Genomic DNA, 69126 nt, shown 5'->3' with positions numbered 1-69126 from the left:
CCAAAGCACTTCGGACCGATGTAGTCGGTTACGTATTCGTTGAGGCGTTCCCGCGCGTCGCGCGAGCCGTGGCGGGGAGACTGTGAGCGAGAGCGAGATCTTCGGCCGCCGCCTGCGCCTCCACCTCCGCCGCCACCGCTAGGTGGTGGTGAGGGAGACCTGCGAGGGGCTGATCCGACCTCTTGCTTCCGCCTTCAGATTCTCCCCGGCCCTCCCGGTGCTGGCTCCGGCTCCTGCGGCTGCCTTCGCCGTGGCGCTGGCTGCCCTGGTCGTTCCGGCTCCTGCGAGGTTCCGGGTCGCGCTCGTCATCCCGACTCCTCCTAGGCTCGGGCTCACGATCGTTGTTCTGGTTCCGGCGAGGTTCCGGCGTGCGCTCCCTGTTTCTGTTTCTTGAAGGCAGCACGTTGTCGCGGATAACAATTCCACCATGCCCACAGGGCTGGTGTTTCCGAGCTGGACTACGGCGGCGAGAGGGACGCGGGTAACCATTAGGCGGAGGAGAGGGGTTGCGGTACTTGTCCCGTCCAGGGTACATTGCATCCTTTCCCTTTCTTGGATCTGACGGAGGCGTCTTTGATGGTACGGGGATCGGATTTGGGTGTTCCCTGGCTTTCCTTCTGCGTTCCGAAGATCCGGTTCGTGATTCGTCATCTCGATGGCGATTGTCGTGGGCGTCCTTCTGCGCAGTGGAGACGCAATGCTCTGGGTTAGACTCCAACTTGCGCGAAGTGTCTGCCTTGCTCTGCTGCTTCACTGCTGAAGCGACGAGCGTGCGAACGTAGTCGATGTCGATCTCCTCGTTCTTTTTCTTCAAGATCTCTGCAGCCTTCGTCATATTGTCCTTTGGGGCTGCTCCGTTGGAGTTGCGAAGGTGATCCTGCGGGGAGCTATCAACTCACGCCGGGTCCTTTCGACCTCATGATGAGCTTCAATGATCTTGTCCTCCCAATGCTTTCGAAGTTCCTTGACCCTTGCCAGTCCTTCGTCCACCTCCTGCTCGCGCTGGATGAAGTCTTCCACAAAAACTGCGGCGTGCTTCCTTTCCTCCAGCATGGCGGCTGCGGTGTCCTTAAACTTCTTGGCTGTGGCCAGCAGTTCCACTCTCTTAGCTTCTAATGCTTCCACGTCTTCGGGAGTGATGGGTTTGTTAAGAATGTCCGAGCGATAAACCGCATCCATGCCTGCTTGTGCGACCATCTCTTCAGGCGACAGGAGGTCCTCCGAGGAAGAATCCTCGCGGGGTCGCTCCCGCGACATTGGAGATCCCCGATGGGATGGCTGGGGGTCGGATTGGGTGCCGGCCTCTTCGATCCATGTTCTCCCGGCGCCGCTACGGTCGCGAGCACTCGCTTTGGCTGGGCGGAGTCAACTTCAGAGCTGACCACCGTATCCATATTCCTTCACCTTGCGATCGAACTCTTCGGTGTCCATGGATTGGGTATCTCCGGAAATTGGGCTTAGGTTGCCCGAAATCGACTCTTCAACCGGATCTCCGCTTTCTCCGACAGACCTCTTGCTCGATCCGGAGCGAGTGTTGTTTTCCGGGGCCGCGACCTGCTCGGGACCAGCTCCGACTTCTTGAGGGGCGGTTCCGGCGGTATGGGCCAAGAAGTGCACGAAGTGACACCTTTGCTTCTCTAACACACAGGAGACCCGGGCGGATCTGCATTGGTCTTCCACCTTTATTTCCTGCTCAGGGGCGGATTGGGTGGGTTTTGATTTTTTCAGATCTAAGGCGGAATCTTCGCTAGGAAGTTCCTGCGTCTCAGATCGGATCTTCGCGACTGCGTCCCGCTCAGAAGCGGTCGCGTCAGCGCTACTTACCAGTGGGTTTTCGTCGGAATCGACGGTTTCCCCGATGAAGATGTGTATGCCGCCAACTGGGACGATGGAGAGCTTGACGGGGTCGGTTTTAGCCGGAATCCAGCACTCATCCGGAGGAACGATTGGCAGATTTCCGGCGTAAAGGACACGCCCCACAGCGATGGTGTCGTCGTAGCTTCCCATGGAGGAACCCTCCCGGTTCCGGCCTCCAGACGCCGCAGGCCCCACGGTGGGCGCCAGCGTCGTTGCCTAATCAACGGTACCTCGGAGGAGGGATCCTCACGAGGGGAGAAGAAGTAGGGGCCATAGGGCGGAGTGCACACGGGACGGTGGTGCGCGATTTACCCGGCTTCGGAACACCTGCACGAAGACGGGGCCTCTGCTTGCTTATGCGGAATTATCTGGGCGCTTTCACGTTGTTACAATGAGTTGTGGTTGTGCCTCTAGGGCTCCCAGGATCCGTCTTATAAAGGCACTTGGATCTAGGGTTTACATGGAGAGTCCTAGCCGGATTACAGGTTTGCCTAACTATGATACTATGTCTTGCCGTGTACGTCAAGGATCCGCCTTCCTCTATACGTCGTCCCGGATCCGGGTTCCTACAGGGCCTTCATGGATCCGGGTTCCTCCTAAGGTCGGTCGGATCCGGCTCCCCTGCTCCTGGGCCGGACATCTTCCGTCAGGATCAACAGCAACTGGGCCGCCCGATGGGCCACATGCCTCATCACCATCTGTGGGCCACCCGGGCTTGCCGGATCTTAGGCACTGTCGATGGTACACCCATGAAGTATACCCACAACAGCCACGATCCAGTAAACGGTTCCCTTGGAGGAGGCAAATGGACATTCACAAACAAGTTTAGGACAATCTCCACGACTCAATTGGAGGCTCCCAAGAATACCGCAAAAGTTTAGACCACTCTGATTGAGCTCCGCGATGACCACTTATGTATACGGTGACCAAACACCAAAGAATAGCAAGATCCACAATGGATTTAAAGGGGAATCAAACTTTCTTCGGTGAAACTATTGATCTAGGTCATCTCATTCAAACCCTAAAGTATAAAGAGATTGATTGGCTACGGTGAGAGATATAAGGAGGTTATTGCCTTATTGGCAACAATGGAGGAGAGAGACAAAAAAATGGCAGCGTCCTCTTGGATAAGAAGCATACCTTGTATATTTGGCCTCCAAATCTAACCGTTGGGGCAGATTCGCACGCCCAAAAGTTCCAGGGTAAGTGATCGGAAGTTCCGGGCAAACTTCCCACTCGAACTAATCATAATAGAAAGCTCAACACTATGAAAATATGCAAAGCAAGAACACCAAAGGTGGTCAAATCCTTCACACTCAAACTCCACGAAAGCAACAAGTGCTAGGAGGAATTAAAGAGGAAGAGAAATGGTGGAGGTCAACCAATGACTCCAAGATTTAGATCCCAAGGGTTTCCCTCACTTAGAGGAGAAACGGATTGGTGGAGGTTGTAGATCTATATCTGCTCTTTCAAAACCCTCAAAAAGATGCAAGAATCATAGTAAAGACGGGAGAGGAAGCAAGCTCAAGAAGAACTTTGATTCGCCCGGCCAGCGAGCAGAGCGACGTTCTTATCTACAATAGTGAGAAAAACTAAGCTCAAGAACCCTAGAAAACAATTGGGAAAGAAGCCCATTTGGGGCCAAAACAGCAGCCCGGTAGGCTGACCCGGTCCAACGGGACCCAGAACCGGAAACCTACCGCTACAAAAACGAGATTTCCGGTCCCGGACCTGTTAGACCAAGTGTATCTACCCAAGCATAAAATGTTCTTACAAAAAACGCGATATCTTTGGCATCCATACTACGATTTTAGCAAATTTGGGCTTTTTGAAAAAACTAAGAACATGATCTATACAATGGAGACCATAAAAGCCAAGAAGGAGCAAGAAAATAAATTTCAAAATTGGGAAGCAGTGAAACTCCCAAAACAAAGAACCAATAAAACATCCATTCTCAAAAACGCAATAGAAGATGCATACAAGTTCCGTTTTCGATGAACTTGGGCTTGTTGAGAAGATAGCAACAAGCTCAAGAACCTCACATAGAGAAATACAAAGAAGCAACAATATTTAGGGAATGTAAAGTATGCAAAGGATTGAGCTCCCTAAAACGATGTGATCAAGTTACCAACCGAAAGCCCCTCTTGATAGTGTGATTATCTATCATATAACCCGGTCTCTCATTAGCCACCTTGAGACTGGTAAAAAGAGAACCTAGCAAGGTCATACCTTTGCCTTGCACATCCCGCTTGATCTTGATGATGACGCTTCATGCTTCATTCAAACTGGAATGGTTCATTTGATCATTGTATCTTCGTGAAGACTCATAATTTTATCCCCCATTGATGGCAACAACTTCGTGTCTACCAACTACTTGGGACTCCAAGTGCAGAGTGTTGTAGCAAGCGTCTTTTCCCCACAAGGGTGACTCAAGGGTTTATATCGAACTCTTGGGGCATTGGAAAAGAGGTTGTTTCTTCTTCTCCTCTTGTAGCAACCTGCAAAGCAAAGTCTTTGTCTTGTGTCCCCAACTCAACCGCGTGGTTATCAAGCACAAGGTTTCATATCAGTAATATGAAATATCAATATAAAGTAAAGTAAAATAAAGCAAGTGAACTAAGCAAGCAAGATAAAATCAATAAAGAGATAGTTGTTTTTTGGGTTTTGTGTGTGTTTGCAAGTGAAGAAAGTATTTTTGTATTTTAGGATTACTAAATTGCAAAAATATAAAATGTAATAGTCGTTTTGGAAAGGTGTTTCCAATGGTTTAAAATGGACCAGGATTCATGGGTTCACTTGTATACTCTCCTTTTAAGTTGTAGTGGACACAAACAATTCATCAAAGATATAATATTGGTGGAACTTCAAAATGTGTTTGATAAGCATTCATATGGGCATCATGCCCTAACATAGAGATAATGCAACACATCTCTCTTATACTCCTCAAGAAATGGAAAACTCAAGGCAATCTTGAATTAAGAATCAACAGAGTATAGCCTTAAGTAATATGACATAATGTTTGAATATCAAATATGCTACCTTGAACAAACAAGATTATCATAATGCCACATGAGAAACATAGCACATGTACTCACTTTATCCCTAGTGAGGCAGCAAAAGAAAGGTAAATACCATAGTAGATCTTGAATTTTATGTCACTATTCAATGACTACAACCATGCTACTTCATCTATATCCCCACACATGATATTGCATACAAGTTGGATCAGAACAAGTACTTAAGAACGGGGTACATGATATGCATATATCAATACATCTTCCACATATATAATAGGTTTCAATCTCATATATCAGAGCATCGAATAAAGATCCACCACATAGGAATTACATACATGACCATAATCATGTTGGGTGGTACTAGATCTAGGAAGAACAAGAAAGAAATATATCAAGATACTGCCACAAACCCATAGTCCAGAGGTGGACTACTCCCGCTTCATCATGGTTATGATGGTGGAGATGTTGGAGAAGATAGACATCCCTCCGGCGGTGGCTCCGGTGGAGTTTCCCCTCCAATCTTCGTTGGTTCTGGCTCTATTTTGGTGTTTTGGTGTTTTTGTGGTGCTCCCCTCGAGGAAGCCTCGGGGAGTCCTTCATATAAAGGTTTTTAGGTCAAAGGAAGTCCGTGGGAGAAATAAATCAAGCGAATTGGACGACCGAGGAGGGAAAGGGGTAGGATCGCCACATGGCCTCTTTTCGCCCTCCCAACACTTCTTGTGACATTCAAGTGCTTCTCTTGACGAAATATTGACATCCCTAGAGTCCTAGCTCTATTTGACTTCGTTTAGGTCCTTGAAAGCTAAAAATACACAAACGAGGGTTTTCCTGTCATGTAGGGTTATAACCAAAATAAAGGGTATCATTGGTGAATTCCCAAAAATCAATATAAAAAATGGATATAACATCATACATGTTAAAAATATGTGGGAATATGTGTCAACAAACTACAAAGTTCATGCATGCATTTTACATGCTTCACCCATACACCAATATGGGATAGCTTCATTAAGGCACATCTTCACATGTCCATTTTATCACGAACGAACAAGTCTCAAACATATGATCTTCTCGAGATGCTCATCTTGTACTTGCCCTTCTCAACCTTGATGACGATAACCACTAGATGTCATCCTCTCATGGGCTATATGTGATCTTACTTTTGATGCCTACCCATGAAAAGATACCTAGAGAACTCTTCATTTGCTTGCATGCACTAAACCTTGGTCAATCATAGCTCAACTCATGAGACTATCATGATATCTTCTTAAAGCCATATCTTGAATTCTTCTCAAACTCTCAAGATATTGATCATCGTTGCTTAAGACATAAGCTAGCTAGAGCATGGCTAAATTGAGTTCCACCCAAGAACTCCATCTTCATTTCTTCCCAGTGGGGGTACTCACGAGTAGGGTTACTAGTGGAAATAGATGATGGGATGCTCGGGATGGTGTAACTCGGCGGTTTACCTAGGTTCATGTCCCCTCGGTGGAGAGTCGCTACTTCCCGCTAGAAATTCAGTATGGTATAAAGTACATATTAATGTGGTGTGTGTACGGTATTGAATTGTTTCCCTAAAGGTTGTTCCCTGGCTAGCTTATAAAAACGCCAAAACATAGGGTTTTATGGAGGTTAATACCTAACCGACTACGGATTCCTAGTCTATGCCGTCAAGTATGTCGTTTGTTTTACTTCAAGTCTTCTGTCTTCCTGAATCTTCTAGAACCCGTCTTGGACCTCCTTAGTCGGCTAGGCCTCCATCTTCGAGCAACTCGGCCACCCGGCTAGACCGATATCTTAACCACCGAAATGGTCCACCCGGGCTTGGTAGACTTGGCCCCTACCGTGGTATACCCTATTCGTCATAACCCTGACAACCATAGGTTCAGATGCTGGGGCTGGAGGTTGGCGGATGTTTCGTCCAACCAAAGTACTCCAACAACTGGATTTTAAAGAATCTATCACACCAAAATAGGAAGGATTAGTGTGTGTAATATATGTTACGTGTACGTGATTTGACTCCACCTATATCTTCCAACATGGACCCCTTCTTGATATTAGTATTTCCCCACGATTGAAATAAATGAAAAACGGCAAACCATATTCTCTCTTTTTTGCTTTTAAGTGGAATCCAACCACTTGAGACATTCATAGAATAATCCTATATAACTTAAGCACATGGTTATTCCACAAATATGTTGTATTATTTATTGAAGTTGTAATCATCACAAATATGTTGTCATTAAACAACAAAAAACATTTAGAGGGGAAAATGCCCTTTCAGTTAGCCTCATTTTCACTCTTTCTCTGGGTTGGTCTCCCACCATAATGCACATTGTTGCACGCCACTAATACATAATAATAAGGATCAAAAAATTATTAGTCCCTTAATGCATATGTCAATAACACCAAAACCTACTTAGGTGTGCAGATGTCATTCCACACACATTATCAACTTGTTATTAAATTCATTGCAACTCGCAAGACACATTTGACCACAAAAGGATAGTAAATAATCATGCTAATGGTTCATTTTACACTCTATAAGTTATATAAAAATGCTTACATAATCATGTTCTAGAAACTGCTATTACAACATTTGTTAGACCGTGCATTTTAGAGATCTTGGCATATATAAATACATATGCACTATACAACTTATGAAATTATCAAAAATGGTTAAAAAGAGCTTGTGTTACGAAATACAATTTAAATTTATCACAACACAAGAGTATTTTTCAGTAATAAATTACAAAAATATACCAAAGAACAATACAATTGATATTTAGCAACGTTGCCAAATATTTGGTTACGTACGCCAAATGAGTAACAAAAAGTATACTTGTTAAGATGGTAGCATGATATAAGTAAGCATATATAAAAGTTTAGTATAAACTGAGAACGGGTTGGAGGGTTGGAGCTTATCCGTGTAGAGAATGGGTTGGAGCTTATTCCCATGTATTTCTGAAAACAATTTTTCACACATATTCAGTTATATGACGAAATGCTACAGAATGAGCTACGTGACTTGTTTCATTTTGTAACTTCACACATAACCTGAAGAGTTACATAAATTATTGAAACGTGAAAATTTTGATCCTTGCTAATTAAGTTTTCAATGTTTCATTAATTACCTATATCCAGAAGATCCACTCTTTTGAGCCAGGTGTGAAGAAATGCAGGAGATCATACCCAAAGGAAAGACACCATATGTATTGAAACTTTCCAAAAAAAAATGCAAGGTTATACCTCATGCTTAGTCCATACCAAAATTATTTGGAGGGATACTATGAACGAAATGATAGGAATATGATTTTTTTTCTTACAATTGCTTTGGTGACCCTACTATACACCTAGTAGGGTGGAACAGAAACTCAAAACTCATGAACTTAACGAGTACTTGAAAACTTTGCTCGAGCTCAAACATTAACGAGTCGTGTTGAGTTATCATTTTCAACTTGGTGAGTTAAGGAGTTTCATGAGAGTTACCATACTCGTTAATCAATTAGCCTCTAAGGTCATGCAAAATAATGATGGTGTGCAACATGAAGGCCATTTTGTCACGGTAATACAACTTAGAGCATGAACTACGGGGGCAACCCCCGATGCATCCAACTCGGTGTGGGGAGGGGATGCGGGTGTTCAGTTTTCTATCCCAATCCAAAAAGTTAGTGGGCCATAAAAGCAACAATTATTTGCCTTGGGTTTTCTCTTTCTCCCTCATATCCCGTCCTCTCTCCTCTCTTTTTTGGCCACAGAGGATGCATCCCCTGACACATGGGCGGAGCCGGATCAATACATGGGTATGCATTCCACAATTTTTTTCATTAGCTTTATATCTATGTCTAATTCACACAAAGAGAAATATTGTATACATCAAATAAATAGGAAAAACATGAGTAAACTTGTGAATTTTAGGGAACTTTGTATACCCATTATTCATACGCTAACTTCCCCACTGCCCTAACACATGTAGGGCGTCACCCGAGCTGGACATGCGGGGCAACATCTTTAGGGCTACTTGTTGGCGATACCGTGCCGGAAACATTTGTGCAAAGATGTCTCACTATGCATTACTTGGTCTTGCTATGATATCACCACGTTTCATCAGATTTGGGATTTTATTACCATGATAACTTGTTACGTGGTGTATCAAGCATAACGAGCCAACTCGAATTCTATCGAATCTAGCCTAGCCAACTCAAGTTTTGTTGAATCTAGCCGAGCCAAGATTTTGAATTCACCCCAAGCTAACAATTCGAGTGAAGTTTGCTAGTCAACTATGAGGTCAGTGAGTTGAGATGAGCCGAGCTTAGCAGTCATGCCCGTTTTTCAACCCCAGCAGAAAACTGATATAGGAAACTCAAATATCGTCACATATATTGCTGTGGACTGAAGAATAAAAAAGTTATTCTGTAAGCTTGGAGCAAACCCTGCAAAGATAGTCGCTTCTGATGAGTACCGATCAAAGGCAACATGGATGCCATGACAAGCCACGAAGCATGTGGTTTGGCGTTTGTAAGATAGTAGCAGTGGAGTATCTCTACACAAATCTCTGCACATGTGTTGTTGCACGACGCTGAAGAAATGTCAGGCCGATATATAAGAATGTTATCAAGGATGATTTGAATCGTTGAGGATGGATTTCAACCTGGTAGTCGAACAGGGCTACTGCGGGTTTTTAATTGAAATTTTTCCTCGCCATGCCACTCAAGGACGTAGACAACGAAACACGGCATATATTTAAGAGAGAGAGAGAGAGACAATCTGAAATCGACATGTACAGGTCATCCTGCCAACTTCATTGGTAGCTTAGAGCTGTGCTTGGTCAATGGAAGATTTGCTTGTTCAATGAACATGAACATGCTACTACAGTACTATATTTCTTGGTCAAACCTGAGCACTAGACGAAACGTGTTAGTCCATCCGTAAACGTGTAGACTGCTTCTCCGTTGCTTTGCAGGTTGAGGAAATCATTTTGTAAGTTTTGGAAAATTATGAAGAAAGAACCATGTATGTAGGGAATGGGGTCTAGAGCTTATTATTTTATATTTACGTAACAAAATATGACGACTTTCGAGCCATGAAAAAAATCCATAAATTCAGTTACAAAACAAGATGCTACGGTACATCGACGCGACATGTTTCATTTTGTGATTTTCGCAAGGAACACAAAAGACCAACATTTCTATGAAGAGTTGCAAAGGTAAGCTCATACTCGATCACCATGTGTGTGATCTATCTCATAAAATATGAAAAGTTGAAGAATTTCGATTCTCGCTAAGTTTCGCAAGGATTCATAACCTAGATCTCTAGAAATCGCACTATCACCTTGGCCGATGTGGTAGAAAGCGCAAGAGTCCACACCCAAAGTTTACAAAGACACATGATGTATCAATGCTTTCAAAGAATTCTGTTTACAAGATTGCATACCCCATGTTTAATGATTTTAAAGATGCAAGAATTCTTTCAAAGATGTTAAAAAATTGTTTAAATTTAGATGCATCTAAAAATTAATATTTAGTTAAACGTATGACGTGGTTCCCTAAAATTGCTTTTGACTGGGAGATTTGTGTCTCACTGACAGGTGGGTCACGCCGAATGGGCACCAAGTGGGCCCTCCTATCTGTGACTCTCCTGCCAATCGGATGGGAAGAGATGTGCAGCTGTTACCCACATGTCAGTGGCACAGACGGGTCCCACGGGTTGGTGCGGCAAACCGTACTAGCTAGGAATTAACGTAAATTGACTAGTAAACACGCCTACTCTTTCTCAGAGGGAAGCAAGAACAGAGGAGGAAGGAGACAGAGAAGCCTCCCAGATCTCTTCTTCCTCGATCCAGTGAATATCGACCAAGCTCCTCAAGATCCTTCTGCTCTCTTCCGCTCCTCAAGATCGCTCTGTTTCTCCACCCAAATCTCGCCAGCAAATTTCTTTCTTTCTTCCGAGAAGCTCGCTCGGCCGGCGGCCGGCATTCGCCAGTCGCCAATGCCAGCCGATTCGCCGTGAGATCTCTCTGATCGCCGCGGCCGGAATCTGGGTTCTTGCTCCCTCTCCGCTCGACCCGGTGTAGATTCGGCGGAGATTTCCATTTTTCTGTTCGTGCCCCCGATTTGGGCGCGATTTGTTCTTCTCCGCCGGAAGGATTTCCCGGCGCCTTGGATCTTGGATCTTGGGCCTGGTTCGTCTTGGATGCGCCGGGAAGAAGCATGGTGAACACGAACTACTCGGCGCTCCCGCTGACCTCCCCGGCCATCGAGCTCCAGTCCAGCCAGCCGCCCAACAAATCTGGCGCCGCGGCCGCCGCCGCCGCCAATGGCGTGCACGCCAAGAAGCTCACCAAGCAGGACTCGTTCCTGGGCGAGGTGGAAGACGACGCCGCCGACTCCAACGGCGGGGAGCACGACGAGCTGCCGCTCATCGGCGCCGACGGCCCCGCGGGTCCGCCGGAGGGCTCGGGCGTGGCGGGGGCGGTCTTCAACCTGGCGACCTCCATCATCGGCGCGGGCATCATGGCGCTCCCGGCCACCATGAAGGTCCTGGGCGTGGCGGTCGGGCTCGTCTCGATCCTCGTCATGGGGGTGCTCTCCGAGGTCACCATCGAGCTGCTGGTGCGCTTCTCGGCGCGCTGCCGCGCGCTCTCCTACGGCGAGCTCGTGCACCGGGCGCTCGGCCGCCCCGCCAGCGTCGTGGCGCAGATGTGCGTCATAATCAACAACGCCGGGATCCTCGTGGTGTACCTCATCATCATCGGGGACGTCATGTCGGGGTCGCTCAAGCACGCCGGCGTCGTGGACCAGCTGGTCGGCCACGACGGCGAGTGGGACAACCGGAGGCTGCTCATCCTCTTCGTCCTCGTGGTGTTCCTCGCGCCCCTCTGCGCGCTCGAGAGGATCGAGTCGCTGAGCCTGTCGTCCGCCGCGTCGGTCGCCCTCGCCATTGTTTTCGTGGCCGTCTCTTGCATCATCGCGGTGGTGAAGCTTGCCGAGGGCAAGATCAGCGCGCCGAGGATGGGGCCGGACTTCAGCTCCAGAGCGGCAATGCTGGACCTGCTCGTCGTCATCCCGATCATGACCAACGCCTTCATCTGCCACTTCAATGTGCAGCCCATCTACAACGAGCTCAAGGAGAAGACGCCCCGCAACATGTACAACGTCGGGAGGATCTCCACCGTGCTCTGCGTCATTGTATATGCCCTGACCGCTGTCTCAGGGTACCTTCTGTTCGGCGACGACACCGAGTCGGACGTGCTCACCAACTTCGACAAGGACCTCGGGATCAGGTTCAGCTCCGTGCTCAACTACATTGTCAGGATCGGGTACATTGTCCACCTGGTCCTCGTCTTCCCGGTCGTGCACTTCTCGTTGAGGCAGACCGTGGATGCGCTGGTCTTTGGCGAGTCGGCGACCCACAGCAGGAAGAAGATGCTCTTGTTGACGGCGGTGCTCCTGGCCCTCATCTACCTCGGCTCGACCATGATACCCAACATCTGGATGGCCTTCAAGTTCACCGGCGCGACCACGGGGCTGGCTTTGGGTTTCATGTTCCCGGCCCTTGTGGCATTGAAGCTGGACAAGGAAGGGTTGGAGTGCTTGGGGCATGGAGAGAGAATCCTGGCAATTGGAATGCTGGGGCTGGCCATTGTCGTCAGCGTTGTTGGCGTCGCTGGAAACGTGTACAGCCTGAGGAGCAAGTCTGACTGATGGACCAAGATCAGCCATGTTGTTAGGCTTATTATACAGAAGATTGCATTACCACTGCCAGGATACACTAGTTAGCAGGTGCTATACCAGCTGAGCTGCTGACCAGAGCTCATAGTATACAATTTGTTCACCTACAGATTTGAATTGGTGAAACATTACTGGAGGGGCATTTTTGTACCTTTGGAACAGCCTGATTCTTTGATGTATTTTTATGTTTATTCTTAGATATACATGAATATCCATCCTGGGTCTACTTTTTTGATCGAGGCAACAGATGAACCTGGTTCTGTACCGAGGTTGCTGTCTGTCCATGATATGATGAAAACTGTATTCAGAAAATCTACTTTGGTCTACAATATAATGAATTTTTGCATATTATTTTATACGAAGATGTTGTGGCCGATGGTACCATTTCATTCCAGCTCAAGTGCAGAGCATGGCATCACAGCTACCACCTACCAGGCATAAACTAATCCTATGGGCTTATTACACAGTTGAAGACAAGTTGCCTCAGGTCTGGCCTGAGAACCTGATGAGCACAATTGTGAGCTATCTCCGTTGAGATCCCTGGGAATGTGATAGACTCCTGGCTGAAGATCTGTATTTGTGATGAGGTGTCTGCAACGGCTTTTCTGTTTTCCCAGTGAATTCGAGGTGACACAAAATTCATGCTCTTCGATGACTTTGCAGGTGCCGAAGTTATCTTTGAGAAAGGTTGGCTGCTGAAGCTGCAGTAGGCTTGACAACTTTGCCGTCAGCGAGGGGAGAAGTTTCAGCTTGCAACGGCGAAGAGGGCTTTGGAGGTAGAAGCCTTACTCATAAAGTTGTTGTTTGCTCGCTGCCTCTAGATCAAGCAGTACCGAAAGTAGATTCCCAAACCTCTCCATGTAGCACCTGGAACGGAGAGTACTACTAATATGCTCTTTTACCTGTTGGGATTTGCTCTCATAAGAACTTTCCAAGCAAAAAATTTGCACTACGGTCTACAGGCACCATATCCTTATTTCGCCAGAAACCTGTTTGAGTGGAGATTCTGTGTCTTGGGAGAGTCTCTCCCTGCTCATGCAACTGTAGCATGTAAGCAATTTATGAGTTAAAATCCTAGCATATGAGGTCCTGCTCATTGCTTTCAATAATGTGGGTTTGTTTGACGATGTTAGCAGCAGCAGGTTGCTCCAAAAAGAGAATCTGTAAGCAGCTCGTTCCAGGCCTTTCAGTTCGGAATCCAAATGTATTTGTCCAGAGCAGTGTAGAGGAATTGCTTGTATTGGATAATGAGATGATCATGGATGGGTTTCTAGACAGGGCACCAGTCAGGGTGCACCCGATAATCCATCTATATGCATGATTTGACGAACGTTGAATTCAGAAAATTTATCTTTGACACTAGCCACTATTGCTCTTTTTCTAGTACTCCGTAGTTCATTTTGGTAGTAGAGAAATAAACTGGGGTAGGAAAAAAATAACTATTTTAAGCCTCTCCCAACACCTGCCTGATCCAAAATGTCAGCCCTGGCTTGAAATCCGTTTGTTTGTCAAGACTGATAATCTCACCCAGGTGTGTGAGATTTTAGAACTCATACACCAAGATAAACACGAGGACAATAACTCAAGATAAAATGCTGAATAAATCTCGCCCAGATAGCAACTGTAACATTCCCGAATATTTCTCGCGGAGGTGTCCATACATCAGTATGTTACAGAAGAATACTGAGAACAATACTACAAAACTGTTACATCATCATAAAGAGCTCTATCTGTGGTTATCGCTGTTAACACCACGACCTATATGCCTTGCAGCTTTTACCATGGCAACAAGATGGTAAGGTACAGTGTAGAATGGTACAACAGCCACATAGACTCTGAAGTGTGCATTGGTTTAAGAAACTTGGGCCTGTGGACAATAAAGAAACAAGAGATTTTTAGTCATTCAAGAGGCAAGACGAAGCTTCGGAAGAAATCCTTCCCTACAGCAACACGTAACCGAAAAACTGAACTAGGTAACATCAGTGTGTTAGAGAATTGAAGAAAGTACCTGCAACTAAAACTGTGAGTTGCTGAGGAATGTGACCATGCACCGTGTGCTCTGAAACATCTTGTCAATCTTCTGCCAAACTAAGCTCTGGACATCTAGAATTTTCTTCACTTTGTCCTGAAGCATTGAGTGGCGCCGTATTGTCTCGCCATGTATCTGCATCCAAGGAAGATGAATATATTTTAAGCACAGAATTGATGGGTTAAACCGTTAAAGATCAGATAGCATACACATGTCACGAACCTTCAGAAACAATTTCAGAACAGCTTGAACAAACTCGAAGTTGTTCCTGCAGGAAAGCTCATGAATGAAGTAGTCCAACAGCAGTGAAATGGATTCAAGCTCAGGCCTTGGTTCCTCCTCATCTTCCATCTCGTCGTCGTCGTCGTCATCGTCATCGTCATCTATTATCTGTAGCATTCGTAGTTCCATGTCTAGAGATGACGGGGATAGGCCTTTTAGGTAGTCAGTAAACGCTGAATCTGCGAAACAGATTCCAAGTCAGAGATTACCATGAAGAATATTGCAGCTTCTTACAGTTTCGTCAATATACAATGAACCATAATATCAGAATTTCATTCAGGTATTTTGTTTTGCCTAAATACTTACAGTTTTGAAGTTCCCCACATGATTGCAAAAGTTGACAGAAGTGTGAGGAGAGATCAGCCATCGTTTTATGACTAGTGCCATCGGTAGTGCTGTCATCTGTTTCTTTACTGGCAGGGGGGTCAAACAATATATCCCCAGAAAGGGATGGAACTGAGGGCAAGAAAAAAGGCGCCTTCTCGGGCTTCTTAGGTGGCTCAACCGGCTTGTTTCGAACCTAAAGACACAGAAATGTGACGATGAGCAAATCTAGTTGGGCATGTGCACTAAACAAAAATATTACTTAAAAGAGTACACCCTCGGTCACAAATAAATGTCATAATGTACATTTACAGTCAACAAAAGATAACTTTGACCATCACTTCCTATTGTAGTATATTTGTCAAACTTAATAATAGTTACAGTACTAACAAACATATTTTGATAGAAACTTACTATCGTTTTTGTGTGGATGCACTAAATGTTCATCAAATTATTGTAAGTCAAAGTTACTAAAATAGTTCATGACACATTCTAATTCTATGATATATACACTGCCTAATTCCAACTCAGAGAATTAGCATAGTTCATACAGGTCACACAATCGCTAATTTGCAGTAGATTTACAAAATAAATAGACGGAGACAAAAGTACAATTACCTTTATAATGTCAAGATTTGTCAAACTTTGCCATTGACTCCTTGGGAGCAATGACAGTGTGATCATATTTGGTATTTGATGATTCGTTATGACAAAAGGTTTAATGTTAGATTGATTCGCATCTTGAGAATTTTGAATGGATTCTTCTTCCTCAGATCTTTCAGCAGATGAAACAGTTGGCAAAAGCACATTCCGGACATGTTTACCACTTGCATAGCTATCAACATTTGTTGAGGGTGAGAACAAAGCTTGATTGATCCTGTCAAATTTATTAAGAAAAGTATGAGTTTTATATGCAAACTAAAGAATAAACTACAGAAAACCAATATACTAGTATGCTTGTTATCCATAATGGTAGAAGAATATGAAGTAGAAAAATCACAGAAGTGAGCCTAAACACAATATTAATTTAAGTATTGAAAGTTGCCTCTGCTTGCATTCAACTCTTTGTTTGTTAGGGACAGGGTCACAGGGCATTCAAGTTGACCGAAAGCAAAGCCTTAAATGTGCATCATTAAGTTGACCTTATGAGGTGTGGTTACCATACTCTTAAGCTTTAGCACATAGTTATCAATAGAACAGAAATAAAGATTTCAAAAACAAAGAAACTGTTAGTCCAGGGATTATCTTGACTTATATGAGTCTGGTGCGGAATTTTAGTTATTTTTGCACCATAATTGCCTAAATGAGATGCGCCATGATTTTTGCACAAACTGCAGCAGCTTGGAAGCTCATCTTATCATAATTTCCTGAAATATGTAGCTACCAAAGGTATGCAAATGTACAGGGTGAGCACAAGAAAGGAACAAGGAAAGCCTACCAAAGATACACGCCATTTTGATCAACATGGGTAGTTGCCAGCACATCCATATTAGGAGACATCGAGACAGATGTTATAGATACATCAACATGCATCGCATCTATCTGTCTTGCTAAACTGATATCCCATATTCTGAGTGTCCCATCCATACTTGACGAGATCAGCCATTTTCCATCCTCACTGAAACACAGATCAGTGATACGGTCTGTATGTCCTTCAAATCTGCGAACCATTTTCAACGACACTGTATCGAACAATACAAGTACCATATCATCCGCTACAGTAGCAAGAAGACCTGACATTAAAAAAAGCAAAAAGGTTATTAATCACCAATGGCATACTACAAGGGAACAACAAAACATGTTGAATAGTACCATTTGCCCGGTGATATGCAATCTTAGTTACAGATTTACCAACATTGAACTTGGATTTTAGCTTGCAACTTTTAAAATCCCACACCTGCAGGAGACAAGTAAATACCTGAGTAATGGTATCATGGTGAAAAGTTAAACCATAGTTGGCAAAGAAAAGTTCAATAGTGAGAGCTGGAGGTGCAATACACATGTATTCTTGGTTGTGGGATTAGAAGAGGCACAATACTTTAACCAGTTGATATAAGAGCATGGATGATGAAATGAAATGTACATTACCATTCCCTGAAGTAAATGCACTAAAATAAAATGTAACTGAACTAACATGCAACAGCATCATCAAACCTTAATATCACCACGGTATCCAGCACTAATCAGAGAGCCATTTGTAGCATCACAAGCTAATCCAACAACTTCACCCTCATGTGCAGATTGCAATGCCAGCGAGCCATCAATGTAACTAGCACGACTTATCCCAGATTGAAGGTTAAATTTTTCAATCCAACCACCTTCGGTGCCCAAAACAGTAAAATTACCACATGCACTTATCGCACAAGCCTGCCAAAAAGAAAATAAATTTATTAATGAAGAGGTAGAGAAAAACTTCTAGCATTTAACGTCTGAGTCTTGGTAGTCCCAAGAAAGCTTGTTCTGATCCAGTCCACAATGAGAATTGAATACATTATGATTACAAAAACAAGCATTACCTTAATCGGCGACTGCGAGCCTGATGATGGTGTCAGAATATGTTCGCCTATAACAAAGTTCTGAAGACGCCATACATATGCCTTTGGAGTATCCACGTGGCATGTAACAACATTACACCAATCACGAGCTCGTATCTCAGCTGAACAACAGTTGATTACAGTGGTAAGTAAGAATTTTTTTCTGAACAAGATTAACATATTTGTAGTTTCTTTTTGACACTACTAAAGATCTCTAAGATACTGGTCAATGGTTTATTATGTGTTTAACATGGAAATAGTTATTGTGCCCTTTGATGCCAAGTATCATTCTTTGCTACTACTTCTAGAAGATATTTAACGAGAAAAGCAGAAAAAATATTGCAAAGACCTGAGAATTACCACAATCAAATGCAATAACTGGTTTTAGCTTGATCTCTGCCTCCTGCAGAAAAGAAAAGAAATGTAACACACTAATAAGGAAATGATGAAACAGGGGGGATAAAGGAACAGTAATCAAAAATTTACCTTTACTTTGAGCTTTTTTGCTCTTTTTGACACATGCCGTTGAGAAAGCTCTCTGCTTTGTTGATCCTGTCCAAAAAAAGATCAGTACGACTAAACAGTGAACACATTAAGTCATTCTGCTGAAAAAGGAGAAAAAACCTGACAAAATACAACCATGCAGCATGCAGTAAGCACATTACTCAAATAGCAATTTATCAGGACAAATATGCCTGAAACCATAACAGACGAGCCAGTGCATGTCTTTAGAAATTAATGTTACCAAGATTATGAGTTACCTGAACAACAGAGAAAAGACGAAAGGCACGATCTTGACCAGCAGATAAGATGGATTTTCCATTGCCATAGAATCTAACAACAAAATAGGCTTACTCATTAAAACACAACCAAAATGAAAATAACTCACAACACACTTGGAGGGCATCTGTTACCTTATGCACCGAGGTGGAGCACTATGTCCACTTCGAAATCGTAACAGACGGGCATCTCCTTCATTATTATCAAATATCCACATCTGGCATAAAGTATATTAGATTGCGAGCTTTCAAATGTAAACTGAAATAACGTGTCACAGCTAACTTAATCTGGTTCTCAAAGCAAATATCATCTCACATCAGTATTGGCTTGGTTTTTCTTGGCTGATTTATTACTTATTTTTCGAGAAATCATACCAGTAATGCAGTATTGATTTGTTAATTGTTAGCTTGCCGTAAAGCTCAATTTTCACTAGGAGAGTTCTTTTTTTGCTGGTAGAGACATATATGTTTCCCCAAAAAGGGAATGTAGTGAAAAAAGGGAGATGGTGTCTTATATAAAAGGCTCATAACAAAGTCATGCGAAGCAGCAGTTTTTGACCTTTCATATGTTACTGGCCAAAAGCTATAAGCTCCACTGTTTTGTCCGTCACCATCATAATATGAGAAAAGAAGACAAGAAAACAACACTTACTTTGATTGAATTATCAGCTGCTGAGCTCATCAAAATAGGTTCATTGGCGAAAAAATGAAGTGATACTATAGAACCATCATGGGCCTCCCTAATCACAGAGTGCAGCCTTCTTTTCTCAAGATTCCAAATGCTAATAACACCCGAGGAACCTCCAGAAGCTAGAAGGGGCTGCCCATCTGACAGACAAAGCAAAAAAAAATCAGGTTGACAAGTAGAAGCGTGGCAATGTTTATTATTGGAATGAAAATAATGCACCTCTTGTTTCTAACAAAGAGAGACAAAGTTATCTATAACCATGAAGAACACCTTGGTGGCAATAAAATATCTACCAACTGAAAATAAAATCCAGCTCCATATCCATATTTCCACAATAAATTACACAAGCTGTACAATTTTATTCACGCATAACAAAATATAATGGTTATTTTGTTTGAATTAGGAAACACTCCTCAGCACAGATTTTATTGTCAAGTTGAAACTCCAAAAAAATTATCATGCAAGGAAAATTCATAAGCCAAAAAGAATGTGTCAGCTAGTTTTCTGAACTGGATCTCATAATAACGGACTTAACACCATAAACCTGATATATTAATAATCAAGAACCGAAGTTAAGGACTTGAATCAACCAGGATGTTTATTGGATGTCTATTAGCCACAGGATGAGCAAACATCAACTTTAATAAAGATAATAGTGTATGGCATGTTAGAGCAAATCACCTGTTCGAAATGACAGGGCAGTTACAGCACCACGAATTTGATGGTTGAAAGACATCAACTCTTCATCATATCGTATATTGTGAACATGAATTGTTCCATCGGAGCAACCGACTGCAACCATATCCAGAGCAGGTGAAGAAACACAGCAACGTACCGGTGACTCCCAACCCTTGAAATCATATATTTTTTTCTTCGTGCTGATATTCCACAGCTGCAAGGGTCCTTCTTCACTACCAATAATGACCTGATGTATTGACAATAATCAGACATGTTAACGCACAAGAAATTTGGAACGCAAACCATCTCCAAATGAATCAATAATTTCAGGCACCTTATTTAGGTAAGTATCCGGATGCATGATGCAGGTCGGAGTAAACTTTTCTCCCAGTGATATGTTACCAACAGGATCACTGCTTGGGTCGGCTCCTCTGAAGGCCCAGATAAATATATCACCTTTAGTATCTGCACTGAGAATGTATTCTCCAAACAGGTACAACCTGTTGACCTTTTCTTCATGTCTAGTCCAGGTAACAACCTGAATTTTTAACAGAAAACGAACGTAAATAAAAACCGTCCGTTGCAGTCGATGGACATGATATAGTGGAGGTCTGAATCAAGAGCATTTACAATTCTCAAAAGTAAGAAACAGTTATATATGTCAATTCAAGATTGATGTGTGCAGTTGAATAAAAAGCATGTCCATTTGAGTGCTGAAATAACAAGGGAAGTAGAGCTAGCTAATATAGCAACATGAGATGTCCACAATTTGTCTTTTTTCTTGTACAGCACACAAGTAGACAATTTTTTTGGCAATATATTGCAAGTGCACATATCATTCCACAATCTACACCTGATTTGACAAGAGAGCTAAAGTTACACCCGAGACAAAGGATTTACTGGTCTGGAATTCTATTTTGGAAGTCTGAAATAAGTTCAGTCAGCAGGTACCGAACTAATTGACGCATGCAAATCATCCACTGTACCTTCTAGCTACAAAGTTTCATCCTATTCTCCAATGAAAATTAAAAATGTCAAGGTTATGAGGGCACGGAAGAAAACCTTAATCGGTAAGACTAATTCAGCAATCTTAGGCACAGAAACTCCCATACCAGGTCAGTCCTTTTGAAGACCGCTATATCGCTTCCATATGCAGCAAACGTGTACTCCTTGAAGGATGCGAGGGCACGGATCTTCTTGGGCAGTTGAGGTCCTTGGATCACATGCAAAGTTCACACAGCGTGAGTATAAAAAATGAAATGAACGTGAGAGACCAGGCAATATCAAGTAGTGGGCTCACCAGCAAGGACCAAATTCAGCTTGGCGCACTGCACGATAGGAGCACAAAGATGTGTTAGTAGACACAATGGAGAGCTTGGTTGCATCACAATTAGATTGATATATGTGTTGAGCCAGAGAAAAGCAGTAAAGGACAGGCAGAGCAAGGTGGTCTGCATGGACCATAAGCTCTACTGACTCGACGCAGGCCAGGCGAGTTCAGAGGCAAACTGCGTCAACCCCAGTACTGCAATCGGCAATTCAGCACTGAAGTCCCCATGAGCTCCAAGCATAAGCTACAACACTACTAGTGTTTTCAGTGCATGATACTACCTAAATACCGGCAGAGAAAATGAGCAGCAGGCTCCGCTCATGTGAAGAAGCTCCCTACAACGATACGCTACTAGAATTCGCGGCGGCGGCGGCGGAAGGTAGGGGGAGGAGAGGGCGAGGGAGGGTGGGCATACGTTGTAGACGTGGAAGGCCTTGCCGACGCTGACGGTGACGAAGGTCTCGGTGCCGAGGCGCTGCAGGGAGAAGGGCACGCCGCCGGTGGTGATGTAGCCGATCGCGCGGAACGGCTCGAAGATCCCCATCCCGCCCCCGCGCGTCTTCTAGGGTTTCCCGGGGGCGCGCCGGCGGCGAGGGTTTTGGAAGGGGTTTGGAGCGGCGGCGCGAGGAGGAAGGAAAAGGGTGAGAGCGGTAGGTCAGTTTGGTTTTTGGGTAGTTTTGTTGTCTGTGGGCTGCGGCGTGGGTCGGGTCCAGATTTGTCGGGTCCAGTCCATCGAGATGTTTGGACCGGACCGAGTGTCCGTTACAAGAAAGACGCACCATTGCAAAAAAAAAATACTCTCTGCCGCCGAGTACTCTCTTTCATTGTTTTTTTTTCAAAAAATCCACCGATCTATTAATAATCATTAACAGTAGTACAAATAGAATAGAAAGTAAAGAAACTTACAAATTGGCACTCAGACTACCTAGCGACGACTACAGACACCAGCAAGAGCCGAAGGCGCGCCGCTGTCCTCACCCCTCCATCGCTGGAGCCAGACAAAGCTTGTCGTAGTAGAGTTTGTTGTAGTAGACAGACGGGAAGTCGTCGAGCTAAGGTCCCAAAGAACCAGCGCACCAGAGCAGCAACCATCGCCAATGATGACAACCATAAATCGAAAGAGACTAACATGAAACCACACCAACAAACACGAAAACCGACCGGATCCCAAGAGATCCGACGGGCACATAACTTCACGCGCCCTCCGTCAGCGCTAGATGCACCACCGGAGCAAGGATAGGGCGTGGAGGACCTTATTCTGATTTTAGGATGTAGCCGCTGCCTCACTATCCAAAAAGAAGAATGAAAAGCAAACTAAATTAAGAACGGAAACTCCCTGCCAACGAGGGACCGTGGTCCGCCACACCTCCAAGGCCCCAAGGTCACAGGAGGTAGAGTGGACCGGCGGTATCGCCAGCGAGGAGGACGGAACCCTAGATGGATTTTGTGCCTTTTTCCGCCGCCTCCTGTTGTCTCTCATACCGGTTTGTCTTTTCTAATTTTGGTTGTGGTAATTTAATGTTATACTAGATGTCCACGTTAATCGAAAAATCGACTCCCTCATATTGCAAAGGTTGGATCAGCTTTTAATTAGTATAATACTCGTTCCGTTCCATATTAATTAAATTTCTAGCTTTGCCATAAGTCAAACTTTAAAAGTTCAACCAAATTTACATAAACTTTCTTTATCAACTCTATAGATCAAATTAGTTTCATTATCTATCGCAAAATATATTTCATGCCATATATTTTATGTTGTACTCCCTCTGTCCAACATTATAAATGTTGTTACAAGCAATATAGGAGTATATATTGGGTGTAATAACGTCACGTCTTATATTATGAGACCAAGGGAGTAAATATTAACACATTTCACCTTATCTATCTCTTCAATCAAACACATCATCGGTTTTAGATAACCCTATCCGAGACGTCAAATCCCACGTATATCCCCATAGCCTAACGCATGGTCATTTGTGCACTAGAAACACACTCACTGACTCACATGTACTCCCAATTAATTAGTCACATGCACACATTGCCAAGAATGATTCCTGAGGGCTGAGGTACAAGTAACAACACACGAGTAGAGATATTTCATTACAAAATCAACTTTCCTCGATCACCAGTCCAGAAGCTCAATTACATGGCATCATATTGCCAATCTGAAGCACACCCTAACAAGTGTATATATGAATGCTGACGCACTCAGACAATTGTAATCTTTACAAACACCTACTTGGTCTGTAAGAATATCCTAAGAAAATTGAATGAGAAACAGCAAAGAAGATAAAAGGTCACTAATGCCACAGTGAAGCTACTACTCAATTTACAGTTTCTCTGAATTTACAAATTACCGCTGCAATTTTTCAAAGCTGTCTGGTGCTGAACAACTGGACTCCCGCCCACAGGCATGGTGACAGCTGAAGACACATCATGCTGCTGCATACCTGCATCTGCAGAAACATGGCTGTACATCTTTCAAAGAGCTATCTGAGTTTGTTTTCCAAAAATGCAGATCAGCGGATTTGCGTGACCCCATTGCTACATCCATCTCCTATGTATTCACCACAAAAAATACTGGGGGCTGAACAGATCCGACTCCTCCATAGCTGGCGCTAGATATGAACACAAACTAGTGAAGGCTATAGTGTACACATGTGCCACAAGCAGCTAAACAATCGATGGAGCCTGAGCACTGAACATGTACAGTACACAGCGAAAATTCACATGAACTGATGGAATCACAACGGGAGAAGAGATCGAATATACTGCCGGGAAGCGCTGTTTCGTCCAAGGCCCATCCCTAGGCCGAAAGGTGTCTTATCATTCTTCTTACTGTGGTCACAGCACTGAGAGGAGGAACCTGCTTGATTCTGAGAGTTTGAACTGGCATGTGAATCAACACAGGCATGGTCAGTGCCATTACCATGATGCGAATGGCCCTCGCCATTCTGCGTGACCGCACTTGTCATCTGTATCATTCCTATTTCCTCATCAGCATGTGATGCATGCTGGAGCCGCTCAACGTCCTCATGGTATCCGTTCAACAAGAAGTCTGAGCAGTTCTTACGCACCCCATGGTCGAACGGGTTTCTGAATTTGCCACCTGGACCTCTCAGATAGCTGTATCTCATGGAGTTTGCCATCTCGTTTGTTGTGATGTTCCTTGCTATCTATAAGGGAGAGAAGAATGCATGGTAAGATAAACATGTCCCCCTCATAGAGTGAGAAAGGCTATAGCTACTGGATGCAAAACATTGTCCCACACACAAATGTCAAAGATATAGCTTAATAAATCAAATAAGCAAACAACATTGCGCATCCAACCTTGATTTTAGCTCTGTTAAGTAGTTTGAGTCTAAACTTTCCAAACATTGTGCAATTTTACTGACCGATGTTTAATTTTATTGCCTAGCTTATAATGTTATGTTAATACTTGCTAGGTCATACATACTAATGAATGAGCTGACAACAAATTGCCAATTTGACAGATCCAACAATTTCTAAAAAAAATAGGATCTAGCAAGGCGCAGTCGCACAAATATCTGGGCAAACCCTAGTAAAGGCATTACTGCGGTAGCGTATTTTCCCTTTTTTTAGTTCAGAGTACTTTATAAAATTTTATGTTTTAGTTTAGTTAGCAATCAAACGTTGTTGAATATTGTGCTTGTACACACAATACACAAGCATTTCGGTGACACCACGACTTTAGTATATAAAATAATTTGGTTTTCTCCAGTAAAAAAACAAGTTTAAAATATTAAACTTTAAATACCTGAGATGCTTGAACTACTGCTAGACATGCAACGCCGAAGAAAATGAAAAGGTCCATCATGAAAAAAGCAACAGCCCCAGTATGGTAAACAACAGAGTAGCCAAGCCAGTCACCAAAGGATGATGGAGAAGCTGGGTCTCTTGCAGTCCCTGCAACAAAAACAGCAATGAATCTTATGGAAAAATTTCCAGTCCACATTATAAAGAAAAGCCAGAGAAGACTTAGACCATACTTATAATGGCAGCAGAACCAGTAATGATCATTGCAAGAACTTCTAGAGTGATGAACATGAAGAATTCCCATTTGTTCTTCTGCAGTCACATTCCACTATAGATCAGACTGAAGAACAAACAGATATTCAAGAGAGAGAAATTCAAACAAAAGGTAAAGATATACATCCAAGTACCTTGCCGATGCAATTAGATACCCAGGGGCAGTGATGGTCAAACTGCTCAACACAGCGATCACATGTAGAGCAATGTTTTGAACGAACAGGTCTGACAATCTGTAGAATGAAAGAATTAGAAATCGGAGGTCTAAGAATACGATTATTATAGGGAAGAGAAGACAAATAAACAGTATGATGTACTACTTACTTTGCAGGTTATACAAAGCTGTGACCAGTTACCAGCCAGAAGTGCAGGATTGTCTAACTCCGTCTTCAACAAAGGTTCCTAAAGGCAAAGTGATCATGATTAGGACTGCAAATTTTGAATGATGTTTCAACATTAAGTTCGGAAACGCATTGGTCTAGAATTGAAAAAAATTTAAAAATGAAGATAAAGGTGCTTTGCAGAAAAATGATTAACTCTGCTAATATTTCAAACTTACATCATCCCTTTGATTCTGTGAGTCCCGTATATTCATACCTATGTAGCCAGGATCTTTCCTGTAGAATGTAAAAGCCAATTTCATATCGTTAGGCTGCATATCTCTAACTGGGTGGTAATACAGAAGTAGCAGCAGTTAAAAGAGCAAATTTCAACACATATACATGGCAATAGCAACAGTATAATGATTTAAATAATTAATAATGTATCTAACACATAGTATAAGAGTTGGGACAAACAGGAGGTCAGATGACACAAATATGCAAGAAGACACAATAAACTCCGTTACTACCTCAAAATATTGTTAAGTAATAACTGGCAAGGATCAACGTGCTGGCAACATGTCTTTGCGCATAGTTTTGGTTTTCAAGTTTTTTCATAACTATTAGCCTAAATGATTTTTTTCAGAAGTACCTGCTACATTTATAGAACATGACCAATCCAGCAGTTGCAAGGAAAACTCCTGACCATGCAAACAGCCCAAATGATGCTGTCATACCTATCACATATTGTCCTGAAAAGAACAAGATATAGTAAGCACCCACACTACGGAAGAGCGGAGCAAGTGAAAAGACGTTAATAGTCCTACTTACCTGCTATAACAGAGTGTATATATGTAGTAAGCAAGACAATAGCAATACACCAAAGAAGAGGAGCAAGCCCTAATTTTGATAGCTTTACAAAAGTCGCATTCCCATTACATCCTCTGTCATATACCCTTCTAGCATTGTCCTGTAAGGACTCAGCCAAATCAAGTCCTTTTTTCGAAAACAACAAAAAAATCAAGTTCAACACAGATATTCCCAGTTCCAACAATAGCAACACAAGTTCTTTCAGTTCAAGGTCAACATGATCCCTCTATTGCAGGAATATACAAAGTGAAACAGCATTCCTCTACAAAGAAAATCGTAAAATACTAGACTGAAGAGATATTAATCTACAGGGCAATCAAACCATCACACACAGTTAGCTCGCTGATCTACAAAATATATGTAAGAGCATTTAAATATCAGAAAGGTCACAACAAAGGGAAGTAGTTTTCCTCCTTGGTTACATTTGCGGTGTTTTCTGGAAAAAATAGACTCCTACCTACCTTTTGTTGCAAGAATATCCACGTCATTTGACTGTACTTATATCGAGTTTACATGTAAAATTGTAAATTACCAGGTTTATGGATCATATGTATGCCTCATTCAATAATTTCACAAACTCAATTTTCCTTTCCAGTTTCAACTAATTAGAGAGCAGGAATACAAGATCTACAATGATGTGATAGTATTGCACATTAGTATGTATTTATGCAAAGCTACCTACGAAGAGTTCTTATTAGATGATATTGTTAGTGCACTGAGACTCCTAGGTGCTGCAAACAAATAGCTCAAGTAGACTATAAAATATAAATCATGTAGTCCATGTCACTTACAAGAAAAAATGCAACTTGCCGATGACTCTTATCAGCAGCAAGTTGTCCTGGAGTTAAACCAGTTTTGTCTTTCACCATCAAGTCCTCCTTTTTACCAGCCTGAACTAGCACAGTGCATGCCTCCAGATTCCCCCGGATAGCAGCCCAATGTAAAGGAGTACAGCCTAGGGCAATTTGTAATAATAAAATAAATCCCAAGCTCCAGAGTGAACCAATACAGTCGAGGTCTGTGTGTATGCGCACGTGGGTATGGGTGTGGCCGAATCCGTGCATGTGCAGACAATAAGAGTAGTGAACTAGTGATTAAATTTAGCACATACCTTCCTTATCCTGCCGCACCCTGTAAGCATCCAAATACAAAAGGAGACGTATAGAATCTGCAAACCCCTTGTAAGCAGCCCTGCGAGGCAATTAGGTAATACATACAAAAAATGTAAGTGTAAACGGAGATGCCAAAGTTCCGTGCTGCCATATGTTACATATGCATCAGCAGAAATTATCAATACGGTAATGCGCAATACAAGAGCGCATGTTACAAACCAGTGCAATGGACTTCTTCCGTCGTTGTCAGGGACATCTGGATTGGCATTCCATTTTGCAACAACATGATAAATAAATGCTGTCTGGCCATACTGAGCTGCAACATGTGTAGCCTACAAAGAGCAGTATATTGATTTAACAAGTTGTAACAAATTCGAAGCCACACGTGACACGACACACGTTTTATTACAGAAAAATTGTATGTCAAATTATGTTTATTCCAAATCTCTGATCCTGTAACTCGCAGACGACAAGATGATAATAACTGATCAATTGGGCAGACAAATATTCAACAATACATAGTTTTCTCTGTTGTGAACCAACGTTGGACCCCCAAAAGCAACCACAGGGGTCAAAGATGCAGAAGAGAAATCAGTATACAGACCTGATAGCCATACAAATCAGCAGCATCCACCTTAGCACCTTCTTTCAGAAGTAGTTCAGCAACTTGCACGTGACCACGTACAGAACTCCAGTGAAGTGCTGTCTGCCCAGTGTGATCCACGGCATTTACATCCGCACCATGCTGTACAAAGAGCACAAAATCATCACCCAGCCAAACAAAGTGCATTCACAGAATGCGGTTGGCAGCACCAGGAGCCACCAAACAAAACCCGCTATACATGTCTCAACTACAACTATCCGAAAACAACAACGTATTGACTGTCTACTATGAATATCAGAATAGACATACTCGGTACCATCACAGTACAGGTAGTGCACAAGAAAGCCCATTCACGCACTTGAGTAGGTAAAATGCATACTATTGATCATCTCGGTGTACAGTACATTGTACAAGCAAACATTACCTCAAGCATATACCATACTTCAAACGATTAAACCAGAAACCGTAGAGGGTTAAACAGGAACAGATGGTGAATGCCACATGTCCAAAACGGTTCCACGAGCAACAATTCGATGCAGTGAACCAACTCAAGCATAAGGGCTCAATAAAATTCAGTACTCACTACTGGCCATCAACTCATCGTTACCATGGCTGCCCATATCTACCCAGTACTCACTACTGGCCATCAAAATATGACACTCAACCTACATGAATCCAAATATCTCTACATGAAGCCAGTAACACCAAGCTCTAAAACCTACTCGCCTGACAAACGACGAGCACTAGACAATTGATAAAACCACCCCGAGCTGCATCCTCAACAAACAAACACTAGGCAAGCTAGGCAGCAAGCAACCCACAGCTCTTCACATGCGAAGCGCAGCTCAGAAACCACAGGCACGCACATTGACGCTCCACGCCGGCCGCAACTACCTACCTACATACCGCGTATCTCGAGTCCCAGCTAGGCTAGCGAACAAGGACCCGCAGGCGGAATCGAAGCGAACCTCGAGGATGTACTGCGCGGCGGCGACGCGGTTGTTGAGGGCGGCCCACTGGAGCGCGTGGTAGCCGCTGCCGTCGGGGTTGGCGACGGGGCGGCCCTCCGCCTCCACCAGCCGCTGCAGCTTCTCCAGATCGCCGTAGGCCGCCGCCGTGTACACGTCGTCCTTGAGCGCGTCCTCCTCCGCTGGCGCCAGAGGCGGGGGCACCTCCGCCACGGCGGCGGCGGTGGTGGTGTCCTCGAGCACCTCGATCTCCGAGGCCATGGGTGCGGTGGGGATCGGGGCGGGGGGTTTTGGGAGGCGGGGATAGAGAGGGCCGGGGAGCTTGGCTTGCGTCCTGGCGCGGGGGAGGAGGGAGGCGGGGATAGGTTGCAGGGGTTGACTGGGCGTGGAGGTGGTGGCGGCGGCGGCGGCTACTTCGCCGGCGACCGCGAGCTGGTCTGGTCTCCTCTCTGGTGGTGGTGGGGGCCGGCGGGCGGAGAACGAGAGGGAAGGTGGGACAAGGGGGCCAGAAGGGGAATGAATGTGGAATTTCGGGTGTCGTTGGTTTTCATATTCTCTACCAGCTCTGTTTGTAATAAGCAAACCTTGTTTGACATGTGATTGTGTGTTATGATCTTATATTGTATGCAAGCCTTCCGATAAAGTTAAACATTGTATTTAACTAATATAATAAGTAGTGTTTAAGAATCAAACTCTAAATTGTTAATACTTAAAAGTTTAGTAACTATCTTTATGTATAATTTAATTCACTTTTAAAGTTGTTGCCCAAATATGGTCAACCACAAGGTCTGATGTGCATAATAGCCACATATTTTTGTTTAAATCATAACTTACCAAATATATGGATTATGGCAAAACTAAACTCGTTTGTATCACGTTTAATAGTCAAAACTATTTAAATAAAACTAACTGTGAGTATTTTAAAACTTGTATGATCATGCCTTACTGAAATCAAAAACAACCATTCACAATTCGGACATGACCTTTGGTGTATTTTAGACTTTTTAGCACTGTTATAATATAGAGACAATGATGTATGATATAGTGCATAATTCACAAGCATGTGACCATATGAAAGCAGAATTCAAACTTGGGAAGTTAAATTTTCGAAGAAACCATACACCATACATCATACATCAGTTACAATCCAAATCAGGTAGGAATGATTATTACAAACGTGAATTGAATGTTACAAGTCTTTACCAGATAATAACTTGAATATATTACAAACTTACGATCGAATATTACAAATATGAATGAATACAAATGAATATTACATTAGCAAATGAATTAAATCCTAAGCTCAGTTGAGTGGTAAGCGACCAAGGTGAAGGTAGAACCTAAACTCAGTCATGGCTACAAAAGGATGGGTATGCAAGATCATAGAGAAGGGTAGAAGTTGGCTTGGATCCTATATTAGGCCTTGTACCAAGAAAGTGTGAACGGGAATACCATACCCGATTGGCGACAAGGATGAGTTCTCTTATAGGTAAAGTAACCACCTCTGATGAGTGTATGAATTGTGGCTTGACACTTTTGTTCCAGGAAGGAACTACGAACGCGGAAGGAAAAGAAACTCCATGAAATACTACACACCCTATGAAGGCTGAGGGCGATAGCTTTTCAGAATAAAATAAACATTCTGAAGAAATTTTAGAAAAAACTGCATTAGCCTATGACTTCTTGGTCGGATGTAGTTAGTGCATAAAACACATATTCGCATATATTAAACTTGTTGAGTACACTCATACTCATATGTTCTCTCTTAAATCCCATGCTTAGATTAGGAGATCGGTGAAGGAGAATATACCGTGGAACTCGAAGATGAAGGAGTCAACTACTATAAGTGGCAGAACTCAATCAGCGAAGTCAATGAAGTTAACTTCTACATCAATGATGGTGAAAACTTAGACTATGAGTCAGAGAAAACCAATTCCTTACTCCTAGAACCTAAATAGCTTCTTTAGCAAGCCAAGTAACTCAATGGGTAGAGCTACTGGTAAGTTTAGTCTACAAGTTATTCTTCTGAAGTTTTATTTGCAATTTTACCTTATTGTACTTAGGAGATTGTGAAGGTCTTTTGTAAAGAGTTAGATTTGTAATTCTATAGACATACCTTGGACCTGCAATATTTCTTTTATACCACTTTGAGGGATGTATACTAGTGAAACGATGTTTCATTGGTGTTATGTCAACAACTTGTGTACTACAACATGCACTGATATATTGGATCACAACTGCCGCTGCAATGGCGAGCGAACACCGCAGGTCGTCGTCCTAACCTACAGCTAGCCAGTCCTGTGGACCTCGCCTTTATGCATTCTTCCATTGCGGCCCTGCCTGCCTCTGCATGTGTGCACGTCGGCTCCCCGCGCTACTGCAGCCGTCGTGCACATGACCAAAAAGTCGAGGAGATTCAAAGAGATTCTTGTGTACCTACATCAAGACTCCCCGTGACATCAGGCATGTGCCAACTAATCAAATTTTCAAAGGTAAACAACCGCTGATCGACATTGGCTGTCAGGTCAAGGAGAGTTATGTGAAGAAATTTTAATTTTTTTCCTACAGCTGGTTATGTGAAGCAGGTAGTTGATGGTTCTTTTTGTACGAAGGACGGTACGCATAGGCGTGTGTCTCCGCGATGAGATGGGCAATTTTATCTTCTCGGCATGCAGATTTTTAGAGTCTTGTAATGAAGCTTTTGAAGCAAAATTAGTGGCATGTTCAGAAGGTTTGGCTCTATCTCTTCAACATAACTAACTTCCGATCATCATTGATTCATATTTTACCCTGCTTCTATTGACTATTAAGGGTACACTACAAGAACGTTCACCGTACTTGCATTACATCTATGAGATCTAAAGGTTAGCTAATGGTAGTCAACTTTGTAGTTTCGTAAAAGTTGATCGAGGAGATGAACAGATGATAGAAATATAATCCAGAATTTACACCTAATCACCCGATGTTTCCTGCCTACCCGACGAAGCGGAGCCCGGGCAGCTTCCCAAGGATGCCGGGATAAAGTTCCGCCCATGCCACTACTTCATTTTCGGATAGTATTTCCTCCATACCAGTTGGTGGTATTACACACTTTGAGAAAAAATTGACCATTATTTTGATCAACAAAATATGAGATATGTGCCAAAAAAAATATATCATTGGATTCATATTCAAAAGAAGTTTACAATAGTATACTTTTTGTGATATATCTTAAGTGTGCAAGTGAAAAGAGTATACAAAAAATATTCTTATTAATTAATATATAGTTATCAACTATTAAGCATTACCTGTTTCACGTTTTCAGCCATTCCTCATTCTTTGGTGTATGCCATATCAACTGTTGGACACTCATACAGCTGCTAAAACTGTTTTACAATGTCTAGGGAGATATTTTTGCAATTGTTTGTGCATCTGTGGGACTAAATATGGAAAATAACACAACTGTTAATAAGAGGTTTCAACGAAACCATCAGCAGTTGATGTTGCACTCCCACGAGGTATGAACCCTCCTCTGTTTTCCTCCCGGTGTACCATTTTCATTCGCCCGTTTTGAGTGTTTGTTCCCCACTCGTTGCCACAGATAGATAGATTTGATGGGTTTATGCAGTGATAGGCCCGGTTGAATACATGGAATGTATTTATATATTTCAATTTCTCTCTTTGTATGATATATGTTTTTCTTTTATTTCATTGTTTGCAATTTGATTTGAATTTTTTAATCTTCCACAAGCATGCTGAGAGGCAGAAATTAATGAAGGGGCTTACAAGATAGGTTACCCCGTATTTTTATTCTTCAACAACGACCAATTAGTTCATCTTAGAATTCATCATGAGTTGGTTCATATTTGCTTTTCAGTATTGTTGGCGCTTCCGTAGTGAAAATTAACAGCTTCATGTGAGCATATGCTGTCGTAGGGGAATTCTTGTCGTAGGTAAGCTCTGATAAGGCATGAGATTATTGCTGTGTACATGATGCCCTTTTTCCCCAAAATGTAAGGCATATAATTGTAGTCAAAAGTCAACATCTTCTTAGTTTGATCAAGTTTATATAAAAATATATGAACATCTAGAATACTAAATCATTATCAATAGATTCACTATAAATTATATTTTCTCAATAAGTACATCATATTTATATCTCAAAGGTTTGATGTTTTGCCGGTAGGAATTATTTGAGATGTACTCCCTCCGTTCCATTCTGTAGTGCCTATAGTTTTTTGGCACGAAAATTAGCACAAGAGTGTTCTTTACACAAGACCCCCTAGATTAAAGATTTGAGATCAGAGTAAAATGAGGAAAATCGGTAACTTCCTAAATTAACATAACAAATCCCACAAATCTCTCTGGTTGACTCTCCATATATGTGCAGCCAGGTTATATTAAGGAAATAAAAACATTGCTTCCTAAATCTAAGAAATCGTTGGGGTCATGCATTAGGAATCTCAATTAATTGTTTTCTTTTTCTATAGATTTTTTTCACGCATGTCGTGTGGGAGCTGACCGGTAGAGGGGGTAATTGAAAAAGAGCCAAGCTACAACATTATATTATGAAACAAATGCCAAATATCTATAGGCATTATAGAAAGGAACGGAGGGAGTAATAATTAGGTGACTGGACCTTCAAGTCTAATTAAGTTGATGTTTTTTCATGAATTAGATCACTTCTAGAAGACCTCCTTGTGTGTAATAACAGTTTTTTTTTTGCTTAACTAGTTGTGTAACTTGATGAGTTATAGGTTCAAGAAAATAATGGAGGGGAATAGCTACACAATAAGAACCAAAAATGAATCATGAAATGAAGGATTTTACCGAGATATACCTTGTCCATCTATGACAAATTTACTGCTTTGCACTATTTAATACTAATCTGATAATGGCAAACTTGTGGAGTCACAACAAATAGTCGGCTGTGGAAGCAAACAGTTGGGGGTCACAACAAAAGCACAGCCAGAGAAAGAACATTACCCAATTTCAGATAAAACATTACCCAAATTCAGACAAACATTCCCCAGTTTCATACAAGACTCATCATCATCGTCGTCATCATCCATCAAGAGGCAAAATAGAACTCTCCAAGACACACTTTGCCCAAACCACTGGCCGTTGATTTTGCTACCCTCTGCTACCTCTACAGCTAACAGAACGAAAACTAGACAAGTTCAACATGATGGTGGAAGATCAGGGACAACTAAATGGAAAACATAAAGAGGGCGCGCAATGGGTCGTGAAGGAGCTCGGCGACATAAAGATCAAGTAGCACGCTTCTGACCAGCAAAATTAAACAATCGATCATATCTTGGATCTTCCGCATCTAAATATATTTGAAGAGGATGCCTCCATAGGTGGCGAAGAAGGGGGCGAACACGAGGGACTCAACCGCCATGAGCTTGATGAGGATGTTGAGCGAGGGGCCTGAGGTGTCCTTGAGAGGATCCCCGATGGTGTCACCAATCACAGCAGCCTTGTGGCAGTCTGAGCCTTTCGGCCCCAGGGATTTTGCATGGTCAGATACGCCAGCCTGAAACCAAGTGAAACTACAGTTAATAACGTGCGGCAAATGTGGGGGACAATAAGCCTCATGGCCGATGGGTGCTAGTGATTTTTACCTCGATGTACTTCTTCGCGTTGTCCCAGGCACCACCAGTGTTCGATGCTGAAATGGCGATCTGAATAAAAACAACATAGTTATGGATGGAACATTACAAATTTATGAACACAACATGGTACGAAAATACAAAGCTGTAGTATAGTCCCCCAAAAAATAATGTTCCACCAACCTGAACACCAGAAACAAGAGCACCCGCAAGGACTCCAGATAGGGTCTCAACACCAAAGAAGGTCCCAACAATAAGAGGTGTGAGCATGACAAGAGCACCCGGGGGGATCATCTCCTTGATGGATGCATCAGTGGATATCTTCACACATGTTGCATAGTCAGGCTTGGCAGTGCCCTCCATGAGCCCAGGGATGGTGTTGAACTGTCTCCGCACTTCCTCCACCATCTTGAGAGCCGCACTGCCAACACTCTTCATGGTCATTGCAGAGAACCAGTATGGGAGCATAGCACCAACAAGCAGTCCAATGAAAACATTGGGCGTCAAAACATCAACTGTTGTGATCCCAGCACGGCTCACAAAGGCACCAAAGAGAGCAAGGGACACCAAGGCAGCGGAGCCAATGGCAAAACCCTACAAGTATTAGGCATGGTTAATGGAGTTCAATAGTTTGAAATGAAGTTTGTTGAAAGAAAAAGAAAAACGAAGAAACATCCGTACAGTTGCAATTGCAATGAAATGCACTCTCTTAAATGTGATCCAGGGTCATTTAGCTCTTTAAATGAAAGGCATCAAACTCAAGATAAGCATGCGTACCTTCCCAATGGCAGCAGTAGTGTTTCCTGCAGCATCAAGAGCATCAGTTCTCTCACGGATTCTATGGCTCATGCCAGCCATTTCAGCAATGCCTCCAGCGTTGTCGCTGATAGGGCCATAGGCATCAATGGCAAGACCAGTAGCTATTGTGCTTAGCATTCCAAGAGCAGCCACAGCAACACCATACATCGCGGCAAGGCTGAAGCTGAGGAAAATACTGAAGGCGATAGCGAAGATGGGGATAATAACTGATTTGTATCCAAGAGCAAGCCCAAAGATGACATTGGTGGCAGCTCCAGTTCTGCAGGAATCAGCAACATCCTGCACAGGACTGAAGGGGTCGAATCGTCAGGAACTTGAAACAACGGTGTAGTAAGCACAATTAAATGAATAGACAAAATTGCAAGTACCTGTATGCATTGCTTGTGTAGTACTCTGTAATAAATCCGATGACTAGGCCGGCCCAGAGACCAACAGCCACACATAAAAATAGTTGCCTGCAAAATTTAAAGCAAACTGAGATGATGAACGGGCAAGAAATGCACAAAAATATGGAAATTCGAATTATAAAGAAGGCAATACCAGCTGTGCACTGTCTTCTGGGCACCAAAGTTGAATATTGTGAAGGTATAGGGGAGGCCTAACCAACTGACCAGTGCAATGCCAACGGTCATCACAGCAGTGGAAATTATAAGCTGTTTTTTTAGGGCAGGCTCGATTTGATCTACAGCCTTGACCTCAAAGAAATCGGTTGCAAAGAGAGTTGTTATCAAACAAGCTATTATACCCACAGAGCTAATTAGGAGTGGGAACATCATAGGGGTGAATTCATGGTTAATTCCAAAGGAAGAGATTGACGCAACAACAAGAGCAGCACAAGATGACTCAGCATAGGAACCAAACAGATCTGATCCCATTCCAGCAATATCTCCCACATTGTCACCAACATTGTCGGCAATGACCTGCATTAAGGAAGGAATGATCATTCTCATGTGTAGACAAAAACCCTACCAAAATATGAATACAATCATCAACAAAGAGAATAAACTCTTACAGCTGGGTTCCTCGGGTCATCTTCAGGGATGTTCCTTTCCACTTTCCCGACAAGATCGGCACCAACATCAGCAGCTTTAGTGTAAATCCCACCGCCAACACGGCCAAAAAGAGCCATCGAAGAACCGCCAAGACCATAACCGGTGATAGCCTCGAAAAGACCTTCCCAGTCATCACCGTAGTAGATTCCAAACAAGTTGATTATAATGTAAAGAACAAAAAGGCCACTGGCAGCAAGAAGGAAGCCCATCACAGCACCAGAGCGGAAAGCAACGATGAATGCCTTCCCAACACCCTTCCTTGCCTCAAGGGTTGTCCTAGCATTTGCATAGGTTGCAATCTTCATCCCGAGAAACCCAGATACAAGAGAGGTGACTGCACCTAGCACAAAAGCAATTGTGCTGAACGCGGCATTAGCAAGAGCAGGCTTGCATGTCTTGCCCACGCTGTAATGGCAAGGCTGACTCTTTGTGCTGAAACCCTCAATGGACCCAAGGAAGACGAAGATCAGAACAGCAAAAACGGTCATGAATCCTCCAGCATACTTGTACTCGGTGTAAAGGAAGGAAGTTGCTCCTGTTTACAGCAAATGCAAGAGTATTCAGACCACGAATGGACATACAAAAAAGTGGATACTAAGAGTTTCCCAACTAATAAAACGTCAGCGTCGATATGAAGCACCAAAGCTAGAAGTAATAACACGGTACAGATGTTCACATCAGCTCAACAGGTCTGAGGTGTTGCGGGGCATACAGCAATCTCCAATTATCTCAGCAACTAATTCTGACACAACACACTTCTTACATTATCTAAATCTCCAGCAACATCTTAAAACTAACCAATACCACTAACTAAGAATGTAAACTAACAACAACACAAGGGCCTCATGCAAGACCAAGAGTACTAAATCAGCAGAACAATCGGAGTAACATTCCTCCCCAACAGCCCAACTGTATCACAGGAAACGCCAATCAGCAGGATGGTCCATGTGTGTTCCTAGGATCCCTTCCAAGTTAAGCATATGCATGTGAGGATGCAACTAATTCCTACCCGCTACAATTATGCAGGCACGCAGAAAATTTGTCATCTTATCTTAAACGAGCGGCAGGGAGGACCACAGGTGCAATAACTTTGTCCCTCTTCATGCAGTTAACTTATCTTATCTATCACTGTAGCAGAGTGGTCACTGGTGGGCTTTATGGGACCGTCTGAAGCAAGAACCGAGAACTTCCAGTTATAGATTTTTTTAAAGAGCACCTCGGATCTACTGTTACCCATTCCCCACAAGAAATATCTCAAAAAAAAAAAAACTGCGCGCGCGCGAGCGACGGGTGAATAATTAACTGCTATTAGCCCAGGCTGAACCGAGAATTGTGGAGTATTATAACATGTGCTGCACAAAGCGGGAACATCGGTATTATAATGGTTGGGTAGATCCAGATAAAGCGTAGGACTAATACAAGCAGTTGATATGCGTAATAAATTCAGAACAAAAGTAAGACGCTGAAAGCAGTACATAATCATGAAACCCGTTACGCCAAGCTAGCAAATCACGCATATAATTACCGGTAATTCTAACTTGTTTGATCAAGAGCGCCGATTTTTAGCATGGAATGCTTAATCAGAAACAGAAGAGAGAAATCTAATCTCTCGCGTTCAACTACAGCACACGCTACGCGCCAGAGATGATTCAGAAAGCAGAGTTCCTTTTTTGTGCGGGTAGAAAGCAGAGTTCCTGACAGGGTTAACGCCGCAAATGAACAAAAACTACAATAAAAGCAGTCAAATTAGCGCCCAATTCCGAACCACCTGAAGTCCCGAACGAACCGAAATGGGCGAGATCTAGGACCCTCAGATTCAGAAGCTAACTGTAAGTAAACACCCGGCCACGGCCAGAGACAGCGAGCCCTGGTGCTGCTCACCTTCGGAGATGGCGGTCTGGATCTCGGCGCACTTGAGGACGACGTTGTGGTCGTTGAGGCCCTCCTCCTCCTCGATGAGGGACTCGCTGGCGCCGCCCTTCCCGGCGGAGCCGCCGTCCCCGGTGACCTTGACCTGGGAGACCAAGAACCACTGCAGCAGCGCGAAGGCGATGCCGACCGCGGCCGCCACGGGGACCACGACCTGCGTGGCCAGGTCCGGCAGGATCACCGACGCAGACATCGCCGCCGGCGAGACCAGAACCACGCTCGGATTTGTCTGACGGAACTGGTGCGAGCGCACGGGTGGGAGGGCGGAGGGAGAGGGGAGAGGAGCGGAGGTGTGAGGAGTGGGAGGTTTTATAACCGGAGGAGGAAGAGGATGAAGTGTTGGCGATGACGTGGAGGCTGAGGGCATTCCCGTGATTCCGGGGTCTTTGGTATATCGTTCTGTTTCACCTTCCTCCTGGTCATAGGTAAGAAAAGATCCGAGTATATCTGGATGGGATTTTTTTTCTATGTTTTTTTTTGCGAGTGTGTTTTAGTAATGCCTTTTTTTTGGGAAACTAATCATATTGTTCAATCCTCGAAAACCAAGACAATTGATAGTTGGTCAGTCTTGATTTAGCATGGTGTGTGTCTCGCTTGGATTTCTTGTGAGACCGCAAGTGAAGTAGTTGCTGGCATGTGACGTGGTGATCTCGTCGGTCATGAAACTTCACTCCCGACACTTATCGAACATTGAGATCATGAGAAACAAGACTTTCGTGCTTTTGTTAAAGCAAAGTCATCAATGACAATGTTGAGATCAATACTATCCAGCATATTCCTCTCAATGCAGCAAATGGCCAAACCATTTAGTATTTCTTGTGACATAGTTGACCTTAAATAATTTTTCAGCTGTTTCAATTTTGAGAAACTCCTTTCACCTGATGCAACAGTCACCGACATAGTCAACAGGATACGATAAGCAATTGAGACATTTAGATAACAATCTGCAGCTCTAACAAACTAAAAAATCTGATCTGCTGACATGTGTGTGTTTGGCAATGTCATCTGCAACACTTTTAATTCAGAAAAAAGTCATCCAAATCAACATCTGCAGACCCACCATGAGTGAAAGTTTTGACAAAATTAGTGCAATGTCTTCTTAGATCATTATCACCCAAAGACTTCAATTCTTTTGAGTTGAACAAGAAGCCAAACAGACTCCCAAATGACTTCAGTTCCACAAATCTATCAGTTAGAGAAGCAATTGCAACATCAATCATCACCAGGAAGTATTTAACTCTAAATGAGTCCTCCTCCATTGCTTGTGCTTCCTGATTCTGGACATTTTCTTTATTGTCACTAATTTCATCAAAATGTCTTTTTTTAGTAGTACGCTGTTTCACGGGAAATAATGGCTCAACACCCATTTCAATTGCAATAGATCTTGCAATATCCAAACTCTTTGCAAAACCGGTATTCCTGTAGTTCTCAAAAAATGAGATGGTGTCTTCAATCTGCTTAAGGGTAACATCAATGCACACAAACTTAGACTGCAACTTCTTACTCACCATGTTTACAATGAACAAAATATCATGCCAAATTACCATGCCAAGTAAAAATTCAAATTTCTCAAGTGCACTAGCTAGAGATTTTGCGTCACTCTTAGTCTTGGCATCATCATTAGAAATTCTCTTCAATTCCAATAATGCTTTCCTTAACTCAGGTGCTTGATATCTTATAGCATGAACACTCTTTATTCGACTCTCCCATCGAGTGTTGCACAAAGACTTCACTATCATTTTTGGAACATGATCAAGCAATAGCTGCCATCTTTTAGTAGAGCTTGAAAACAGTATATAAATTCTTTGCACAATTCCAAAGAAAGTAATAGCTTTACCACAAGACTTCGCCATATCACTAAGAGTAAGATTCAGGCTGTGACAAGCACATGGCATGTACAATGCTCTTGGATTAGTCAGAAGTAATCTGCTTTGTACCCCTTGGTTTTTACCCTTCATGTTTGAACCATTATCATAGCCCTGTCCTCGAACATCATTAACATTCAGACCAACAAATTCAAGTGAATCTATCAACACATTATAAAGTCCAAGTCCTGATGTATCATCCACCTTCAAGAATTCCAGGAAAAACTCCTCTATTTTTGTAGTGGTACTTGACATATTTACGCATCTCACAATTAGAGTCATTTGTTCTTAATGACTGACATCAGGGGTACAATCTAAAATGACATAGAAATACTTTGCATCTTTAATTGTCATCAATATAGAATCTTTAACGGTGCGACCAAGACGGGAAATTAACTCATTCTGAATATTATGGCCAAGATAATGATGATGAATGTCATTATTTTGAATCCACCGAATATGCTCTTGCATTATAGGATCAAATTCCGCCATCATTTCAACCACTCCCAAAAAGTTCCCATTGTTATCTTGATATAGCTTCTCATTTTTTCCTCGAAAAGACAAATTATGCTTTGCAAGAAACTTCACAACAGCAATAATTCTAATTAAAACTTGTCTCCACCGTTCCTTCTCCCTCGCAATCTCTTCTTGCAAATCTTTATCAATTGTTTCCTTCTTACTTAGCCTCACTCTTACCTCATTCCAAGTATTCATGTTACTGATATGCTCGAAACTTTTCTCATGAAGTTTGAGCTTCTCACTAAGATGTTTCCAATCCTTCAATCCCTCCAACGCTAGTAAACTTTTGCAATTTTCGGACCTAAATAATTTGCAGCAAAAGCAATAAACTTTGTTCACATGTTTAGAATACACTAGCCACTTCCGATCACTGAGCTCACCATTACTTAGCTTTCTTGAGTAGTAAGCATATGAGAAATGTCTGCCATCCGCATTTACTAGAAACTCAAGATTGTATTCCCTTGTAGGTCCCTTCTCAATGAGCTTGATTTATTGTCAAGAACATTCCAAGTTCTAGGATCATAAATATCAAAAGAAGAAGCTTGCTCATCTATGTTTCCAGGATGCTCACTTTCGGTGTTCTGATTGGCATCAAGATTAGCATCATTTTCCTCCAATATATTCTCAGTCTCATCAGGCTGTTCTTCACCATTTGTGATATATAATTGCTCAGAATTTTGATTGGCGTCATTCCTCAAAACAAATTTATTCATGGCCCCCTTCTCAGATTCAATCAACTTGTCTATTCTTTTCTTGTTGTTCCTTTTCTGACAACCAGAGGGATACTTCTTATTCAACATGATTGATGATTGCAAGACCTGACTGTTGTAGTTGTATCTGATACAAAAAATAAACACAATAATTTGGTCAGAAAATTGAGAATTTTTCACTTGGAACATGAAAAATAGAGCCTTAGAAAATTTGTGATGAGGGAATTACTTGCAACTAAGTAGTCTCTAACCTGTTGGCTGCTGATTGATATCTCCCAGGGCCTGATATCTCCGAGAAGGTCTGCTCCCTGTCCCTGTCTCTGTCGCCAAGACGCCAACTCTCCGTCAGAGCCTACAGTCCGCGTCCACCTCCTAGTCATGTTGTCGTGCACCCGTGCCGCCATGCGGACGTGCAATTGTGCCTAAGAGCAAGTACAATAAGTCCTAGTCAGCTGGCTATAAGAATTAAAATAATATATTGTTTCCTAGTTGGAGGAGAGAGAGGAGGAGAGAGAAAAAGAGTGGGCTCTTATGCAAGAGCCAGCTCTAGCACGTGCTTCTAGGCACTATGTGAGAGTGAATGGTGGGCCATGCACTAGTAAAGTAGTACAATTTTATAGCTCACTATTATACATGTTGCCTCTAAGATGACTATAGATGACATGGCACTTGGCTTATAGCCAACAGTTGACTCTACTATTGAACTTGCTCTAAGCTGGTCTGTGCCGTGACCCAGCCCTGCCGTGATCTTGAGGAAATCTGAGAGCAATTCCAATAGTATAGTCAACTGCTGGCTATAACAATATGCCATGTCACTTGTAGTCATCATATAGCTAACATGTACAATAGTTGGCTATACTAATGAAGTACTTTACTAATATATGGCCCACATTTCACTCTCACAAAGTGCCTAGGAGCACGTGTAAGAGCTGGCTATTGCATAGTAGCCCACCTCCCTTCTCTCTCCTCTTCTCTCTCTTCCAACTCATCTAAAATATATTATTTAATGCCTTATAGTCAGCTGACTGGACTCTATTGTACTTGCTCTGAAAAGGAATGGGGAACTAGGGAAGGGAATTGAATTTAGGCGAGATGGTGAGGAGGTTTTCTTCTTGGCTTCTGTGCGGCCAGTGCCTATGCGTGAATTGATTGCTGATTCAATCGAGAACGAGAAGAAACTGAACCGTCAAGACTCAAGAGAACGAACAGTCGAGAAAACAATCGCTGATTATTTCGTGTGCAACATGAACGCTGGTCTTAATAGGCCTTTTTTCTCTACTCTTCCCTGTATAGGTATACTATATATTGGGCCCCAATTTAGACTGGGCCCCGGAAGGTCGCACTTCTTGCCCTGGTCTAGAGCCGGCCCTGCTTGGTGTTTGCTGTTGGGGGGATAACCCCCGGTATGCCAAAGGCATGCCAAACCGGATGGTTTGAGCCATCAAGATACCGGTTTAATATTCTTACCGGAAGCCTGGTAGGAGTTTGGGCTAAGTGAAGCTAAGCCGGTATCCCCAAAGGGGTATGCTGGAACCCGGTAAAGAAGATACCGGAAAGGAGGGCTCGTCGGCGGGATCTGGTCAAAGATTCTCTTCAGAGAAAGAAGACAAGGATGAGCTAAGCAAAGTGACTTTAATCGAGCCACGGCGCCAAAGAGAGAGGTGACGCTGAAAGAAGCCGGAGGACATCGGCATTTCGATTAAAGAGGACTCCGGCGTCACCTATGATTAAAGTAGCTTTGTAAAGTAGTTTGTCCAGTCAAAGATACCATTAGGGTTTCTTGTTCTGTAAGCCACCCTCTCCCCTATATAAGGAGAGGGGGTACTGCCTCTTACAGGCGCGTGTCCACAGGAGAAATTAGACAATAGAACTTGTAACCTGGTTGAGATCAATGAAGCTAGCGATCTAGTAAAGAGTTCTTCCTCTTGTCTCTCTTCTTGTATACCGGCCTCTGGTTGTGTTCTTGAGGAAAGCATCCGGAAGTTCTTCCCATCTAATCGCAAACCCTCCCCCGAATCCTCTTGCGTCCATTCGGCCCCAATCTAAGCCATCCTATGGCATCTATCTGTTCACCACGACGACAGTTGGCGCCCACCGTGGGGCATGAAGTGGCGCTTGAAGGAGTTCACATTCGGGCGGGCATCCTCGAGGTCGCCGGCGAGCGTACGGTGTCTACGCTCGTGCAGCGCATCTACGCCATGGACTTCATCAACGACAACGCGGGCTGCTTCGCCAACGGCGGCGTCTTCCCCAAGAACGGCCGCGTCATCGAGTTCGGCAGCCACCGCGTCTACTTCGGCACCGTCCCTGTGCGCCAGCGCCTCTCGCCGGTGCTGGTGGCACCGGACCCACCAAGATGGCTCGTGCTGGCCGCGCCGCCGGCAGCGTCGAGGTAATGATGACCGGCGTGGTTGGTGCAGGAAAAGAAGCTGTGGGAGAAGGTGCTGGTCGTGCGGTTTCGACCCGTGCGGCCAAGCCACCGCTGGAGCGCGACGCAGGCGCAGCGGGAGCATCGTCCGCGCCACCAGAAACACCGCTCCAAGCGGCGATGAACGTCCTCGCCACCCCTATCGCGCAGAACGTCGATCCGGCAGCGGCTCAGGCGGAGCTGGAGGCGCAGCGCCGAGAGGTGCTCGAGAGCGGCAAGGACATCCTCCGGGCGCAGCGCGAGCTGAACCTTACCCTACGTGAGTACAACGCTGCCCATGGCTTTGCTTCTGTTAGCGCGCATGCTGCTAGGATACCGGAAAACCGGCTAAAAGCTCGCAACCTAGATCAAGATTTGCGCAAAGAAATTCATGCCGGCAAAAGTACCTCTGCATCTGTTAGCATCGTGGAAAAACCTAAGTACAGTAGCCCGGATAAAACTATAAAAGCTGCTAAGGCTGCAGTAGAGCTATGCGAGTCGCTTTCCGGAGATGCTTTGGCAAAACAGCAAGAGCGTGTTAGAGAGCTGCTAGAAACTATTGAGCAGCAGAATGCTGAGCAGCTGGCTAAGCTGAACAAGGCCGCGGCCTCAAAATCCGCGCGTTCAACAAGGAATGCCGGTAGCAAGTCCCATGGGCAGGCTTCGTCCCCCCATCCGGACAGAAGAAGAGAAAAAGAAGTGAATGCGCAGCAGATGACTGTGTATGATCCGGTTCTTGCCGGAAAGCAACAAGCCGGGCAACATGATGCCGGTAGAAAAAGCCAAGGGGCAGAGCGAGGCTACGCCAAGGGAGGCTATGCCGGAAACAATCATGCCGGTAGATATGAGACCGGGCAAAATTATCGAGCTGCAAGGGCAGCGTACGATGAGGAGGAAATAGATCCCCCGAGGTACCGGCAGGCAAGGGCCGCGGTACCGGAATGTTATGATGAAGCTGATTCTGCAAGACCGGCAGCACACCGGAACCCATTGGGAGAACGCTTGGGAGAGAGATACTTACCGGAACGGGATGCGAGGCACCGTTTGGATAGAGTGTACTTGTCGGAAATGATCGAGGAAGAAGGCCCTCCAGGTCCAAAGTGCTTTGGCCCAAGGATCATGAGAGAAAAACCACCAGTTCACAACTTTACGTTGCCCCGTGACACAAAAACATACGATGGCACTACGAAGCCGGAAGATTGGCTCGCGGATTATGTGACCGCGGTATACATCGCAGGCGGTGGAGGAACCGTAGCAGGAGGAGGAAATCGGCGTTGGGCCGTGAGAATCATACCATCGTTTTTGGTTGGACCGGCAAGAATCGGCTAAACAACTTACCGAGCAGGAAGCATAAATGGCTGGCCGGATTTTGAGGAAGCTTTTGTGAGCAATTTCAGCGAGCACCTATCGGAGGCCAAACAGGCCGCAGACGAACTTGCTCCGTGCGTACGGCGCGCGAACGAAACAGCACCGGGATTATCCGGCCCGGTGGAACACTACAAGGAACTCCTGTGAAGGGGTAATCGAGGCACTGAGCCATTGCTTGGTTTAGCAGTAGGTGCGAGAAGAGGTTCACCGTTGTGGCAAAAGCTGCAGCGGAACATGCCGATAACATTGGCGGAGATGATACGTGTGGCGGATAGCTATGCGTTGGGAGACCCAACGCAGCCGGCGAGTGCAACCTCGAGCCGGAACAGCTACGCCAAGAGCAACACCGGGATAACCGGAATAACAAAAGAAGAGAAGATTTCCGGATCGAAGGTACGGTCCGCGAGCAAGTTGCCGCTGTGCAGGAAAACTCCGATGCCAGCGGCAGCCAGAGGCAAAGAACCGGATCGCAGCCGTGGGCGGGTCCAAAGAAACAATGGGTGGAAAAGAAACCCTGGGTCCAGAAAAGAAACTGGCAAGAACCCGCAAAATACACCATGGAAGCTGCCATGGACCAACCGTGCCGGTGGCACACACCGAATCCGGCACACCCGTCAAACCACCTGACGAGGGACTGTACCTGGACAAAATGCTTGATGCAAAAGGGAACGGTAAAAGATGCACAACCACCACAAGACATGCCGCGACAACAACAACTACCGCCACCACCGCCACTTACCGGGGCAAACGCCTTACCGGTGCAGCCAAACCGGCAGCAGTACCAGCAAGTTAACCGGGTGGAGCAGAACGATAACCAACCACCTCCACCGGCACCTTTAGGCCGGAATGTTTATGAAGACCCGCATCTGTGCTGTGTTGTTTTTGTCACTGAGCCAACAGACAGGCAAAGTATGCATCGTCGCTCCATGGAAGTAAACGCCGTGATACCGGCAGTTCCCAAATACATGATGTGGTCCAATCAAGAAATTACCTGGTCATCTAAGGATCACCCCAAAATCATGCCGAATCCGGGTGGATATGCTCTTGTTGTGGACCCAATCATGAAAGGGCCGCAAACTCGAGTAAAATTCAGCAAGGTGCTGATAGACAATGGCAGCAGCATAAACATCATGTACAAGCATACCATGCATACGCTGGGCATAACAGAAAACATGCTTCAACCAATGCGCACAACGTTCCACGGGATCGTTCCGGGCTTGTCCTGCGCCCCGATAGGAAAAGTTCGGGTGGACGTAGCATTTGGAGGCCGTGACAATTGCCGGGTTGAAAATGTTGAGTTTGAGGTGGTGGATCTAGACAGTCCATACCATGCATTGCTGGGGAGACCGGCATTGGCAGCCTTCATGGCCACAACTCATACGGCTTACCTCAAGATGAAGATGCCGGCACCTCGTGGACCATTGACTCGTGGTGGGAAACTATAAAGTCTCACTCGGAGATCGCATCCGCCGGATCGAACCTAGCGGAATCGCTGGTGATCGCGGAGGAAAAGAAAAGGATGCAAACAGCTGTTGCGCCGGCTCGATCCTCACAGCTTGAGCTTAGCGGCAATGAGTGGAAACTTGGGCTCACCGGCATTCAAGCCGACAAATGAAACAAAGGACATTGTGCCTGGATCCGGCTTACCCGTGAGCGCACCGTTCGCATCGGTGCCGGACTCGATCAAGCATAGGAAAGCGCGCTCGTCGCCTTCCTCCGTGAGAATCGGAATATCTTCGCCTCGGTCAATCGATGATTTGGTGGGTGTTCCGAGGGAGCTGGCTGAGCACTCTTTAAACGTCCGGAAAGATGCCAAGCCGGTGCGACAACCACTGCGCCGGTTCGCTGAAGATAGAAGGAAAATCATAGGAGAAGAGGTGACAAAACTGCTCGTTGCCGTATTCATTGTGGAGGTCACGCACACAGAGTGGCTGGCCAATCCGGTAATGGTCGAAAAGAAAAAAGATGAGAACCTGGAGGCAAAAGCTCCGAAGGTGTGGCGCATGTGCATTGACTACACCAACCTAAACAAGGCTTGCCCAAGAGACCCTTTTCCTTTGCCACGAATCGATCAAGTGATTGATTCAACCGCCGGGTGTGAGTTGTTGTCCTTCCTGGATGCGTATTCCGGTTTCCACCGCATTCCCTTGAAAAAGGAAGATCAAATAAAAACTGCGTTCATTACCCCGCACGGGGCTTATTGCTATGTTACTATGCCTTTTGGTTTGCGCAACGCTGGTGCAACGTACCAACGCTGTATGCAAAAATACTTGTTTGATCAAATCGGAAAGAATGTGCAAGTCTATGTAGACGACATTGTGATAAAAACTAAGGTAAAGAACACCTTAATCGATGACATCCGGCAAACATTCGACAACCTAAGACGGTTCCGGATGAAACTTAATCCGGCAAAATGCACTTTTGGTGTCCCTGCCGGCAAGTTGCTCGGTTTCCTGGTATCAAGCCGGGGCATTGAAGTCAATCCGGTAAAAATCCGGGCAATAGAGAGAATGACTATCCCACGAGAGCTAAAAGACGTGCAAAAATTTACCGGTAGCTTGGCATCGCTAAGCCGGTTCATAAGCAGGTTGGGAGAAAAAGCTCTACCACTCTATGCTCTCATGAAAAAATCTGACACGTTCGTCTGGACCCCTCAGGCAGACGCAGCGTTTAAGGAGCTAAAAACAATGCTAGCCACAGCACCTATACTGGCTTCACCTTTAGAAAGAGAGCCTATGCTATTATACATAGCGGCAACAAACCGGGTTGTGAGTGTAGTGGTTGTAGTTGAAAGAGAAGAGGAAGGAAAAACCGTCCAGAGGCCGGTATACTACCTGAGCGAGGTACTCTCCCTCTCAAAGCAAAACTACCCTCATTTCCAAAAAATGACTTATGGCGTGTACATGGCCGCCACAAAACTCAAGCATTACTTTGAGGAGCACCCCATGAAAGTGGTGAGTGAAGCACCAATATCCGATATCATGTGCAACAAAGACGCCAGCGGTCGGATTGCAAAATGGGCAATCCAGATATCGCCATACGTGCCGGTATATGAAAGAAGAGATACCATAAAATCACAGGCTTTGGCTGACTTTCTCGTCGATTGGGCGGAAATGCAGTACAAACCGCCAGATCAGAGGATAGAGTACTGGAAGATGCACTTTGATGGATCCAAACTCAAAGAGGGTCTAGGTGCTGGTGTGGTGCTTACCTCACCAAAAGGAGATCACCTCCGGTATGTTTTGCAAGTACATTTCAGGGCATCAAACAACGTCGCTGAGTATGAGGCCTTGATCCATGGATTAAAGGTCGCAAAAGAAATCGGTGCGCACCGGATCATTTGCTACGGAGATTCAGATCTTGTGGTACAGCAGTGTTCCGGGGATTGGGATGCAAAAGATGCCAACATGGCTTCGTACCGGTTTCACGTGCAAAAGATTGCCGGATTCTTTGAAGGGTGTGAATTTCACCATGTACCGCGCGCAGAAAATGAAGCCGCGGATGCTTTGTCCAAGCTGGGCTCATCTAGGCAAGAAATTCCTCCCGGAATAGCTTTGGCTCACTTAAGAGTACCATCGATCAAACCAAGCCCGGAATCGGAATCAATTTTTGTACCGGAATCACACGTAGTGCCCATGGATATCGATGAAGGGAACCCGGGGACTGCTCCGGCAAGCTCGGGGACTGCTCCGGCAAGCCCAGGGACTGCACCGGTAAGCTCGGGGACTGCGGTACCCATACCGGAAGAGACGATGCTGGTGGATAACATGGAGATAGATGCACCGGTGTTTCTGGTTCGAGAGACACCGTCATGGGTTAAACCTATTAAGGAATTCCTGATCAACGGCACCTTGCCGGCTGACGAAAATGAATCAAGGAGAATCCAAAGAAGGTCCAAGGCATACACGTTCATCAATGGTGAGGTATACAAGAGAAGCGTTACCGGTGTCCTTCAAAGATGTGTGGAACCGGAAGAGGGGAAAGAAATGCTCGAGGAGATTCACCAAGGAGAATGTGGGCATCATGCTTCATCAAGGGAGCTGGTAGCAAAAGTATTCCGGCATGGGTTTTATTGGCCCACTACTTTGGAAAACGCTGAGGATTTGGTAAGAAAATGCAACGGGTGCCAGAGGTACGCCAAGCAAAATCATACCCCAGCGTCCGGTTTAAAAACAATACCATTAACATGGCCGTTCGCCGTTTGGTGCCTTGACATGGTTGGCCCATTCAAAACGCAAGAAGCAGACATGACCCACATCTTGGTTATGGTGGATAAATTCACCAAGTGGCTAGAAGTGAAGCCTATCGCAAAATGTGATGGGCACACAGCGGTGAAGTTCTTAAAAGATATCATTTTGCGGTATGGATACCCGCACAGCATCATCACTGACAATGGAACCAACTTTGCTCAAGGTGAGTTCAAAAGGTTCTGTGAGGACAACAACATCCGGTTGGATTTGTGCTCAGTAGCACACCCACAAGGCAATGGCCAAGTGGAAAGAATGAATGCTTTGGTACTCTCCGGTATCAAACCTAGACTCATTGATGCAGTGGAAAAATCACCGGGGTGTTGGCTTGATGAGATACCATCAGTGCTATGGAGTATAAGAACAACTCCAAACCGGTCTACCGGGTACACTCCGTTTTTTATGGTTTATGGAGCAGAAGCAGCCATACCAACCGATATCATTCATGATTCACCAAGAGTACAGCTCTATACTGAGCAAGAGGTCAAACAGGCCAGGGAAAATGATGTGGACTTGCTAGAAGAAGCAAGAGAGCTGGCTTTGGCAAGAACAGCCATTTACCGACAGAAACCTCGGACGCTATCATAACCTGGAAGGTTAACCCGAGAGTTTTCCGGGAAGGAGATCTTGTACTTCGCCTAGTGCAGCACGACCGAAGGCCGGCATAAGCTCTTGCCACCATGGGAAGGTCCCTTCATTGTAAGCAAAGTGCTTCACAATGATGCATATTACTTGATCGATGCACGAGAGTGGAAAAAAGGAAAGGCGGACAGAGTTCGGAGAGGAGAGCAAGCGTCCATGGAACGTAGCTCATTGCGTCCTTTCTACTCTTGAAGATGTGGTGTAAGAAGTTCCTTTTTTGAACCTTATATGCTATGAATAAAAGATGCCGGAACCTTGAATGAATCTCGGGGACTACCCCAATAAGGTTGCATTTAACTTGTTTATTTTTTCAGTTTACCGGTTGCTTATTGAATGTTTCTTCTTTCCGGTTTAGTAGTGTGCTAAATCCTACCGGAGTCTTCGACTCGCTCGTTGTCCGCAAACCGGCTTCATGGCAAGCAAGATAAACCGGTAGGGGATAAGCACATGAACTGCGAAGAGAGAGAGCAGGAAAGAACAATCCAGAAAATTCAACTAACCCCGGTTAAACCGGTTTTTTGCAAAATTTCGAAGTTATTTCTAAGTTCAAGAAAATGCTTGTTGGTGAAAGAACCTCGTGCTCATACGCCAAAGAACGCCCAGAGAAGGCAGGCAGAGCCAAGGCAAAAGAACCAAGTATGCATCGTATTGGATGCGGAAACAATCTAGAAATCTTTGCAGTGCAGGATAAAAGCAAAACCAAGAGCAAATATGCTAAGGCAAACATAAGATAATTAACACCGGTATAACATACCGGCATAAACTGTTGTGCCACAACCAAAAGCAAACTTAAAGTTTTACATCATAAGCCCCGGCATACCGGGGCAGAATTTAACAGAACATTGTTTTAAGGCACGCAGGGCCAAACAGCACGACAAGGTAAATCTTAAGGCAGGTAATCGAGCGACAGGGGCTTCCGGAGGAGCGTCGCCAGTACCGGCGTCGTCTAGAGGCTCCTCCTCGGCTTCATCCTCCTCCTCATCAAGATAATCTTTGACGTCGGGAGGGGAGGGATGAAGGTGCGCATTTCGGCGTACTCCGCGATATGGTACGCACGATCCCCGCCGCTAGCGGTGAGAATCGGGTCCGGATCGGTTTCCGCGCCTTCGCGCACTCCGGTGAGGGCATCCAGGTTGAGCTCCGGTACCGGGAACAAGCGACGCGGAGGGCGGAGTCCGCTCCGACGCGCGGCAGCGAGAGCACCGCCACTCACGGATCCTCCGCCGGCGCCCTTGAGACGATCGGCGATGAGGGAGAAGGTATCCGGCACCTCCTCGCAGAGCCATAGAGTCCTGAAGAGCTGGGTAGCTACATCAGGAATGTCAGATAGATTGCGATCTATGGCGCGCATATGAGACACCCGCGCGTTAAGCGCGACCAGATGGTCGTTGGGCGTCCATGGCGCGGTAAGATTCGCTTGGCCCTGGGCGGTGCGGCGCGCGTCAACCTTCTTGACAGCGTACTTCTGTGAGTCCGGAAAGAGGCCTGCGCGAAGAAAGAAAAGGGCTAAGAAAAAAAAATCCGAAAGAAAAAGAATCCGGAAGGAAAAGAGACCGGAAGGAAAAGAATCCGGAAGAAAAAGAGACCGGAAGGAAAGATAACGAAAAGAAAATGGGGTCGGAGGAAAAAAGGCTCGTATGCAGTAGTCAAAGTATGTAAAAGAAAAGGACTCACGGTAGGCAAGTGTGTCAGTTTGCAGGATCAACTGGTTGCATTCCTTGTGCTCCTCCTCCAGCCGCGCGACTTTCTCCTCAGCACCCTTCCGGGCATTGGCCAGCTCCTCCAGCTCAGCTCGCAATACCACGGTGGCATTGCTGGCGTCCTCCAGAGCCTCGTCCATCTTGGCCGCTGCGTCAGCTTCAGCGGCTTTGAGGGCCTTGGCATGATCAAGCCCCAGCTGAATGAGCTGGGACTTGAGCTCCTGGTAGCTGGTCTTGTGGGCGCTCAGCTCCTCCTGATGCTGCCGGATGAGCTGGTCCTTCTCCCCTGCAACCCGGAAAAGAAGGTGTTAACAAGATTGTGCTAGTAAAGATGAAAAGGAAATCAAGTTAACAGGAGAAAGGAGAAAATCGTACGTTGGGCGGCGGTGAGCTGCTCCTTGAGAGCATCGATGGAAGCTTCCGGGATCACTGTTAAACAGAAATTATAAATGTCAGAAGGAAAAAAGGTTTCCGGTAAGAAAGATGCCGATAGAACAAAAACTTACCTTGGCACTTATCGTGTGCCTCAGCGAGCTCCCAATGCTCCCATAGAAGCTCCTCAAAGAGGGCCTTCCGAGCGTCAGCCGTGAGTTGTTCAAGAAAAAGAAATGAGTTAAGTTTTGCGCTGAGAACAAAGTTCTCAACCCGAAACTCGGGGACTGGCAGTGCCGGTTTTGCGCGTTTCTAAGATAAGTTTTGCGCTAAGAACAAAGTTCTTAACCCGAAACTCGGGGACTGGCAGTGCCGGTTTCGCGCGTTTCTAAGATAAAGTTTTGCGCTAAGAACAAGGTTCTTAACCCAAAACTCGGGGACTGGCAGTGCCGGTTTCACGCGTTTTTAAGCTAAGTGTTATGTTAAGAACAAGGTGTTCAACCCGAAACTCGGGGGCTGGCAGTGCCGGTTTCACGCTAAGTTTTCAAATTCAAGTTTTGTGCTAAAAGCTGCGCTCTCACCACAAAACTCGGGGACTGGGAAGATAGACAAGAGAGAAACCGGCATGAAACTAAAGAAAAGATAGAACAATCCGGAAGCAAGGAAACCGGTAACGATTGAGAAAAGTTAGTAAAACGTACCATCAAGTTGTTCGTGGCATCGTACCACGCGCTGTCGAGCTCCTTCACGGCGCTGCGAAGCCGCATAAAGTGCTCCTCGGAAGACCGGTCCCCGACAGGGTCAGGTGCCGGCAGCCTGTCCTTGCCCAGACCGCGGGTCGCCGGAGTCATGTCCGCGGCGTTCCACTTTTGGGCGTAGGGCAGAAGATGCCCCAGGTCCCGGCCTTGGCGCTGGAACTCGGTAATACGGCCAAGGAGGCCGGTGGCCTTCGTGGCGGTATCCTTGGCGGCCTTGGCGACGTGCAGCACCAAGGGCTGCTGGCCGCCGGAAGGGGCGCTGGAGGCCGTCGCCTTCCCCTTGATCAGCTTGGAGGCCTTGGGCGGCGGCGCAGTTGGAGCAGCCCTGGAGGGCTTGGTGACAAGGGATTAACTTGTCAATGCCTATGGATTATAGGCTAGGGTTTAGTTAGAAGTAGAGGGCAAGTAGATCTCGAAGGTTTCAGCCGAAAAGTACTCGACGAATATGAAAACTAGGGTTTGCAGACAATGATTCGATGATCCTCTCGTCCCTCGACCCCCCTTTATATAGGTGGAGCCGAGGGATTCGTGCTATACAAGGATTACGTAGTCCGGGACGGTTTCTAACTCATCCCGCTCGGATTTACAAATAACACTTCCTATTACAACTCTATCTTTTCCTTAAATACATCTTGGGTCTGTCGAGTCTTCTTATTCTTCGGGTAGTGGGCCTTCCATAAACCCCGGGTACTATATTAGGCAGGCCCATTTGGGATGCCTATGTCGGTAGCCCCGAGATTTTGCTTGAATCGTAGAATCGTGGAAAATCTCCATCGTCTATTTTTATTCGAAAGCTTTTAACTTTTATACTTTTTCTCATAAAATTCTATATTGTACAGGGATATTGGTAGTTGGGGCTAGTTCATCCGACGGATCGGGTACTAGTTAACCGCTCTAGTGGCAATCCGCAAAAACCTTACTTCAAAATCACGTCCCCGGACATGATTTCGGGATACCGGTGTAAACTTCGACAGGCGCCGCTTAAGGTCTTACCATTCTGTCGAGTCCCAGTTAAATTTATCGAGTACCTAACGCGTCCGTTAGGATTTTTCTTCGTATCTGTTGATACGGATAAAAGTAGCAGAGCGCAGTCTTCGGCGATGCCACGCCCAGCAGAATAGGTCTGGGGTCTTACCTTCGCAATTTTGCGGCATTCGAAATTGATCGCAACTTCGGCGTTCGAGAATATATTGTCGAGTGCTTTTCCGAGCTGTTGGAATGGCACATTTTATTGAGTCAAATATGACTTATATTGCTTTCCCGATGGGAGTATATGGAGAGTTAATGATAACTCGAAATATACTCTCTTGCTTGTTCTATTTTTCCTTTGTTAATTTCATCGAGCACGCGAACAGCGTTCCCGATGGGAGTAGCCCCCGAGGCTACAGCCAAGAACTTGTGCTTGGTTGTAGGCTCAACATTTTAGTCCACCTTGTCACTATATTGCCATTATCTCCCGATATTCTTTCCTCCTTCTTCTTCTTTTTTTTTTATTTATCGGGTGCGCGAACAGCGCTCCCGATGGGAGTAGCCTCGAGGCTACGGCCAAAAACTTGTGCTTGGTCGTAGGCTCAACATTTTCTATATTTGCCATTGTCGAAAGTTTTCTTTTTTCGAAGTAGCCCCGAGCATTTGGGCAAAAACTTGTTTCCGACCAAAGGCTCCCGATGCATTCAAATAACTTAACCTCGTCGCCATTCTCCTTTCTCTTGTCGACATATTTTCCCTTGTCAAATTTTCTTCAACTCTATCACTGGTCGATATTTTTCTGCTTTGTGGGTCCATCGTTCCCACCATGTTGACACGTCGTGCAAGTGGGGGACACACGTCCTCCGCTTTTTCTGGTGCTCGTGCGGTAACGCCTATCCCAGTAAAAATACTTTTTTGCCCTTGTAACCAGAAGATCAATTCTCACCACACGATTTCCTCATCCAACGGTACACTGCTTCACCCAATTCTTATATAAACCTGTCTTCAACCTCCGTTCATCCCCTTGCTTGCGCCGCTCACCGTTCCTCTTCGCAAATCTTCCTCTCGCGCCCAATCTTCGCCGATTTCCCGCTCTCGCATACATTGCTCAATCCGCTTCCGTGGATGCCGCCGCGTGCGCGTTTGACCCGCCACAGAGACTCCGCAGTCCGCGATGGCCGCCGAAGACCTTGAGTGGGAGAGATCCAAGATCTCCAACCAAGACGCCAACCTAATGAAAAGGCTTGGCCCGATGAAGAAGGAAGGCGCCATCCGCTTCCCGGTGAAGAAAGCTATCCCAAGCCTCCAATGGAGTATCGGGTTAGTTTCGTTGATCATCTTATCCGCGGCCTCTCTACCCCAATCCATGATTTCCTCCGCGGTCTTCTCTTTGTCTATGGGATTCAACTGCATCATCCGACCCCCAATTCCATCCTTCACATTTCTATTTTTATCACCCTTTGCGAATGCTTTCTTGGAGTCGCTCCTAATTGGGCTCTTTGGAAACGCATCTTCCGCCTCCGCCGCAATGGCTCCCACAACGTCACTTATAACATAGGTGGCGTTGTTATCCGTATTCGTACCGATGTCGATTATTTCGACGTCAAGTTTCCCTGATTCTGTCCAAGGATGGCGCAAGAAGTGGCTTTACATTCACGAAGAAAGCGCCAACTCCGTTGAGCACAACATAATTCCCTTCGACGGAGTGCCAAAATTCAGCGCCGTCGCTCCCGGGATGCCGAAACTTCGAGGAAGAGAAAAAGGCGACAGAGGCGCTCATGTCTCGCATTCGCCGGCTTCAAAATACTCGAGGCGAGGAGCTATCCGGTGTTCAAATTATCGCTTACTTCCTTAGGATTAGAGTGCAGCCTCTTCGGGCTCGCAAAAATCCCCTTGGACGTACTTCGGTGAAAATGACGCCAACGGAATCTCCGGTAACCTTTCCACCAAGGACTTGGAGAAGTTGGTTCGAAGACTTTCTCGCCCGGGCAAAGATCCAGCTCCTTCTTCTTGTCGCGTGGAACCATACAGCTCCACCAATCCACTCCCCAAGGTATTTTGTCTTTCCGCGTTTTTATCTTGTTGCGCCTTTTTTTCTCGCATCTCATTGTATTGTCATCTCTTTACGTTTTCTTTGGTTTCTTATTTTTTCAGGACCATCCTAGCATAACTTCCCTTCCTCCTCTTCCTGAGGGTGGAGAAGTCGAAGAAATGACCGTCGTTGCCGACGATACTCAAGGCTCTTCTGTCCCTGAAAGTGAAGTCGCGGGTTCTCACAAATCCGCGGCTTCTCATGAGAGAGAGGTTGAGTCTGAAGCTAGTGAATCGACCGAATCCCTTCCTCCTCGCTGTTTCTCCGAAGAACAAAAGGAAAAGGACCGAAGTCGAGGATTCCGGCATTTCTAAGGTCGAAGAAGTTGTTCCTTCCGATCCGAAGGCAGCTTATGATCCTTATTTTGAGTCCCTGATCAGCTCGTAAGTCAATTTTATCTCTCCTCCTCTTTTTGATGTACTCGAAAGATTTAACTCTGTCTTGCTTTTTGTACTGTCGATTTTTTTTTTTTTTTTTTACTAGTGATGAGGAAGAAGTACCAGTTATCGACGTAGCTCCTCGGACCAAGACGTCACGTATCGTGCTTGTTTCGTACACGTTAGTTGAAGGAGATGAAACATCGCCTCCCCAACAAAACGTCGTCACTACTACTCCACCATCGAGCCCCCTTGTCCCTTCGCCAAAAAGGGCAAGGGTTGAAATGATCGTTGAGCCTTCTCCTCAATTGGGCAGTTTTTCCTCGCAGCTCTTGGATGATGTAAGTTTATCGAGATCTATATTTCCTCTATTTTGCTTTTGTGGACCTTTACTTTATGTAATGCCGAAATTTTCCCCTTCTTTCCTTCTTCTTTGACAGCCTATGATCAAGGATCTTATCCGCATTGGGTCCCAATTTATTGGGTACCGCGAGTATGCCAGCAGAGCCGAAGGTAACGACTTTTATACTTGCTGTTTTTCCTTGGTTTTTTACTCCTGTCGCTTGTCGCTATTTTTGATCTTTCTTCTCTTCCTTTTCCTTTCTCAACGGAAAAACTTGCGGAAGCTAACCAACGTGCCGAGATACTTTCTGAATCTTGAGAAAAGTGAAACGGCTCGCAAGAAAGCTGAGCTTGCTCGCTAGCGAAGCCGTAGCTGAAGCCGATGATGCCAAAGCAAAGGCTGCTAGTGTCGAAGAATTGCAGCAAAGGCTCAAAGATGTCGAATCTGCCTTGCACGAGCAAAAATCTGCACAGGGTTGCACGAGAACAAGGGATCATCAAGCGTCCGAATTCGCAAAGTCGACGTACACTCGAGTAATATCACTTGTCCCTTCTATTTTGTTTGTACTTCTTGTTTCTTGGTTTTTGACTAATGTTCTTTCTTGTGTGGCAGCCCAAACCAACCAAGATTTTGACCTGGAAAAGCCTGTCAATGACCCTCTTCTTGACGCACTTTCTCTTCTAGAGTCCCACGGACGCGAAATTCGTGAAGGCGTGGCCAATGCCAGTGGGGCTTTGTCGGTGTTGTTCCCTTACTTCTTCCCGAAGAAAGAGGAACCTTCGACTTTCCTTGACCTCGCCAAGATGTTCAATACATCAGAAGATCTTGGGCTGAGGCTGCGCCATGAGAACATGAAGGTGGCCGTTGAAAATACTGTTGCTCTGGTTGCTGACAGCCAGCGACTCTCGACCGGACGAAGGTTGGCGACACCGATCCGATAGAACAATCGAGGTGGAAGTCACCGATGAAGGCGGCCAAGCCCAATACGAAGAAAATCTTGGCGTATCTCGGGATCCAGCCAACGTCGACTCCTAGTTCGTCAAGGCCGGAGGTCTAGTTGCATGCCTCTGTTTTTCTTTTGCTTCTTTTGCTCTTGTCGCCAAAGTAGTCTTTTGGCGACACGTATTTCCTAGCTCCACCGTAGTGCCCTTGTAATTATTCTCGAGAGATTAATGAAGAACTCTATCTTTGCCTCGTTTTTTAATGTTGTTCCGTTTTAAATTTCAGTTGATATTTGATAACTATACTCCAATTCCTACTCCTTCCAATGCTTCGCCTTCTTCCCGCGGAGAGAACTCAGTATCGATACCGCACCTGTCGATGATACCTTGTCGCAAGAATTGAATGATCTTCGACAACAACTTCGATGATGCGAAAAGCAAACACTTGCGATGATGGAGCGAGTCTCGTAAATCATCCGAAGCCGAGAAAGTTGCCCTTCGGCAAGCCCGCGAGGCCGTGGCTGCTAAGGAGATTGCTGTTTCGAAGCTAAAAAGCGGTCACTCGAGAAAATTTCATGCTCGAGTTAATGAATGAGGCCAGTGCGGATATGTCGGGTATGTTTGTCTTGTCTTGTGATATCTTTCATCTTCATGCTATTGTCTCCTAAAGGTTGTCCCTTCGTTGTGTTGATAGGTGCCTTTATTGATGCTGCTGCCGAGGAAGAGAGGGTAAACACTAGGACAAACCTCCTTGTCAATCTTTCCTTGGACCATGGTTCTTTGTTTTGGGCCACTCCGGAGAGGACCCGCCAAATTACTGATTTCGAGATCGTACCTCTCAAACCCGTGATTTCCTTCACTTCGTACCAAAACCTTATCTATGGTTTACAACTCCATGTTTCCTCGAATGTCCCACCAAAAACTCTTCCTGAATTGATGGAAAGGTTCAAGGATGCTCGCAGTATCCACGATTTTGTCAAAGCACAACTGGTAGCTGGTGCCAGATTTGCTCTTATCATGCTCCATATCTGTCACTCAAAGCTTGACCTTGCCCAAGTTGTCGAGAGGGTTCATCAAAAGGTAAAACGCCGGAGAGTTGGTGTTGATAGGATTAACACGAAGGTTACACCTATAGCCGAAGAAATGATTGAGGACCTTCTTCGGATGGATGCCGACTTTTTGCCGATGGCCATTATGCCGACTTTCTTGGTGCTGCTCCTGAAGAGAACAGAGTTACTCTTGATGACATACTGAATCAAGACTAGTTATTTGCTTCTTGTATAAATTTCTTCTTTGTAGTCCATGACTATATTGTAAAGCAACCATTATATTTCTATGTTTGCCTAGCCCCCGAGTGTTTCGGTGACTTTTTACTATATTTGTATATTTGCGAGGTTGTGGACCAAGGCATTTATATATTGAAGGCAAATATGAGCCCCCGAGCTTTTACTGAGTACTATTTTGTATTTTTATTGACTCACGAGGTATTTGAATACCAAGGCAAGATTTTTTTCTTCTTTTATCGATGAACTATATTGAAATTCGTCGGAGCGATGACTTTGGTCGCGTTGACAAAGAAAAAGGTGATATAGCCACTATCTTTATTATATTGCAGCACCGCGAGCCCGCCTCATTAAAAACCTTCTCCGGCCCCACTCGGTGCCCCGAAAAGGAAAAGAGTGCGTCCGAAAACTCGCGGGCGTTTCAAGACATTGAAGTTTTACAAGGACTATATTTCGACTCTAGGCGTAGAACCGCCCGAGTTGCGCCACGTTCCAGGGGTTTGGCTCCTCCACCCCTGTCTTCTTGTCCTTTATCCCGTATGCTCCTCCTCCGATTACTTCCGTGACGATGTAAGGGCCGAGCCACGGTGACTCGAGTTTTTCATGACTTTTTTGCGTGAGCCGAAGAACTAGGTCGCCCACCCGAAAAGATCTTGGCCGCAAACGTCGACTGTGGTAATTCTTCAAGTCCTGTTGATATTTGGTTACTCGAGACAATACTTCATCTCGAGCTTCATCAAGTGCGTCCACATCATCTTCTAGTGCTTTTCTCGACGTTTCTTCGTCATACTCCGCGACACGTGGAGAGTTGTGCTCTATCTCGATTGGTAGTACTGCTTCTGCTCCATGTACCAGAAAAAACGGAGTTTCCTGTGTCGCTGTATTTGGAGTTGTTCGTGATGCTCCACAACACACTTGGTAGTTCTTCAGTGCCGGGTATGTCGAGCTTTTTCTAGTGGTCCTAACAAGCGCTTCTTGATGCCATTGCGAGATGATGCCATTGGCTTTCTCGACTTGCCCATTGGTTTGAGGATGTGCAATCGATGCAAAGTTCAGCTTGATACCCACCTCTTCGCAATAGTCTTTGAATTCATTGGACGTGAAGTTGCCGCCGTTGTCCGTGACGATGCCGTGGGGCACTCCAAACCCGAAGACGAGGTCTTTTATGAATTTTACCTGCAGATGCTCCGTCCGGTGAATTTATCGGCTTCGCTTCTATCCACTTTGTGAATTTGTCGACAGCTACTAGCATGTATTCCTTTCCTCCCGGCGACGATTTGTGTAACTTGCCAACCATGTCGAGTCCCCATTGTGCAAAGGGCCATGACAAAGGTATTGGTGCCAGCTCGCTCGCCGGAGAGTGAGGTTTTGCGGCAAACCTTTGACACGCGTCGCAAGTTCGTACTATGTCCTTAGCGTCCTCTATTGCTCGTCAACCGGCAGAATCCTGCCCGAAAAACCTTGGCTGCGATAGCTCGACTACTTGCGTGGTGGCCACATATTCCTTCATGTACGTCCTTTAGAATTATTCTTCCTTCTTCGGGTGTAACGCACCTTTGCAAGACGCCTCGAAATACTTCGCTTATATAATTCTCCCTTAACCACCGTGAAAGCTTTGGAGCGTCGAATTACTCGCCTTGCCTCAACCGGATCATCCGGTATTTCTTTCCCGAGGATATATGATATGTATGGCTGCATCCATGGTATCCGTATTACTAGGACCAGGTCTTGCTCTTCTTCTTCTTCCTCTTGCTTCTCCTTGATAGCCCCCGAGGGTTTCTTCTCCTTCTTTTTTGATTTTGTCGTCTCAAAGGATCTCTCTCGTTATCTCCTCCCAAAATACACCCGGTGGGACCGCAAGGCACTCGCGACCCGATGTTTGCAAGAACGTCGGCTTCGTCGTTGCTCAATCTGCTAATATGTTTTACTTCGCATCCATCGAACAATTTCTCGAGCTCATTGTACACCTCCTTGTATGCCATCATGCTATCATTGACTCGCGTCACATTGGTTCATAACTTGCTGAGCTACCAATTGTGAGTCGCCAAAGATTTTTAGTCGAGTTGCTCCAGCAGCTTTCGCCATCTTCATCCCGTGTATGAGAGCCTCATATTCCGCTTCATTGTTAGATGCGTTAGGGAACGTCATACGAAGGATGTACTTCAACTTGTCGCCTTCAGTGTGATATGAGTACTACTCTCGCACCAGCCCCTTCTAGCCTCTTGGACCCATCGAAGTTCATAGTCCAGGTTCTCGATAAACTGGGGTCCTCGTATTTTGCAACTCCATCCACTCTGCGATGAAGTCCGGTAGTATTTGCGACTTTATTGCTTTTCTTTTTTCATATGTGATGTCCCGAGGGGAAAGTTCTATTCCCCAAAGGGAGACACGACCCGTGGCTTCTGGGTTGTTCAGTATGTTTGACAAAGGAGCTTCATTGACCACTATGATCGGGTGTGCCGAAAAATAGTGGCGCAATTTTCGTGCCGTCGTGAACACTCCATATGCTAGCTTTTGGTACCGAGGGTACCTTTGTTTTGAGGGCGACAAGACTTCGCTCACGAAGTATACTCGGTCGCTGTACTCCATGGATTTTCCCTTCTTCTTCTCTTTCGACAACTAACACCGTGCTAACCACTTGTGGTGTGGCTGCAATATACAGCAGGAGAGGTTCCTTTTCCTTTGGAGCCACCAGGATTGGTGGTGTCGATATTTTTCGCTTCAGATCCTCGAAAGCTCTATCGGCTTCTTCGTTCCACCGGAACTTATCTCCTTGTTTGATCAGCGCATAAAATGGTAACGCTTTTTCTCCTAACCCGGCGACGAATCCGCTCAAAGTCGCGACTCGCCCAGCTAGTCGCTGTATTTCTTTCAGCTTCGTTGGCTTCCTCATTGTTACTATGGCTTGTATTTTGTCGGGATTTGCTTCAATCCCTCTTGCTGAAACTAGAAACCCCGTAAGTTCTCCCGCTGGGACGCCAAAAGAACACTTCGTCGGTTCAGCTTGAGGCGGAATTTGTCGAGGTTGTCAAAAGTTTCTTTGAGATCCTCGATCAGCGTTGTCCCCTTTTTTGATGTTATGACGACATCATCGATGTATACTTGCACGTTTTTCCCGATCCGTGTTGCTAAACACTTCGCATCATCCTCTCGATATGTTGCTCCCGCATTTTTTAGACCGAAGGGCATTGTCTTGTAGCAAAACACGCCGTAAGGTGTAATAAACGCTGTCTTGGCTTCATCATCTTCTTTTAATCTGATCTGGTTATAACCGTAGTATGCATCCAAAAAGGAAAGACGTTCACAACCCGCCGTGGAGTCGATAATTTGATCGATCCTTGGGAGGGGAAAGTGATCCTTAGGGCAATGTTTGTTGAGACACGTGAAGTCGACGCACATGCGAAGGACTGTCGTGTTTTTCTTTGGCACCATCACTGGGTTAGCTACCCATGTGGCTTCCGTAGATATCTCTCTGATAAAACCGGCTTCCTCTAGTCGATTTATTTCTCGATAGCATGGATTTGCGGTTTGGTTCCGAAAAACGCCGCAAAGGTTGTCCGATTGGTTTCGCTCGTTGGATCCAAATTTAGGTGGTGCTCGGCAAGTTCCCTCGGGTACTCCCGGCATGTCGACCGGACACCATGCGAAGATTTTCCAGCTTCTCACGGAGGAACTCGACGAGCGCGCTTTCCTATGCGATATCCATGTTGTTTGCAATGGATGTCGTCTTTTTTGGGTCCGTTCGGGTGAATCCGCACCTCCTTAGAATTTTTCTCTCGTGTTGAAAGTTGATTCTTTATTTGGCCTTCCGACGTCCGGTAGTACGTCGTAATCGCTCATGCTCTTCGACGCCAAGTATTCCGCTTGCATCCCGAAGGTTTCGATAACCGATGGAAATCCTTGTCGCACTTATCGCCTAAGGCAAAACTCCCTTTGACCGTGATTGGTCCCTTGGGTCCAGGCAATCTCCATAACAGGTATGTATAGTGTGGTACCGCCATAAATCTAGCGTATGCCGGTCGTCCCAACAAAGCGTGGTACCGCGATGGGAAATCCACGACTTCAAACTCCGCTTCTCGATTCTATAATTTTCTCGGGTTCCAAACCGAACGTCGAGGTTGATCTTCCCCAATGGGTAACTTGGTTTCTTCCGGTGTGATGCCGTGGAACCTTGTGTCCGTTGGCTTCGGGTTTGCTAAGGATATGTTCATCTTCCTCAATGTATCCGCATACATGAGGTTTAAGCTGCTGCCACCATCTATGAATACTCTAGAAACGTCAAATCCCGCGATAACTCGCCGGCGTAACGAGTGCCGACCGCCCCGGTCGAGGAACTTGCTGCGGGTGGTCCGCTATGGTGAAGCCGATGTCTTGTCCTCGACCAATTGAGGTACTCAACTCGTTGGTGGAGGCATTTTCTCTGCCATGAACACCTCGTCGCGAGATTACTTTTTGAGCTCTATTGGATGGCCTTCCCTTCCGAATCATCGACACTCGCTCCGTTGGAGTTAGGATCAACATAGGGTGGTGGTGCTGGTGCTGCCGCTATTCCGAGCTGGTGTTGATTGCCTTCGTAATCGCGGGAGGTGGCGGTAGATGAACTTCGCTCCTAGGCTCCCGAGGGTTTCTCTCGTGCCGCTCGTGCGTGAGCGTTTTCGCACATCCGAACATTGCTTGGAAATTTCGACAATCTTTCCGTAGGTGTCCCGACTGTCTTTTCCCATTGCTATCGAGGAAAAAATGCATCCGGCACGGTCCGTTCAAGCATTTCTTCGGGAGACATAAAAGGTCGTGGAAACCTTGGCCCACTATTTTGCCTCGTTACGGAGTCGTCCCTATTATCGCCTCGCTGCTCATTGCTTCTCTCGATAGTCATCTCTCGTTACTTGCTCCCGTATTTGACCGAAATCCCGCCGAAATTTGTCCCGGGGCGTCGTAATTCGGATACCGCCGAGGAAATCGTCGCCTCGTCTCGATAATTTCGACCGCGGTCCTCCTCCGGTGACTCGTGTCGTTTATTGTGGACGGCGTCTTCTCCGTCCGCCCATCTATTTGCTATCTCCATCAACGCGGATACTCGTTTTTGGATTGGTCCTTCCCAAGTCCTCGACAAAATCTCCGCGCTCGATTCTCGCGACAAACGCATCTATTGCTCTCTCGTCGGATATATTTTCTCGCCGAGTTTTTTATGATGTTCCACCTTTGGATGTATTTTCTCATTGACTCATCTCGGCTTTTGTCGACACGCCCTCAGCTCTTCCAACGATGCGAGGCTTCTTGCATGTGGATCCGAAGTTCTTGACGAAAACGTCCTCGAAACTTTCCCGACTGTCGATGGATCCCGGCGGAAGTTTTTTGATCCAAGATCGTGCGGCTCCACTTAGGTGCACCCGAATACTTTGCATGGCTGTTGCTCTAGTTCCTCCAGCTAGCTTTACCGTCTCGAGGTAATCAATCAGCCGATCCTCCGGGTCTTGCGGGCCGTCGAACTTTTTGAAGTGATCGGGTAACTTGAATCCCGAGGGGACTCGAGTTTTTCGGACTCTTCTCGTGAAACAAGGTAGACCGCACATATCCTCGTCATTAAGCTCCGGGACTGCCGATGATCTCTTCTCGCTTTGCCTTGCTCGTCGACCCTTGCTTGTACTCCCGTGTCTCTTGCTCCACTTGGTCCTTCCGAGCTGCCGCCGTCATCGCCGCAGGTCGTGGACTATTTTGCCTTGTCGCTCCTTCGGGAGGCGTTGCTACGAACGCCGTCCCCATAGCTCCAACTCCTGCCAATGCCATGTTGTATAATGTTTCCCTTGGATCTCCCGGGGTGGCTTGGATGCGAGGATGTAAGCTTGTGTCGCCATATACCCAGCTTCCGGTGTCCTAGGGATAATATTTCCTCTTGTATCTATCGACATAAAGGACATGTCGAGGTTTTGAACCAAGTACTCTCTCGTCCGCTTCGGGTATGTGTTGTAGCCTTGATCTTCCTCTCGTTCCGAGCCTCCCGTGGCTATCACCCGAAACTCTAGATTGTCCACTTAGATCCGCCCTTCTCCTCGCCGGATGCGTAGGCTGCCTCCTTTCTCCCGTTCAACTCAGCTGTCTGTTTTTCTATTTCTCGGGCAGCTTCGTGCGAGCATATATTGATAAGCTTGCGCTCTTGAGCTGTAGTCGTTGTCGTCATTGGTTCTCGAACCATCTATGGCTTTTGCCGCTCTATCCCGAGCTGCTCGTGGAAGTTGGACTCTGACGCGTGGTGTGGGCCCGACATATTTAGTGCCCATACCTCTCCTTAAATCTGAGGGATCGACAAAAGGATTTCCCAATTGGTCGAAAGCCTCCGATGTTTCCTCTTGATCTTCGATAGCATAAATCTGATGATATTTTGTACTCAGATCTATGTTGGGTTCGGTGACATCATTGTTGAGATTGATGAAGACCTTGCCCACCGTGAGAGATTTGTCGACGAAGTCGTAATCGTCGACATCGCTTGAGCCATCGCTTATATATGAGTCCGCAGATGACCCAACCGATGCGTTGTCGAAGATCTTGGCGAGTTTCTCTCTTGCTCGGTGCCGACGTAGCGTGTTGCCGAAGTTTCTTCTTCTGACTCAGTTGATGATGCATAGCTTGAAAATTCAGAATCGACCGCCGACGATCCCGACGAAATCGGAATTTCGACACGATACGATCCTTCCTTCTCGATACGAAAGTGGAACCTTCCGAACGTCATCTCCAAGGGCTCCGCCAGATACGCATATGCATCCAAACGGGAGGGTGGGTGAGGAACAAAATCAACAGGACCGAGAGCGATCTGTTTACCTCGATCCATAGTGTTGCTTCCGGTTGACGATGTCGAAGATCTTGAACGTGCCATCGAGATCGGATCCTTACGCCTCTAATTCCCACGGACGGCGCCAATTGACAAGGGATTAACTTGTCAATGCCTATGGATTATAGGCTAGGGTTTAGTTAGAAGTAGAGGGCAAGTAGATCTCGAAGGTTTCAGTCGAAAAGTACTCGACGAATATGAAAACTAGGGTTTGCGGACAATGATTCGATGATCCTCTCGTCCCTCGACCCCCCTTTATATAGGAGGAGCCGAGGGATTCGTGCTATACAAGGATTACAGAGTCCGGGACGGTTTCTAACTCATCCCGCCGCATTTACAAATAACACTTCCTATTACAACTCTATCTTTTCCTTAAATACATCTTGGGCTGTCGAGTCTTCTTATTCTTCGGGTAGTGGGCCTTCCATAAACCCCGGGTACTATATTAGGCAGGCCCATTTGGGATGCCTATGTCACTTGGCGCGAGGAGCGTCTGGCGGTGGCATGAGGATGGTTCGTGGAGAAGGGGGAGCGCTAGGCGCGTCACCCAGGTTGGAGCCTTCCGGCGCGGAAGTTGTCGTTTTTTCAAGGACGGGAGGAGCCGGAGGCTCCGCCCGCCCGGCAGCTTCTTCTTCTCCGGTGCCGATGTTGCTGGCGCCGGTATCCTGGTTCTCTGGGAAGAAGGAAAGATCCTCCTCCGTGCGGTGATCTGATGATGAAGGGGCCGCACGCCCGAACTTGTTGTGCCCCCGAAAGGGAGGCAGAGGTGTTGCCGGCACCGGCATGGTGCCGGGCTTGAGCGAGGAGGAGGGGTTGAAGTCCTTGCGGAACCTTCGAGCCCGATGGCCTTGGGCCAAGCTTGAGCGCAGGGCTGAGAAAAGAAAGAAAGATAGTTGGAAAAAAGCAACCGGAAAAAGAACTTGGCAAAAAAGAGGCAAGCCGTAAAATGAAAAACTTACCCGAAGCAGTTGGCATCCGCTTGCGCCCGTAGCGGCGCACGCCCACTTCCTTCTCCCCCACGGGCTCGGTCCCGAAGCGCTTGGAGGGAGGGGCCTGGCTGGAACCGGCATTAGATGCTGGCTGCTTGTTCTTTTGGCCCTGGGCCATGAGTTTGTCCACAAACTCAGAGCCGGCCTCGGCGCGCAGGGGCGGCACCCGCTCGTGGATCTATGAATTGAGTATGGCTAAGAAGCAATTCGCAGGAAAGCAATAGTGGAAAAGTAAAAGAAACCGGAAAAGAAAATACCTCAAGCGTGGTCAGGTCATCGGAGGACCCGGTTGGCTCTGGCGGAGACCGGCCAAGACGCGCAGCCGGAGTCTTGCCCATCTTCAGATCCTTCCAAAAGATGTAGGGATCTGGGTCGAAGGAGTCAAGGGCGCGCTTCCGGCAAGTTCCTCGCCGCTCTGCTTCAATGAGGGGGAAGCGGTCCTTGGCCTGAAAAAAGAGGATTAGCAAGAGCAGAAAGTTACCGGCAAAAAACAACCCCAATTGCATAATCCCTTACTTCTTGGGTCGGAGGGTTAGTAGTGCTGAGGGGAAGGAGGCCCCATTCCCACCAAATGGCATAGCAGTTTGGCAAATCTGCTTAGCCTTGCGAACAACGTCCTTCTTGCTAAGGGGACGGCCTGTGATCTTGGTAGGATCGCCAGGGCCATACATCTCGCTCATCCTATGCGCACGGCGCTTCAGAGGAAGCACCCGGCGTGAAATAAAGGTGCGGATAATATCATCCGAGCAGATGTTGGTCTCCTTCTTCAAAGAGGCCAAGAAGCGTACCACCCGGTTGGTTTCGGCATGGTCCGTCTTCGGGTTGTAGCACCAATTGGTTCTGCTGGGAGGCCCCGCTTGGAACGGAGGAAGATCAATAAGATTGGCACGGCCGTTGTTCTTCACATAGAAAAAGGTTCCTTGCCAGGCGCGGCAAGACTCGAGGCCGGCAAACTTAAGGAAAGTGCTCCCTTGGCGGGAGCCAACGATGCAAGATCCGCACTCCACGGGCGGCTTGGGCTTAGGGATTTCCTTGCCCTGGACGGAATTAATCCGCAAACAAAAGAAGCGGGCAAACGTCTCACGAGTGGGACGAATGCCGATATAGGCCTCCATGAAGGTGGCATAGCAAGAAAGGTAGAAGATGGCATTGCCAGGAAGATGGTGAGGTTGGAGTTTATAGAAATCTAAAAACTCCCGGAAAAAAGGGGAGGCAGGAAGGCCGAAGCCACGCTCGAAGTGAGCAAGAAAAACAACATGTTCACCGGGTTCGGGGTCCGGTTCGATTTCGTCACCAGGAATCCGGCAAGTGACTCCTTCCGGAATCCTTCGGGACCGGTATAACCAATCGATCTCATACTCAGTGACATTGGAGCCCATCCAGGCTCCGCGAGTGATTGGGGAAGGCTCTGCGCCGGAAGATTGGCTAGAGCTACTAGAGGCTTGGCCGCAGCTACTCGCTTCTTGGCTACCGGAAGCTTGGCTAAAGCTACCGGATTCTAGATGGCCACCGGACTCTTGGCGGCTACCGGATTCCTGCTGGTTGCCGGAATCGGTGTCCATCGGATCTGAAGCCGTGGATTCGCCGGGAGATTGTCTACGGCGCTTAACGGAAAAAGAAGAAGAAGATGCAGAGGAAGATTCCTCGTCAGACATTGGATGGGAAGGCGAAAAAATAGAAATCCCACACTCGAACCCCGCGTGAAGATCTACGAGTAAGAAGAAAACCAAAGAAAAAGAGGAAATAAGAACACCGTAGACCCAAGATCTGAAAAGCAAGCAGATGACAAGCAAAGTAAGATTGGTACCAACCTGGAGCGGCGCAGTCACTGAGGAAGGTATTCGCCGGTGGTGGAGCGGACCTGCGGTCGCCGACGAGCACCGTCGACGGCGAGGCGGAGAAGCTCGCGAAGAGGCGAGAATGCAGCGGGCGCGGTGAAGGTGCTGCTGAAGATTCCCGCACAGCGAGGTCCGGCGGAAGCAGGGCGTGAGTTCGCCGGGCGCCGGAGCTTGAGCAAGCGACGGCGGACGAAGAGCGGCGGAAGCGCAAAGGCGAGGAGCACTGTGCGTGAAGGATGAGGAATGCGGAGAAGAGGAAGAAGAAGGGGCAGTTGTGCTTATAAAGGAGAGAGGAAGTGGGCCAAAAACCGCTG

At 45.7% G+C, this 69126-nt stretch overlaps 4 protein-coding genes across 4 annotated transcripts; 1 reads left to right on the top strand and 3 right to left on the bottom strand.

Moving 5' to 3' along the window:
• Positions 1 to 10646: 10646 nt before the first annotated feature.
• LOC124684585 (amino acid transporter AVT6E) lies at positions 10647 to 12916 on the top strand. The gene has a single exon (XM_047218864.1). The coding sequence runs from the start codon at positions 11084 to 11086 to the stop codon at positions 12575 to 12577; it is 1494 nt and encodes a 497-aa protein (XP_047074820.1). The 5' UTR covers positions 10647 to 11083; the 3' UTR covers positions 12578 to 12916.
• Positions 12917 to 14175: 1259 nt separating this feature from the next.
• LOC124701528 (U3 small nucleolar RNA-associated protein 21 homolog) lies at positions 14176 to 21857 on the bottom strand. The gene is made up of 19 exons (XM_047233611.1): positions 21664 to 21857; positions 21219 to 21246; positions 21031 to 21131; positions 20253 to 20456; positions 19922 to 20165; positions 19205 to 19380; positions 18688 to 18770; positions 18535 to 18607; positions 18260 to 18325; positions 18134 to 18176; positions 17756 to 17895; positions 17394 to 17606; positions 17052 to 17136; positions 16678 to 16972; positions 15858 to 16116; positions 15222 to 15435; positions 14856 to 15094; positions 14613 to 14768; positions 14176 to 14471 (listed from the first exon to the last, which is right to left on the bottom strand). The coding sequence occupies exons 1-18, from the start codon at positions 21790 to 21792 to the stop codon at positions 14619 to 14621; spliced, it is 2742 nt and encodes a 913-aa protein (XP_047089567.1). The 5' UTR covers positions 21793 to 21857; the 3' UTR covers positions 14176 to 14471; positions 14613 to 14618.
• A 1573-nt stretch (positions 21858 to 23430) lies between these two features.
• On the bottom strand, positions 23431 to 29435 carry LOC124701520 (protein S-acyltransferase 24-like). The gene is made up of 13 exons (XM_047233601.1): positions 29173 to 29435; positions 28205 to 28345; positions 27820 to 27932; positions 27600 to 27679; positions 27280 to 27443; positions 26450 to 26588; positions 26271 to 26370; positions 25858 to 25915; positions 25623 to 25700; positions 25433 to 25531; positions 25259 to 25337; positions 25027 to 25175; positions 23431 to 24424 (listed from the first exon to the last, which is right to left on the bottom strand). The coding sequence occupies exons 1-13, from the start codon at positions 29431 to 29433 to the stop codon at positions 23993 to 23995; spliced, it is 1893 nt and encodes a 630-aa protein (XP_047089557.1). The 5' UTR covers positions 29434 to 29435; the 3' UTR covers positions 23431 to 23992.
• A 4687-nt stretch (positions 29436 to 34122) lies between these two features.
• Positions 34123 to 38797, bottom strand: LOC124701511 (pyrophosphate-energized vacuolar membrane proton pump 1-like). Its single transcript, XM_047233589.1, has 8 exons — positions 38519 to 38797; positions 36598 to 37172; positions 36126 to 36505; positions 35954 to 36040; positions 35544 to 35874; positions 34950 to 35360; positions 34779 to 34838; positions 34123 to 34690 (listed from the first exon to the last, which is right to left on the bottom strand). The coding sequence occupies exons 1-8, from the start codon at positions 38757 to 38759 to the stop codon at positions 34484 to 34486; spliced, it is 2292 nt and encodes a 763-aa protein (XP_047089545.1). The 5' UTR covers positions 38760 to 38797; the 3' UTR covers positions 34123 to 34483.
• Between the last annotated feature and the right edge of the window lie 30329 nt (positions 38798 to 69126).

Source organism: Lolium rigidum, chromosome 1 (genome assembly GCF_022539505.1).
Source record: "Lolium rigidum isolate FL_2022 chromosome 1, APGP_CSIRO_Lrig_0.1, whole genome shotgun sequence".
Lineage (NCBI taxonomy): Eukaryota > Viridiplantae > Streptophyta > Magnoliopsida > Poales > Poaceae > Lolium > Lolium rigidum.
This window is presented reverse-complemented; position numbering and strand designations above follow the sequence as displayed.

Excerpts from the sequence above, each read along its gene's own strand:
- LOC124684585 (XM_047218864.1), top strand. The coding sequence starts at position 11,084 with ATGGTGAACACGAACTACTCGGCGCTCCCGCTGACCTCCCCGGCCATC.
- LOC124701528 (XM_047233611.1), bottom strand. The coding sequence starts at position 21,792 with ATGGGGATCTTCGAGCCGTTCCGCGCGATCGGCTACATCACCACCGGC. Across the intron at positions 21,247-21,663 it reads AGGCCTTCCACGTCTACAAC|TGCGCCAAGCTGAATTTGGT; the intron begins GTATGCCCACCC and ends CCTATCGTGCAG. Across the intron at positions 18,326-18,534 it reads GTCTTTTCTCTGTTGTTCAG|GATCAACAAAGCAGAGAGCT; the intron begins GTAACTCATAAT and ends TTTTTTGGACAG.
- LOC124701520 (XM_047233601.1), bottom strand. The coding sequence starts at position 29,433 with ATGGCCTCGGAGATCGAGGTGCTCGAGGACACCACCACCGCCGCCGCC. Across the intron at positions 25,701-25,857 it reads CACAGAATCAAAGGGATGAT|GAACCTTTGTTGAAGACGGA; the intron begins GTAAGTTTGAAA and ends CTTTGCCTTTAG. Across the intron at positions 25,338-25,432 it reads TATCTAATTGCATCGGCAAG|AAGAACAAATGGGAATTCTT; the intron begins GTACTTGGATGT and ends ATGTGACTGCAG.
- LOC124701511 (XM_047233589.1), bottom strand. The coding sequence starts at position 38,759 with ATGTCTGCGTCGGTGATCCTGCCGGACCTGGCCACGCAGGTCGTGGTC. Across the intron at positions 36,506-36,597 it reads ATGACCCGAGGAACCCAGCT|GTCATTGCCGACAATGTTGG; the intron begins GTAAGAGTTTAT and ends TCCTTAATGCAG. Across the intron at positions 34,839-34,949 it reads CTCTTGTTTCTGGTGTTCAG|ATCGCCATTTCAGCATCGAA; the intron begins GTTGGTGGAACA and ends GTTTTTATTCAG.